The sequence below is a fragment of the Amborella trichopoda genome, chromosome 4 (genome assembly GCF_054954075.1).
Source record: "Amborella trichopoda isolate Santa Cruz 75 chromosome 4, AtrichopodaSantaCruz75HAP2 v2.0, whole genome shotgun sequence".
NCBI lineage: Eukaryota > Viridiplantae > Streptophyta > Magnoliopsida > Amborellales > Amborellaceae > Amborella > Amborella trichopoda.
Window position 1 is genome coordinate 40,730,489 of NC_142339.1, and position 61,810 is coordinate 40,792,298.

General features: G+C 33.8%; 1 protein-coding gene and 1 long non-coding RNA gene across 2 annotated transcripts; both read right to left on the reverse strand.

The window, feature by feature from the left end:
• Nucleotides 1-41,166: 41,166 nt before the first annotated feature.
• LOC148782450 (uncharacterized) lies at nucleotides 41,167-42,150 on the reverse strand. The gene is made up of 3 exons (XR_016054492.1): nucleotides 41,939-42,150; nucleotides 41,759-41,796; nucleotides 41,167-41,500 (listed from the first exon to the last, which is right to left on the reverse strand). It is a non-coding gene; the product is annotated as an uncharacterized LOC148782450 (long non-coding RNA).
• Nucleotides 42,151-42,434: 284 nt separating this feature from the next.
• Nucleotides 42,435-46,490, reverse strand: LOC18425071 (cell division cycle 20.1, cofactor of APC complex). The gene is made up of 6 exons (XM_088865250.1): nucleotides 46,125-46,490; nucleotides 44,305-44,568; nucleotides 43,959-44,228; nucleotides 43,184-43,759; nucleotides 42,849-43,060; nucleotides 42,435-42,703 (listed from the first exon to the last, which is right to left on the reverse strand). Exons 1-5 carry the CDS (start codon nucleotides 46,227-46,229, stop codon nucleotides 42,914-42,916), a joined length of 1,362 nt encoding a protein of 453 aa, XP_088721376.1. The 5' UTR covers nucleotides 46,230-46,490; the 3' UTR covers nucleotides 42,435-42,703; nucleotides 42,849-42,913.
• Between the last annotated feature and the right edge of the window lie 15,320 nt (nucleotides 46,491-61,810).

Here is a 61,810-nt window from a genome sequence, read left to right on the forward strand (position 1 = left end):
GACATAACCTTATTTCTCTGCACACAAAACAACATCATTATGATAGAACAATCTGAATAGAAGTAATCCATAATAGCCTAAGCATTAGAAGTGCAGAAGGTAACGAGGCCTATCTTATAAAGAGTTAATCATCTTACAGAGATTACATTAACTTAGACCTTTGAAGCTGCGACTCAAGTATACTGAAATAAAATAATAACCAGCATCCGATCATACCCTAAAATGACTAAAATAGTAAAGAGCGCATAAATAAGCATGCTAAAAACAAAAGTATGGTGATGATGAAACCTTATTTGTCCGCACACAATAGCAAACTAATCATTCTATGACCTTAAAAGGACTAAAATAGTAAAGAGCGCCTAATACACATAGAAGCATGCCAGAAACTAAAGTATGTCGACGAAACCTTATAAGTATGATGACATCACCTTATTTCTCTGTACACAAAAGAACACCACTATGATACAGCAATCTGAATAGAAGTAATCCATAATAGCCTAAGCATTAGAACTGCATAGGCCAGCAACAATGCAATTAAGTATGGTGAAACTTATTCCTCCGCACACAATAGCAACTTTCAATGAGTGAACGAAGAACAAAGATAACTCTTTAATCGATAACCAGGAAGAATCAGAGAGCAATTTTCAATGCGTGAAAAAAAAGAACACCTCTTTACCAACTTTACAAAACAACATCACCTAGAGGAGAGTCAGAGGGCAGCCCGAGTGCAAGCATTTGGAGCCAACGAAATCCATCAAAACTAGTTAAATTGCAAGCAAACATCAATAAACATACCAGAATAAATGGAGGGAGAAAAATGAAGAATTGATAAACTCAATTAAACCATAAAAGAAGGCCCTAACAGAAGGTAACAAGGCCTATCATATAGAGTTGATCATCTTACAGAGATTACATTAGCTTAGACCTTTGAAGCCGCAACTCAAGTATATTGAAATAAAGTAATAACCATCATCCTATGACCCTAAAATGACTGAAGTATGGTGATGAAATCTTATTCCTCCGCACACAATATAACAAAGTAACTACGATACCAAAAAATAACTAGAGTAGTAAAGAGCAGATAAATGCACATAAGCATGTCAAAAACTAAAGTATGGTGATGAAACCTTCCTCCACACATAACAGCAAACTCTAAAGTTAGGTTACAATGGTTACAATCTTATTGATAACTAAGAAGAAATAGATAGCAATTTTTTATGCTGAAACAAAAAAAACGCTAATAGGAGATAACAATCTGAATAGAAGTAATCCATATTAGCTTAGACTTCAACATTGTATACGCTAAACAACAACAATGCAATTAAGTATGGTAATGAAACCGTATTCCTCCACACAAAATAGCAAACTATAGAAAGTTATGTTGTTTCAGCCTGCTGTTCTCATGCCTAAGCTATTATGAACTACTTTCATTCAGATTGCTTAATCATGTTGGTGTTCTTTTCGTTCAAGCATCGAAAATTGCTCTCTGTTTCTTCTTGGTTATCGATTAGAGATCTATCATTGTAACCATTGTAATTTGACTTTATAGTTTGCAATTGTGCGGAGGAATAAGGTTTCATCACCATACTTAATTGCATCGTTGTTGTTTAGCTTATATAGGTTTATGCCTAAGCTATTGTGGATTACTTCTATTCTATCATGTTGGTTTTCTTTTTGTTCAAGCTTTGAAAGTTGCTCTCTATTTCTTCTTAATTATTGATTAGAGATCTATCATTGTAACCATTGCAAACTGATTTTATAGTTTACTATTATTGTGTGCAGAAGAATAAGGTTTGATCACTATACAATGATAGCTCTCTAATCGATAACTAAGAAGAAACACAACGCAATTTTCGATGCTTAAACAAAAAAAACCTTTTTACCAACTTCACAAAACAACATCACTTAGAAGAGAGCCAGAGGGCAGCCCGAGTGTAATAGCATTTAGAAGTCAACAAAATCGCTCCAAACTAGTGAAACTGCAAGCAATCATCAAGAAACATACCAAAGAATAATATGTGGGAAAAAATAGGAGAATTGATAGACTAAAATTAAATCATAAAAAAAAGCCTAACAGAAGATAACAAGGCCTATTTTACAAAGAGTTGATCATCTTACAGAGATTAAATTAGCGAAGACCTTTGAAGCTGCAACTCAAGTATACTAAAATAAAATAATAACCATCATCCTATGATACCCTAATCGATAACCAAGAAGAATCAGATAGCAATTTTCAATGCGTGAACAAAAAGAACACATCTTTACCAACTTCACAAAACAACATCATCTAGAGGAGAGTTAGAGGGCAGCCCGAGTGCAAGCATTAGGAGTCAACGAAATCTATCAAAACTAGTTAAACTGCATGCAATCATTCAAAAACTTATCAGAACAAATAGAGGGAGAAGACTGAAGAAGTGATAGACTCAACTAAATCATAAAAGAAGGCCCTAACAGATGGTAACAATGCCAATCTTACATAGAGTTGATCATCTTACAGAGATTACATAACTTAGACCTTTGAAGCAGCGACTCAAGTATACTGAAATAAAATAATAACAATCATCCTATGATATCCTAAAATGACTAAAATAGTAATGAGTGCATGTCAAAAACTGAAATATGGTGATGAAACCTTATTCCTCCATATACAATAACAAACTATAAAGTCAGGTTACAATAGTTACAATGATAGTTCTCTAATCGATAACTAAAGAGAAACAAAGAGCAATTTTTGAAGCCGCGACTCAAGTATACTGAAATAAAATCATAGTCTTCATTCTATGATACCTTAAAATGCCTCAAACAGTAAATAGCGTTGAGATACATATAGCAGAATGCCAGAAACTGAAGTATGGTGATGAAACCTTATTTCTCCACACACAATATATGACTAAAATAATCATTCGATGATACACCAAATGACTAAAATAGTAAAGAGCACATAAATGCATATAGAAGCATGTCAGAAACTGAAGTATGGTGATGAAACTTTATTAAGTAAGGTGATGAAACCTTATTCCTCCGCACACAATAGCAAACTATAAAGTCAGGTTACAATGATTATAATGATTGATCTCTGGTCGATAACTAAGAAGAAACATAGAGCAATTTTTTAAGCATCAGCACTATATTGGTCAACAACAACAATGTAAGTATGGTGCTGAAACTTTATTCCTCGGCACACAATAGCAAACTATAAAGTTATGTTGTTTAGCCTATGTCGTTCTGATGTCTAAGCTATTGTGGATTACTTCTATGCCTATGTTTTTCTGCTGTTCAGATTGCTTAATCATGTTGGTGTTCTTTTTTTCAAGCATTGGAAATTGCCCTTTGTTTCTTCTTGATTAACGATTAGAGATCATCACCATAATCATCACTATGTTAGTTTTGATGCCTAAGCTATTGTGAATCACTTCTATTCAAATTGTTGTATCATGTGTTGGTGTTCTTTTATTCAAGCGATGAAAATTGTTCTCTGTTTCTTCGTGATTATCGATGAGAGATCTATCATTGTAACCATTATAACCATTGTAACCTGACTTTATAGTTTGCTATTATTATGTATGGAGGAATAAGGTTTGATCACCATAAATAAGGTTTCATCACTATACTTCAGTTTCTGACATTCTTCTGTTTTTTTACGCGCTCTTTACTATTTTAATCATTTTATGGCAATAGGATGATGACTAAGAAGAAACAGAGAGCATTTTTCGATGCTTGAACAAAAGAACACCACCATGATACAACAATCTGAATAGAAGTAATCCACAATAGCGTAGACATCTGTAAGGTGATGAAACCTTATTCTTCTACACAAAATAGCAAACTACAAAGTAATTGTTATTCTGATGCCTAAGCTATTGTAGATTACTTCTATTCAGATTGCTTATTCATGTTGGTGTTCTTTTGTTCAAGCATCGAAAATTGCTCTTTGTTTCTTCTTGATTATCGATTAGAGATCTATCATTGTAATCTGATTTTATAGTTTGTTATTGTGTATCGTTGTTGTTTAGCATATGTAGTTCTGATGCCTAAGCTATTGTGGATTACTTCTATTCAAATTGTTGTATCAAGTTAGTCTACTTTTTGTTCAACCTTCGAAAATTGCTCTATAGTTCTCTTTAAATATTGATTAGAGATCTATCGTGGTAACCATTGTAAATTGACTTCATAGTTTAACATTATTATGTACGAAGGAATAATGTTTGATCACCATACTTAATTGCATTGTTGTTGTTTAGTCTTTGTAGTTCTGATTCCTAAGCTATTGTGAATTTCTTCCACTCAGATTGTTGTATATTGGTTACAATGATAACTCTTTAATCGATAACCAAGAAAAAACACAGAGCAATTTCGATGCTTGAACACTTCTTAACCAACTTCACAAAACAACATCACCTAGAGGAGAGTCAAAGGGCAGCCCGAGTGCAATAGCATTAGGAGTCAACGAAATCCCTCAAAACTAGTTAAACTGCAAACAATCATCAAGAATAGATGAAGGGAGAAAACAAGATAATTGATAGACTAAATTAAATCATAAAAAAAGGGCCTAACAGAAGGTAACAAGGCCTATCTTACAAAGAGCTGATCATCTTACAAAAATTACATTAGCTTAGACCTTTGAAGTTGTGACTCAAGTATACTACAATAAAATAATAACCATCATCATATGATGAAATCAATCAATAACCAAGAAAAATCAGAGAGCAATTTTCAATGCGTGAACAAAGAGAACCTCTTTACCCCAACTTCAAAAACAACATCACCTAGATGAGAGTCAGAGGGCAGCCCGAGTGCAAGCATTAAAAGTCAACGAAATCCATCAAAACTAATTAAATTGCATGCAATCATCAAGATATATTCTAGAATAAATGGAGGGAGAAAATTAGAGTATTGATAGACTCAATTAAATCATAAAAGAAGGCCCTAACAGAAGGTAACAAGGCCTATCTTACATAGAGTTGATCATCTTACAGATTTGAAGCCGCGACTCAAGTTTATTGAAATAAACTAATCATCGTATGATACCCTAAAATGACTAAAATAGTAAAGAACACATAAATGCACATAGAAAGCATGTCAGAAACTAAATTATGGTGATGAAACCATATTAACTATGGTGATGAAACCTTATTTCTCCGCACACAATATAGCAAACTAATCATGTTGTTCTTACCTCTAATCAGATGGTGTAATCATGTTGGTGTTCTTTTGTTCATGCATTGAAAATTACCCTCCATTTCTTCTTGGTTGTCGATTAGAGATCTATCATTGTAACATTGCAACCCGACTTCATAGTTTTCTATTATTGTGTACGGAGGAATAAGGTTTTATCACCATATCTTATCAATCGTTACAATGACAGCTCTCTAATCGATAACTAAGAAGAAACAGAGAGAAATTTTCAATACTTGAACAAAAAGCACACCTTTTTACCAACTTCACAAAACATCACCTAGAGGATAGTCAGAGGGTAGCCCGAGTGAGCATTAAGAGTCAACGAAATCCTTCAAAAGTAGTTAAATTACAAGCAATCATCAAGAAACCATTCAATAGAATAATTGGAGGGAGAAAACAAGAGAATTGATAGGCTATAAATCATAAAAAAAGGTCCTAACAGAAGGTAACAAGGCCTATCTTTCAAAGAGTTGATCATCTTACAGAGATTACATTAACTTAGAGCTTTGAAATAAAGAGCGCATAAAATACTCAAGTATACTGAAATAAATTAGTAACCATCATCCTATGACACCATACAATGACTAAAATAGTAAAGACCGCAGACATAAAATACACATAGAACCATGCTAGAAACTGAAGTATGGTGATGAAACCTTATTCCTCTGCACACAACAAACTACACATCCTAAGATACCTTAAAATGACTAAAATAGTAAAGAGCACCTAAATACACATAAAAGCATGCCAGAAACTGAAGTATGGTGAAGAAACCTATGTATGATAACGAAACCTTATTCCTCGCACACAATAGTTACATTGACAGTTACAATACTTACATTTTAGTTACATTGACTAAAATAGCAAACTATAAAATCAGGTCACAATAGTTATATTGATAGATCTCTAAAACAGAGAGCAATTTTCGATGCTTGAACAAAAAGAAAACCACTATGATGCAGCAATCAAAACAGAAGTAATCCATAACAACTTAAGTATCAGAACTGCATAAGCCAGCATCAATGTATGGTGATGAAACCTAATTCCTCCATACACAATAGCAACTTTAAATGCATGCTATTTTAGTTACATTGACTAAGATAGCAAACTATAAAGTCAAGTTACAATAGCTACATTGATAAATCTCTAAAACAGAGAGCAATTTTCGATGCTTGAACAAAAGAAAACCACTATGATATAGTGATCAGAATAGAAGTAATCCATAATAGCTTAAGCATCAGAACTGCATAGGCCAGCAACAATGCAATTATGTATGGTGATGAAACCTAATTCCTCCACACACAATAGCAACTTTTAATGCGTGAATCAATGGTTACAATGATAGCTCCCTAATCGATAACCAAGAAGAATCAGAGAGCGATTTTCAATGTGTGAACAAAAAGAACACTCTTTACCAATTTCACAAAACAACATCATCACTTAGAGGAGAGTCAAAAGGGCAAGGCGAGTGTTAGGAGTCAACGAAATCCATCAAACTAGTTAAATTGCATACAATCATCAAGAAACATACCAAAGAATAATTGGAGGGAGAAACAGGAGAATTGATAGATTAAATTCAATCATAAAAAAAGGGCCTAACAGAACGTAACAAGGCCTATCTTACAGAGTTGATAATCTTACAGAGATTACATTAGCTTAGACCTTTGAAGTATGGTCTAAAATGACTAAAATAGTAAAGAGCACATAAATGCACATAGAAGCATGTCAGAAACTAAAGTATGGTGACAAAACCTTATTAAATATGGTGATGAAACCTTATTCCTCCACACACAATAGCAAACTATAAAATCAAGTTACAATGATTATAATGATAGATCTCTAGTCGATAACTAAGAAGAAACAAAGAGCAATTTTTTAAGCATTAGCACTACATAAGTAAACAACAACAATGTAAGTATGGTGCTAAAACCTTATTCTTCCGCACCCAATAGCAAACAATAAAGTCATGTTGTTTAGCCTATGTCGTTCTGATGTCTAAGCTATTGTGGATTACTTTTATGCCCATGTGGTTCTGTTATTCAGATTGCTTAATCATGTTGGTGTTCTGTTTTTCAAGCATTAAAAATTGTCCTCTATTTCTTCTTGCTTAACGATTAGAGATCTATCATTGTAACCATTGCAATCTAACTTTATAGTTTGTTGTTATTTGCGAAGGCATAATCATTTCATCACCATAATCATTGCTATGTTAGTTTTGAAGCCTAAGCTATTGTGGATCACTTGTATTCAAATTGTTGTATCATGTGTTGGTGTTCTTTTATTCCAGCATCGAAAATTGCTCTTTGTTTCTTCTTGATTATCGATTAGAGATCTATCATTATAACCATTGTAACCTGACTTTATAGTTTGCTATTATTATGTGCGGAGGAATAAGGTTTGATCACCATACTTAATTGCATTGTTGTTGTTTAGCCTTTGTAGTTCTGATCCTAAGCTATTTGTGGATTGTATCAATCGTTACAATGATAGCTCTCTAGTCGATAACTAAGAAGAAACATAGAGGAATTTTCAATGCTTGAACAAAAAAACACTTTTTTACCAACTTCACAAACAACATCACCTAGAAGATAGTAAGAGGGCAGCCCGAGTGCAATAGCATTAAGAGTCAACGAAACCATCAAAAGTAGCTAAACAGCAAGCAATCATCAAGAAACATACCAAAGAATAATTGGAGGGAGAAAGCAAGAGAATTGATATACTAAATTAAATCATAGAAAATGGGTGTAACGTAAGGTAACAAGGCCCATCTTACATAGAGTTTATCATCTTACAGAGATTACATTAGCTTAGACCTTTGAAGCTGTGACTGAAGTATACTGAATAGTAAAGAGCGCATAAAATACACATAGAATCATGCTAGAAACTGAAGTATGGTGATGAAACCTTATTCCTCCACACACAATACCTTAAAATGGTTAAAACAGTAAGAAGAAACTAAATACACATAGAAGCATGCCAGAAACTGAAGTATGGTGATGAAACCTTATTAAGTATGGTGACAAGACCTTATTCCTCCGCAAATTATAAAGTCAGGTTACAATAGGATATCTGAAATAGAGAGTAATTTTCGATGCTTGAAAAAAAGAAACCACTATGACATAGCAATCTGAATAGAAGTAATCCATAATAGCTTAAGCATCAGAATTGCTTAGTCCAATAATAATGCCAATAAGTATGGTGATGAAACCTAATTCCTCCGCACACAGCAACTTTCAATGCGTGAACAAATGGTTGCAAATGATAGCTCCCTAATCGATAACCAAGAAGAATCAGAGAGCAATTTTCAATGCGTGAACAAAAAGAACACTCCCTACCAACTCCACAAAATAACATCACCTAGAGGAGAGTAAGAGGGCAGCACGCGTGCAAGCATTAGGAGTCAACAAAATCCATCAAAACTAGTTAGACTGCAAGTAATCATCAAGAAACATAAATCGAGGGAGAAAACTGGAGAATTGATAGACTCAATTAAATCATAAAAGAAGGCCCTAACGGAAGGTAACATGACCTATCTTATATAGAGTTGATAATCTTATAGAGATTACATTAGCATAGACCTTTGAAGTTGCAACTCAAGTATACTGAAATAAAATAATAACCATCATCATCCTATTGCCATAAAATGACTAAAATAGTAAAGAGCACGTAAATAGAAGTAATCCACAATAGTGTACGCCACAGTAAGGTGATGAAACCTTATTCCTATAGCGTAGCAAACTACAAAGTCATGTTAAAGCCTATGTTGTTCTGATGCCTAAGCTATTGTAGATTAGTTCTATTCAGATTGCTTAATCATGTTGGTGTTCTTTTGTTCAAGCATAAACAATTGCTCTCTATTTCTTCTTGATTATCGATTAGAGATTTATCATTGTAACCATTGTAATCTAATTTTATAGTTTGCTATTTGTGTGCGAAAGAATAACGTTTCATCACCATACTTAATTGCATCGTTGTTGTTTAGCCTATGTAGTTCTGATGCCTAAGCTATTGTGGATATACTTCTATTCAAATTGTTGTAACATGTTGGTGTACTTTTTGTTCAAGCTTCAAAAATTGCTCTCTATTTCATCTTGATTATCGATTAGAGAACTGTCATTGTAACCATTGTAAACTGACTTTCTAGTTTGTTATTATTGTGTGCGGAAGAATCAGGTTTGATCACCATACTTAATTGCATTGTTATTGTTTAACCTTTGTAGTTCTGATGCCTAAGCTATTGTGGATTACTTCCACTCTGATTGTTGTACCAATGGTTACAATGATAGCACTCTAATCGATAACAAAGAAGAAACACAGCAATTTTCACAGAGCAATTTTCGATGCTTGAACAAAAGAACACCTCTTTACCAAATTCACAAAACAACATCACCTAGAGGAGAGTCAGAGGGCAGCCCGAGTGCAATAGCATTTAGGAATCAACGAAATCCCTCAAAACTAGTTAAACTGCAAGCAATCATTAATAGACTAAATTAATTCATAAAAAAAAGGCCCAACAGAAGGTAACAAGGCGTATATTACAAATATTTGATCATCTTACTCAAGTATACTAAAATAACATTAATAACCATCATCAAATGATGAAACCAATCGATAACCAAGAAGAATTAGAGAACAAAAAGAACCTCTTTACCCCAACAACACCTAGATGAGAGTCAGAGGGCAGCCCGAGTGCAAGCATTAGGGAGTCAACGAAATCCATCAAAACTAGTTAAACCGTAAGCAATCATCAAGATACATACCAGAATAAATGGAGGGAGAAAACTGGAGTATTGATAGACTCAATTAAATCTTAAAAGAAGGCCCTAACAGAAGGTAACAAGGCTTATCTTACATAAAGTTGATCATCTTACAGATTTGAAGCTATGATATCCTATAATGACTAAAATAGTAAAGAACACATAAATGCACATAGAAAGCATGTCAGAAACTAAAGCATGGTGACGAAACCATATTAACTATGGTGATGTAACCTTATTTTTTCGCACACAATATAGCAAACTAATCATGTTGTTGTTCTTACTTCTAATCAGATTGCTTAATCATGTTGGTGTTCTTTTGTTCATGCATTGAAAATTACCCTCCATTTCTTCTTGGTTATTGATTAGATATCTATCATTGTAACATTGCAACCTGACTTCATAGTTTCATATTATTGTGTGCGGAAGAATAAGGTTTGATCACCATACTTAATTGCATTGTTGTTGTTGTTTAACCTTTGTAGTTCTGATTCCTAAGCTATTGTGAATTACTTCTATTCAGATTGCTATGTCAATCGTTACAATGACAGCTCTCTAATTGATAACTAAGAAAAAACAGACTGGAATTTTCAATGCTTGAACTTTTTACCAAGGGCCCAACAGAAGGTAACAAGGCCTATCTTACAGAGAGTTGATCATCTTACAGAGATTACATTAGCTTAGAGCTTTGAAGTAAAGAGCGCATAAAATACTCATGTATATTTAAATAAATTAATAATCATCATCCTATGATATCATACAATGACTAAAATAGTAAAGAGAGCATACATAAAATACACATAGAAGCATGCTAAAAACTGAAGTATGGTGATGAAACCTTATTCCTCCACACACAACAAACTACATCCTAAGATACCTTAAAATGACTAAAATAGTAAAGAGCACCTAAATACACATAAAAGCATGCTAGAAACTGAAGCATGGTGAAAAAACCTAAGTATGGTGACGAAACCTTATTCCTCCGCACACAATCGTTACAATAGTTACATTGATAGTTACAACACTTACATTTTAGTTACATTGACTAAAATAGCAAACTATAAAATCAGGTTACAATGATTACATTGATAGATCTCTAAAACAGAGATCAATTTTCGATGCTTGAACAAAACCAAAACCACTATGATGCAGTAATCAGAATAGAAGTAACCCATAATAGCTTAAGCATCAGAACTGCATAGGCCAGCAACAATGTATGGTGATGAAACCTAATTCCTCTGCATACAATAACAACTTTAAATGCGTGTTATTTTAGTTACATTGACTAAAATCGCAAACTATAAACTCAGGTTACAATAGTTATATTGATAAATCTCTAAAACAGAGAGCAATTTTCGATGCTTGAACAAAAGAAAACCACTATGATACAACAATCAGAGTAGAAGTAATCCATAATAGCTTAAGCATCAGAATTGCATAGACCAGCAACAATGCAACACACAATAGCAACTTTCAATACTTGAATCAATGGTTATAATGATAGCTCCTTAATCGATAACCACAAAGAATCAGAGAGCAATTTTCAATGTGAGAACAAAAAGAACACTCTTTACCAACTTCACAAAATAACATCACCTAGAGGAGAGTCAAAAGGGCAGGGCGAGTATAGGCGTCAATGAAATCCATCAAAATTAGTTAAACTGCAAGCAATCATCAAGAAACATACCAGAGAATAATTGGAGGGAGAAATCATGAGAATTGATAGACCAAATTAAATCGTAAAAAAGGGCCTAACAGAACGTAACAAGGCCCATCTTATAGAGTTGTTAATCATACAGAGATTACATTAGCTTAGACCTTTGAAGTCGCGACTCAAGTATATTGAAATAAAATAAAAACCATCATCCAATTACCCTGAAATGACTAAAATAATAAAGAGTGCATAATACACATAGAAGAATGCCAGAAACTGAAGTATGATGAAACCTTATTCCTCCACACATAATAAGCAAGCTAATCATCCTATGATACCCTAAAATGTCTAAAATAGTACATAGCACATAAATACACATAGAAACATGCCAGAAACTGAAGTATGGTGATGAAACCTTATTCCTCCACACACAAACTACAAAGTCAGGTCACAATGGTAAGCATCAGCACTGTATAGGCTAAAACAACAACAATGCAATTAAGTATGATGATGAAACCTTATTTCTCCTCACAACAAACTATAAAGTCAGATTACAATGGTTACAATGATAGATCTCTAATCGATAACCAAGAAGAAGCAGAAAACAATTTTTGATGCTCGATCAAAAGAACACCAACATGATTAAGCAATCATAATAGAAGTAATCCACAATAGCTTAGGCATCAAAACTAGTTAAACTGTAAGCAATCATCAAGAAACATACCAGAGAATAATTGGAGGGAGAAAATAGGAGAATTGATAGACCAAATTAAATTATAAAAAAAGGGCCTAACAGAACGTAACAAGGCCTATCTTATAGAGTTGATAATCTTGAAGAGATTACATTAGCTTAGACCATTGAAGTTGTGACTCAAGTATACTGAAATAAAATAAAAACCATCATCAAATTACCCTAAAAACGACTAAAATAGTAAAGAGTGCATAATAAACATAGAAAAATACCAGAAACTGAAGTATGGTGATGAAACCTTATTTCTCTACACACAATAAACTACAAAGTCAGGTTACAATGGAAAGCATCAGCACTGCATAGGCTAAACAATAACAATGCAATTAAGTATGGTGATGAAACATTATTCCTCCCCACAACAAACTATAAAGTCAGATTACAATGGTTATAATGATAGATCTCTAATCGATAATCAGGAAGAAATAGAGAACAATTTTGGATGCTTGAACAAAAGAACACCAACATGATTAATCAATCTGAATAGAAGTACTCCACAATAGCTTAGGCATCAAAACAACATTGGCTAAACAACATATTCAAGTTTCAAAAATTGCTCTCTATTTCATCTTGATTATCGATTAGAGATCTATTATTGTAACCATTGTAAACTGACTTTATAGTTTGCTATTATTGTGTGCGAAGGAATCAGGTTTGATCACCATACTTAATTGCATTGTTATTATTTAGCCTTTGTAGTTTTGATGCCTAAGCTATTGTGGATTACTTCAACTCAGATTGTTATATCAATGGTTACAATGATAGCTTTTTGATCGATAACCAAGAAGAAACACAAAGCAATTTTCTATGCTTGAAAACAAGAACACCTCTTTGCCAATTTCACAAAACAAATCACCTCAGAGGGTAGCCCAGCATTAGGAGTCAACAAAATCCCTCAAAACTAGTTAAACTGGAAGCAATCATCAAGAAACATACCATCGATGTGGATTACCTTGATAAATAACAATAAAGCTCTTTCAGACATTTGTAATTCGTGGTCTAATCAGACAACATGTTGCTTCCAACATAAGAATTGCTAAAAGTCAAATTCGGTAAAAAGAACCTGTTGAATAGAGCACCTACTTTGCACAGATTAGGCATATAGGCGTTCCAACCTATTGGAATAATTGGAGGCAGAAAACAGGAGAATTCTAAATTAAATAATAAAAAAAGGCAAAAAGTTGATCATCTTACAGAGATTACATTAATTAGCTAAGGCCTTTGAAACTGCGACTCAAGTACAGTAAAATAAAATAATAACCATCATCCTATGATAAGAACACCAAGAAGAATCAGAGAGCAATTTTCAATGCGTGAACAAAAAGAACACCTCTTTACCAACTTCACACAACAACATCACCTAGATAAGAGTCAGAGGGTAACCCGGGTGTAAGCATTAGGAGTCAACAAAATTCATCAAAACTAGTTAAACTGCAAGCAATCATCAAAAAACATACCAGAATAAATGGAGGGAGAAAATTGGAGTATTGATAGACTCAATTAAATAATAAAAGAAGGCCTTAACAAAAAGACCATAATCATTGCAATTCAGCCTGTGTAGTTCTGATGCCTAAGCTATTGTGGATCACTTCTATTCAAATTGTTGTATCATGTTGGGTTCTTTTGTTCAAGCTTCGAAAATTGCTTTTTGTTTCTTCTTGATGATTAAAGATCTATCATTGTAACAATTGTAACCTGACTTTATAGTTTGCTATTGTGCGGAGGAATAATGTTTGATCACCATACTTGTTGCATTGTTGTTGTTTACCTTTTGTAGTTTTGATGCCTAAGCGATTATGGATTAATTCCATTCAGATTGTTGTATCAATGGCTACAATGATAGCTCTCTAATCGATAACTAAACAGAGAAGAATTTTCAATGCTTGAACAAACGATCACCTTTTTACCAACTTCACAAAACAACATCACCTAGAGGATAGTCAAAAGGCAGCCTGAGTGCAATAGCACTAAGAGTCAACGAAATCCATCAAAACTAGTTAAACTGCAAGCAATCATCAAGAAACATACCAGAGAATAATCGGAGGGAGAAAACATGATAAATGATAGACTAAATTAAATCGTAAAAAAAAAGCCGAACAGAAGGTAACAAGGCCTATCTTACAATCATCATCCTATGATACCCTACAATGACTAAAATAGTAAACCGTGCATAAAATACACATGAAAGCATGCTAGAAACTGAAGTATGATGATGAAACATTATTCTTCTGCACACAATAAATAGCAAACTACATCCTATGATACCTTAGAATAACAAAAATAGTAAAAAAGTGCCTAAATACACATAGAAACAGGCTAGAAACTGAAGCATGGTGATGAAACCTTATTAAGTATGGTGACAAAACCTTATTCCTCCGCATACAATAGCAAACTATAGAGTCAGGTAACAATAGTTATATTGATAGATCTCTGAAACAGATAGCAAGTTTCGATGATTGAACAAAGGAAAACCACTATGATACAACAATCTGAATAGAAGTCATAATAGCTTAAGCATCTGAACTGCATAGGACAGCAACAATGCAACAAAGAAGAATCAAAGAGTAATTTTTAATGCGTGAAAAAAAAATAATACTCCTTACCGACTTCACAAAGCAACATCACCTAGAGGAGAGTCAAAGGGCAGCCCGAGTGCAAGCATTAGGAGTCAACAAAATCCATAAGTTAAACTGCAAGCAAATCATCAAGAAACATATCAGAACAAATGGAGGGAGAAAACTGGAGAATTTATAGACTCAATTAAATCATAAAAGTAAGCAACAAGGTCTATCTTACATAGAGTTGATATTCCTACAGATATTAGCTTAGACCTGTGAAGCCACGACTCAAGTATACTAAAATAAAATAATAACCATCACATAAAAGAGCGCGTAAATAAACATTAGCTTAGAGCACACATAAAAGAATGCCAGAAACTGAAGTATGGTGATGAAACCTTATTCATCCACAAAAAATAAAGCAAGTTAACCATACTATGATACCCTAAAATGACTAAAATAGTAAAGAGCACATAAATGAACGTAGAAGCATGCCAGAAACTGAAGTATGGTGATAAAACTTTATTAAGTACGGCGATGAAACTTTACTCCTCTGCATACAATAGCAAACTATCAGAACAAATGGAGGGACAAAACTGGAGAATTGATGTCTCAATTAAATCATAAAAGAAGGCTCAAACAGAAGGTCGCAAGCCTTATCTTACATAGAGTTGATAATCCTACAGAGATTACATTAGCTTAGACCTGTGAAGCCACGACCCAAGTATACTGAAATAAAATAATAACCATCATATAAACAAGCACGTAAATACACATTAGCACAAATAAAAGAATGTCAGAAACTGAAGTATGGTGATGAAAAGTATGGTGATGAAACCTTATTCCTCCGCACACAATACAGCAAGCCAGTCATCCTATGATATCATAAAATGACTAAAATAGTAAAGAGCACCTAAATACACATAGAAGGATGCCAAAAACTGAAGTATGTTGATGAAACATTATTAAGTATGGTGATGAAACATTATTAAGTATGGTGATGAAACCTTATTCCTCTGCACACAATAGCAATCTATAAAGTCAGGTTACAATGGTTACAATGATAGCTCCCTAATTGATAACCAAGAAGAAATATAGAGCAATTTTCGATAACAGCAAACTATCAGGTTATAAAGGTTACAATCAAAGATATATATTCAATAACTAAGAAGACAGAGAGCATTTTTTGATGCTTGAACAAAAAGAACACCAAGCACCATGATACAACAATTTGAATAGAAGTAATCCACAATAGCTTAAGCATCAGAACTGCATAGGCTAATACAACAACAATGCAATTAAGTAAGGTGATGAAACCTTATTCCCCTGCGCACAATAACAATCTATATATTCAGGTAACAATGGTTACAATGATAGATCTCTAATTGATAACCAAGAAGAAACATAGAGCAATTTTCGATACCTAAACAAAACAACACCTCTTTATCAACTTCACAAAAAAACATTAGCTTAGACCCGCGAAGTCTCGACCCAAGTATACACATCAAAGAGCGTAAATACACATTAGCTTAGAGCACACATAAAAGAATGCCAGAAATTGAAGTATGGTGATGAAAAGTATGGTGATGAAACCTTATTCCTCCACACACAATATAGCAAGTTAATCAACCTATGATACCCTAAAATGACTAAAATAATAAAGAGCAAATAAATGCACATGAAGCTTGCCAAAAACTGAAATATGCTGTTGAAACCTTATTCCTCTTCATACAATAGCAAACTATCAGGTTCTAATTGTTACAATCATAGATCTCTATTCTATAACTAAGAAGACAGAGAGCATTTTTCGATGCTTGAAAAAAAAAACACAACCACCATGATACAGCAATCTGAAAAGAAGTAATCCACAATAGCTTAAGCATCAGAACTGCATAGACTAATACAACAAGAATGCAATTAATTAAGAAAGGTGATCAAACCTTTCTCCTACGTGCACAATAGCTATCTATAAAGTCAGGTTACATCGGTTACAATGATAGCTCTAATCGATAACCAAGAAGAAACATACAGCAATTTTCAATGCCTAAACAAAAGAACACATCTTTACCAACTTCACAAAACAACATTAGCTTAGACCTGTGAAGTCGCGACTCAAGTATACTGAAATAAAATAATAACTTTCACAGCAAAGAGAGCATAAATACACATAAGCTTAGAGCACACATAAAAGAATGCCAGAAATAGAAGTATGGTGACGAAACATTATTCCTCCGCACACAATATAGCAGGCGAATCATCCTATGATACCCTAAAATGACTATAATAGTAAAGAGTACATAAATGGACACAGAAGCATTCCAGAAAAAGAAGTATGGTGATGAAACCTTATTAAGTATGGTACTGAAACCTTATTCCTCAGCGCACAATAGCAAACTATCAAGTTATAATGGTTACAATCATAGAACTCTTTTCGATAACTAAGAAGCCAGAGAGCATTTTCGATGCTTGAACAAAAAGAACACCAACCACCATTATACACAAGTCTCAATAGAAGTAATCCACAATAGCTTAAGCATCAGAACTGCATAGGCTAATACAACAACAATGGAATTAAGTAAGGTGATGAAACCTTATTCCACCGCGCACAATAGCAATCTATAAAGTAGGGTTACAATGGTTACAATGATATCTCTCTAATCGATAACCAAGAAGAAATATAGAGTAATTTTCGATGCCTAAACAAAAGAACAACGCTTTACCAACTTCACAAAACAACATTAGCTTAGACTTGTGAAGTCACGACTCAAGTATACTGAAATAAAATAATAACCATCACATCAAAGAACGCGTAAATACACATTAACGTAGAGCACACATAAAAAAATGCCAAAAACTGAAGTATGACGATGAAAAGTATGGTGATGAAACCTTATTCCTCCACACACAATATAGGAAGCTAAACATCCTATGATACCCTAAAATGACTAAAATAGTAAACAGCACATAAATGCATATAGAAGCATGCCAAAAACAGAAGTATGGTGATGAAACATTATTAAGCATGGGGATGAAAACTTATTCCTCTGTACACTATCAAGTTATAATGGTTACAATCATATATCTCTATTCGATAACTAAGAAGACAGAGAGCATTTTTCAATGCTTGAACAAAAAGAACACCAACCACCATGATACAACAATCTGAAGAGAAGTAATCCACAATAGCTTAAGCATCAAAACTGCATTGGCTGATACAATAACAATGCAATTAAGTAAGGTGATGAAACCTTATTCCTCCGCGCACAATAGCAATCTATAAAGTCAAGTTATAATGATTAAAATGATAGCTCTCTAATCGATAACCAAGAAACAGAGCAATTTTGATGCCTAAAAAACGAACAGCACTTCACAAAGCAACATTAGCTTAGACCAGTGAAGCCGCGACTCAAGTATACTGAAATAAAATAATAACCATCATATCAAAGAGCACGTAAATACACATTATCTTATAGAGCATACATAAAAGAATGTAAAACACTGACGTGTGGTGATGAAAAGTATGATGATGAAACTTTAGTCCTCCGCACACAATATAGCAAGCTAATCATCCTATGATACACTAAAATGACTAAATTAGTAAAGAGCACATAAATGCACATAGAAGCACGCCAGAAACTGAAGTATGGTGATGAAACCTTATTAAGTATGGTGATGAAAGCTTATTCCTCTGCACACAATAGCAAACTATCAGGTTATAATGGTCACAATCATATATCTCTATTTGATAACTAAGAAGACAGAGAGCATTTTTCGATGCTCGAAAAAAAAGAACACCAACCACCACGATACAACAATCTGAATAGAAGTAATCTACAATAGCTTAAGCATCAGAACTGCATACGCTAATAAAAAAACAATGCAATTAAGTAAGGTGATGAAACCTATTCCTTCGCGCACAATAGCAATCTATAAAGTCAGGTTACAATGGTTACAATGAAAGCTCTCTAATCAATAACCAAGAAGAAACATAGAGTAATTTTCGATGCCTAAACAAAAGAACACCACTTTACCAACTTCACAAAACAACATTAGCTTAGACCTGTGACGCCACGACTCAAGCATACTGAAATAAAATAATAACCATCACTTCAAAGTGCGCGTAAATAAACATTAGCTTAGAGCATGGTGATGAAAAGTATGGGGATGAAACCTTATTCATCCGTACACAATATAGCAAGCTAAACATCCTATGATACCTTCAAATGACTAACATAGTAAAGAGCACATAAATGCACATAAAAGCATGCGAAAAACTAAAGTACGGTGATGAAAACTTATTAAGTATGGTGATGAAACCTTATTCCTCTGCACACAATAGCAAACTATCAGTTTATAATGGTTATAATCATAGATCTCTATTCGATAATTAAGAAGACAGTGAGCATTTTTCGATGCTTGACCAAAAAGAACATCAACCACCATATACAGCAATCTGAATAGCAGTAATCCACAATACTTTAAGCATCAGAACTGCATAGGCAAATACAACAACAATGCAATTAAGTAAGGTGATAAAACATTTTTCCTACGCACACAATAGCAATCTATAAAGTCAGGTTACAATGGTTACAATGATAGCTCTCAAATCGATAACCAAGAAGAAACATAGAGCAAATTTTGATGCCTAAACAGAACAACGCCTCTATACCAACATCAAAAAACAACATTAGCTTAGACCTGTGAAGCCGCGACTCAAGTATACTGAAATAAAATAATAACCATCACCTCAAAGAGCGCGTAAATACACATTAGCTTAGAGTACACATAAAAAAATGCCAGAAACTAAAGTATGGTGATTGAAAGTATGGTGATGAAACTTTATTCCTCCGCACACAATATAGAAAGCTAATAATCCTATGATACCCTAAAATGACTAAAATAGAGCACATAAATATACATAAAAGCATGTCAAAAACTGAAGTATGGTGAAGAAACCTTATTCCTTTGCACACAATAGCAAACTATCAAGTTATAATGGTTACAATTATAGATCTCTATTCGATAACTAAGAAGACAGAGAGTATTTTTCGATGCTTGTACAAAAAAAACACCAACCACCATGATACAACAATCTGAATAGAAGTAATCCACAATTACTTAAGCATCAGAACTGCGTCGGCTAATACAACAACAATGCAATTAAGTAAGATGCTGAAACCTTATTCCTACGCGCACAATAGAAATCTATATAGTTAAGTTACAATGGTTACAATGATAGCTCTCTAATCGATAACAAAAGAGAAACATAGAGCAATTTTTGATGTCTAAACAAAACAACACCTCTTTACCAAGTTTATAAAATAACATTAGCTTAGACCTGTGAAGCCGCGACTCAAGTATACTGAAATAATATAATAACCATCTCATCAAAGAGCACGTAAATTACAAATTAGCTTAAAGCACACATTAAAGAATGCCAGAAACTGAAGTATGGTGATGAAACCTTATTCCTCAGCACACAATATAGCAAGCTAATCATCCGATGATACCCTAAAATGACTAAAATAGTAAAGAGCACATAAATGGACATAGAAGCATTCTAGAAACTGAAGTATGATGATGAAACCTTATTAAGTATGATGATGAAACCTTATTCATCTGCACACAAATAGCAAACTATCAGGTTATAATGGTCACAATCATAGATCTCTATTCGATAACTAAGAAGACAGAGAGCATTTTTCGATGCTTGAACAAAAAGAACACCAACCACCATGATACAACAACCTGAATAGAAGTAATCCAAAATAGCTTAAGCATCAAAACTGCATAGGCTAATATAACAGCAACGCAACTAAGTAAGGTGATGAAACCTTATTCCTCTGCGTACAATAGCAATCTATAAAGTTAGATTACAATGGTTACAATGCTAGCTCTCTAATCGATAACCAAGAAAAAACATAAAGCAATTTTTGATGCCTAAACAAAACAACACCTCTTTACCAACTCCACAAAACAACATTAGCTTAGACTTGTGAAGCCGCGACTCAAGTATATTGAAATAAAATAATAATCATCACATCAAAAAGCACGTAAATACACATTAGCTTAGAGCACACATAAAGGAATGACAGAAACTGAAGTATGGTGATGAAACCTTATTCCTCAGCACACAATATAGCAAGCTAATCATCCGATGATACCCTAAAATGACTAAAATAGTAAAGAGCACATAAATGGACATAGAAGCATTCCAGAAACTGAAGTATGATGATGAAACCTTATTAAGTATGGTGATGAAACCTTATTCCTTTGCACACAAATAGCAAACTATCAGGTTGTAATAGTCACAATCACAGATTTCTATTCGATAACTAAGAAGACAGAGCATTTTTCGATGCTTGAACAAAAAGAACACCAACCATCATGATACAACAATCTGAATAGAAGTAATCCAAAATAGCTTAAGCATCAAAACTGCATAGGCTAATACAACAACAATGCAATTAAGTAAGTTGATGAAACCTTGTTCCTCCGCGTACAATAGCAATCTATAAAGTTAGGGTACAATGGTTACAATGATAGCTCTCTAATCGATAACCAAGAAGAAACATAAAGCAATTTTCGATGTCTAAACAAAAGAATACTTCTTTACCAACTTCACAAAACAACATTAGCTTAGACCTAGGAAGCCGCGACTCAAGTATACTGAAATAAAATAATAACCATCACATCAAAGAGCGCGTAAATACACATTAGCTTAGAGCACACATAAAAGAATGCTAGAAACTGAAGTATGGTGATGAAACCTTATTCCTCCACACACAATATAGCAAGCTAATCATCCTATGATACCCTAAAATGACTAAAATAGTAAATAGCACATAAATGCACATAGAACCATGCCAGAAACTGAAGTATGGTGATGAAACCTTATTAAGTATGGTGATGAAACCCTATTCATGTGCACACAATAGCAAACTATCGGGTTATAATGGTCGCATTCATATATCTCTATTTGATAACTAAGAAGACAGAGAGCATTTTCGATGCTTGAACAACAAGAACACCAACCACCATGATACAGCAATCTGTATAGAAGTAATCCACAATACCTTAAGCATCAGAACTGCATAGGCTAAGACAACAACAATGGAATTAAGTAAGACGATGAAACCTTATTCCTCTGCGCACAATAGCAATCTATAAAGTCATGTTACAATGGTTACAATGTTAGCTCTATAATAATAGATAACCAAGAAAGATAGAGCAATTTTCGATGCCTAAACAAAACAACACCTCTTTACCAACTTCATAAAACAACATTAGCTTAGACGTGAAGCCGTGACTCAAGTATATATGAAATAAAATAATAACCGTCACATCAAAGAGCTCGTAAATACACATTAGCTTGAGTATGGTGATGAAACCTTATTCCTCCACACACAATATAGCAATTCTATGATACCCTAAAATGACTAAAATAGTAAAGAGCACATGCACATAGAAGCATGCCAAAAATTAAAGTATGGTGATGAAACCTTATTCCTCTGAAAACTATCAGGTTATAATGGTTATAATCATAGATCTCTCTTCGATAACAAAGAAGACAGAGAGCATTTTTCGATGCTTAAACAAAAAGAGCACCAACCACCATGATTCAGCAATCTGAATAGAAGTAATCCACAATAGCTTAAGCATCAGAACTTCATAGGCACAACAACAATGCAATTAAGTATGGTGATGAAACCTTATTCCTCTGAGCACAATAGCAATCTATAAAATCAAGTTACAATGGTTAAATAAAACAACACCTCTTTACCAACTTCACAAAACAACATCACCTAGAGTAGAGTCAGAGGGTAACCCGAGTGCAATAGCATTAAGAATCTTCAAAATCCATCAAAACTAGTTAAACTGCAAGCAATTAAGAAACATACAAGAGAATAATTGAAGGGAGAGGAGAAAATCATAATTGATAGGCTCAACAAAATCATAAAAAAAGGCCCTAACAGAAGGTAAACAAGGCCTATCTTATAGAGAGGCCTTTGAGGCTGTGACTCCAGTATACTGAAATAAAATAATAACCATCATCTTATCAAACCTAAAATGACTAGAATAGTAAAGAGCGCATAAATACACATCTAGAAACTGAAGTTTGGTAATGAAACCTTATTCCTCTGCACACGTGCAAACAATCATTCTATGAAACCCTAAAATGACTAAAATAGTAAAGAGTGCATAAGCATCAACACATAGAACACCACCATGATACAGCAATCTGAAGCATCAGCACTGCATAGGCTACAATGCAATTAAGTATTATTAAGTTCCACATAGCAAACTATAAAATCTGGTTACAATGATAGCTCTCTAATCGATAACCAAAAGAAACACTGAGCAATTTTGATGCTTGAACAAAAAAACACATCTTTACCAATTTCACAAAACAACATCACCTAGAGGAGAGTCAAAGGGCTCGCGTGCAATAACATTAGAAATCAACATAATCTATCAAAATTAGTTAAACTACAAGCACATCAAGAAACATACCAGAGAATAAATAAAGGGAGAAAACTAGAGAATTGATAGACTCAACTAAATCATAATAGAAGGCCCCCAACAAAAGTTAAAAAGGCGTATCATACAGAGAATTGATCATATTACAGAAAGATGACATTAGCTTAGTAGACCTTTGAAGCCCGACTTTATAGTTTGCTATCTGAAACCCGACTTTATAGTTTCATCACCATACTTGATTGCATTGTTGCTATTGTGGAATTACTTCTACTTGGATTGTTGTATCATGTTGGTGTTCTTTTATTCAAGCATCGAAAATTACGCTCTGTTTCTTCTTAGTTATCTATTAGTTCACCATACTTATAAGGTTTTATCACCATACTTCAGTTTCAAGCATGTCTATATTGTATTTTTGTGCTCTCTACTATTTTAGTCATTTTTGGGTATGATCAGTTTCAGGCATGCTTCTTGTTTATCGATATAAAGAGCCATCATTGTAACCATTACAACTATTGTATGCGGAGGAATAAAGTTTCATCACCATACTTATTGCATTATTGTTCCTATGCAGTTCCAATGCCTAAGTTATTGTGGATATTATTCAGATTGCATAATCATGTTGGTGTTCAAGCATCAAAAAATGCTCTTTGTTTCTTCTGGGTTATTGATTGTAACCATTGTAATCTTGGTTATCGATTAGAGATCTATCATTAGAGAGCTATCATTGTAAACCATTGTAGCCATTGAAATTTGCTCACTACTGTGTGCGAAGGAATAAGGTTTCATCACCATATGTATAGCCTATGTAGTTCTGATGCCTAAGATATTGTGCATTACTTCTATTCAAATTGTTGTATCATGTTGGTGTTCAAAAATTGTTCGCTATTGTCTGCTTTGAAAATTGGTCTCTGTTTCTTCTTAGTTCTCGTTTGAGATCTATCATTGTAACCGGAATTTATAGTATGCTTTGTGTGGAGGAATAAGGGTTGATCACCATACTTAATTGCATTTTTGTTGTTTAGCCTATGTAGTTCTGATGCCTAAGCTATTGTGGATTACTTCTATTCAGATTATTGTATCGATGGTTACAATGATAGCTCTCTAATCGATAACCAATAAGAAATAGAGAGCAATTTTTGATGCTTGAACAAAAGCATCTTTACCAACATTACAAATCACAGGGCAACTCTAGTTCAACAGCATTACGAGTAAACGAAATCCATTAAAACTAGTTAAACTGCAAGCATTCATCAAGAACATACAAGAGAATAATTGGTGGGAAAAAACTGAAGATTTAAATCATAAAAGAACATAAGGTAAAAATGAAATAAAATAATTACCATCCTATGAAAACCTAAAATGACTAAAATAGTAAAAAGAGCATAAATACACATATGAGCATGCCAAAAACTGAAGTATGTTGATGAAACCTTATTCATCACCATACTTATAAGGTTTTATCACCATACTTCTTTTTCAAGCATGTCTATATTGTATTTTTGAGCCCTCTACTATTTTAGTCATTTTAGGGCATGATCAGTTTCAGGCATGCTTCTTGTTTATCGATATAAAGGGCTATCAATGTAACCATTACAACTATTGCACACGGAGGAATAAAGTTTCATCACCATACTTATTGCATTATTGTTCCTATGCAGTTTCGATGCCTAAGTTATTGTGGATATTATTCAGATTGCTTAATCATGTTGGTGTTCAAGTATCAAAAATTGCTCTTTATTTCCTCTTGGTTATAGATTGTAACCATTGTAATTTTGGTTATCGACTAGAGATCTATCATTAGAGATCTATCATTGTAAACCATTGTAACCATTGAAAATTGCTCACTGTTGTGTGCGAAGGAATAAGGTTTCATCACCATATGTATAGCCTATGTAGTTCTGATGCCTAAGCTATTGTGCATTACTTTTATTCAAATTGTTGTATCATGTTGGTGTTCAAAAATTGCTCGCTACTGTCCGCTTCGAAAATTGGTCTCTGTTTCTTTTTAGTTCTCGTTTCAGATCTATCATTGTAACCTGACTTTATAGTTTGCTTTGTGTGGAGGAATAGGGCTTGATCACCATACTTAATTGCATTGTTGTTGTTTAGCCTATGTAGTTCTGATGCATAAGCTATTGTGGATTACTTTTATTCTGATTATTGTATCGATGGTTACAATGATAGCTCTCTAATAGATAATCAATAAGAAATAGAGAGCAATTTTTTATGCTTGAACAAAAGAATCTTTACCAACTTTACAAATTAGAGGGCAGCTCGAGTTCAATAGCATTACGAGTAAACGAAATCCATCAAAACTAGTTAAACTGCAAGCATTCATGAAGAAACATACAAGAGAATAATTGGAGGGAGAAAACTGAAGATATAAATCATAAAAGAACATAAGGTAAAAATAAAATAAAATAATTACCATCCTATGATAACCTAAAAGGACTAAAATAGTAAAAAGCGCATAAGTACACATATAAGCATGCCAAAAAATGAAGTATGGTGATGAAACCTTATTCATCATTATACTTATAAGGTTTTATCACCATACTTCAGTTTCAAGCATGTCTATATTGTGATTTTGAGCTCTCTCTTATTTTAGTCATTTTAGGGCATGATCAGTTTTATGCATGCTTCTTGTTTATCGATATAAAGGGCTATCATTGTAACCATTACAACTACTGCACATGGAGGAATAAACTTTCATCACCATACTTATTTCATTATTGTTCTTATGCAGTTCTGATGCCTAAGTTAATGTGGATATTTGTCAGATTGCTTAATCGTGTTGGTGTTCAAGCATAAAAAATTGCTCTTTATTTCTTCTTGGTTATAGATTGTAACCATTGTAATCTTGGTTATCGATTAGAGATCTATCATTAGAGATCTATCATTGTAGACCATTGTAACCATTGAAAATTGCTCACTACTGTGTGCGAAGGAATAAGGTTTCACCACCATATGTATAGCCTATGTAGTTCTGATGCCTAAGCTATTGTGCTTTACTTCTATTCAAATTGTTGTATCATGTTGGTGTATAAAAATTGCTCGCTACTGTATGCTTCGAAAATTTGTCTCTGTTTCTTCTTAGTTCTCGTTTGAGATCTATCATTGTAACCTGACTTTGTAGTTTGCTATGTGTGGAGGAATAAGGCTTGATCACCATACTTAATTGCATTGTTGTTGTTTAGCCTTTGTAGTTCTGATGCCTAAGCTATTGTGGATTACTTTTATTCAGATTATTGTATCGATGGTTACAATGATAGTTCTTTAATCGATAACCAATAAGAAATAAAGAGCAACTTTCGATGCTTGAACAAAAGAATCTTTACCAACTTTACAAATCAGAGGGCAGCTCGAGTTCAATAGCATTACGACTCAAAGAAATCCATCAAAACCATCAAGAAACATACAAGAGAATAATTGGAGGGAGAAAACTGAAGATTTCAATCATGAAAGAACATAAGGTAAAAATGAAATAAAATAATTACCATCCTATGATAACCTAGAATGACTAAAATAATAAAAGCGCATAAATACACATATAAGCATGCCAAAAACTGAAGTATGGTGATGAATCCTTATTCATCACCATACTTTTAAGGTTTTATCACCATACTTCAGTTTCAAGCATGTCTATATTGTATTTTTGAGCTCTTTACTATTTTTGTCATTTTAGGGCATGATCAGTTTTAGGCATGCTTCTTGTTTATCGATATAAAGTGCTATCATTGTAACCATTACAACTATTGCATACAGAGAAATAAAGTTTCATCACCATACTTATTGCATTATTGTTGCTATGCAGTTCCGAAGCCTAAGTTATTGTGGAAATTATTCAGATTGCTTAATCATGTTGGTGTTCAAGCATCAAAAATTGCTCTTTATTTCTACTTGGTTATAGATTGTAACCATTGTAATCTTGGTTATCGATTAGAGATCTATCATTAGAGATCTATCATTGTAAACCATTGTAACCCTTGAAAATTGCTCACTATTGTGTGCGAAAGGAATAAGGTTTCATCACCATATGTATAGCCTATGTAGTTCTGATGCCTAAGCTATTGTGCATTACTTCTATTTAAATTGTTGTATCATGTTGGTGTTCAAAAATTGCTTGCTACTGTCAGCTTCGAAAATTGGTCTCTGTTTCTTCTTAGTTATCGTTTGAGATCTATCATTGTAACCTGACTTTATAGTTTGCTTTGTGTGGAGGAATAGGGCTTGATCACCCTACTTAAATGCATTGTTGTTGTTTAGTATATGTAGTTCTGATGCCTAAGCTATTGTGGATTACTTCTATTCAGATTATTGTATCGATGGTTACAATGATAGCTCTCTAATCGATAACCAATAAGAAATAGAGAGCAATTTTCGATGCTTGAACAAAAGAATCTTTACCAACTTTACAAATCAGAGGGCAGCTCGAGTTCAATAGCATTACGACTCAACGAAATCCATCAAAACTAGTTTAACTGGAAGCATTCATCAAGAAACATACAAGAGAATAATTGGAGGGAGAAAACTGAAGACTTAAATCGTAAAAGAACATAAAGTAAAAATGAAATAAAATAATTACCATCCTATGATAACCTAAAATGACTAAAATAGTAAGAAGCGCATAAATACACATATAGGCATGCCAAAAACTGAATATGGTGATGAAACCTTATTCCTCCGCCCACAATAGCAAACTATAAAGTCAGGTTATTATGGCTACAATGATAGGTCTCTCTAATCGAACCAAGAAGAAACAGAGAGCAATTTTCAATGCTTGAACAAAAGAACATCAACATGATCCACAACATCTTAGGCATCAGAACTGCATAGGCTAAACAACAACAATGCATTAAGTATGGTGATGAAACCTTCATCCCTTTCACACAATAGCAAACTATAAAGTCAGGTTACATGTTACCATGATAGCTCTCTAATCGATAACCAAGAAGATTCAAAGAGCATTTTTCGATGCTTGAACAAAAAGAACACTTCTTTACCAATTTCACAAAACAACATCACCTCAGAGGACAGTCTGAGTGCAATAGTATTTAGAAGTCAATGAAATCCATCAAAACTAGTTAAACTACAAGCAATCATCAAGAAACATACCAGAGAATAATTAGAGGGAGAAAACTGGAAAATAGACTTCCAATCATAAAAGAAGGCCCTAACAGAAGGTAACAAGGCCTGTCTTACAAAGAGTTGATCGTCTTACAGAGATTACATTAGCTTAGACCTTTGAAGACGTGACTCAAGTATACTGAAATAAAATAATAACCATCAACCTATGATACCCTAAAACGATTAAATAGCGAATAAATACACATAGAAGCATGTCAGAAACTGAAGCATAAGAAATCTCATAGATTGTATAATAAGACCCAAGAAAATCCCATACTGGTTGTTTCTCTCTCAAGAATGCATCTTTTGGTCATGTTGCCTGAGCCAGGAAATCTCATAGATTGTTTAATAAGATCCATTTCTTGTTGGGGTCCATGCAAGGCAAATCAGATTTTGAGTTGGCATTTGTTTCTCTCTCAAGAATGCATCTTTTGGTCATGTTGCCTGAGCCAGGAAATCTCATAGATTGTTTAATAAGATCCATCTCCTGTTGGGTCCATGCAAGGCAAATCAGATTTTGAGTTAGCATCCACTCCCACTTGGGTCACAGTAGAATAGAGCGAAATACGTTCATTAATGGGAGAAACTGAAGCATGTCAGAAACAGAAGCATAAAAAATGAGCATTACAAATCTGAGTAGGACTAATAAACCTAACCAAATAAGAATACCCAAGAAAATCCCATACTGGTTGTTTCTCTCAGGAATGCATCTTTTGGTCATGTTTGCATGAGCCAAGAAATCTCATAAATTCTATAATAAGACCCAAGAAAATTCCATACTAGTTGTTTCTCTCTCAAGAATGTATCTTTTGGCCATACTACCTGAACCAGGAAATCTCATAGATTGTATAATAAAGATCCATCTCCTGTTGGCATCCACCCCCACTTGGGTCACAGCGGAAGGGAGTGAAATAGGTTCATCAATGGGAGGAAACCTCAATAGAACAAGAAGAGTAATAAGCCAAGCCAAAAAGAAAGACCCCAAAAAATAATGACCCAAGATACACACAGTGATTCAATCTTCTGAGAACAACTTGCTGGAAAACAATTGGGGGCTTCTACATTACACACAAAATCTTCTTATATAGTTTCCCTACTAAAACAACCCTGAAATTAAAATCACAAAACTTTAAAAATAACAATTGGCATTTGGGTCATCTCATATTGTCTGCATTGAAAGCACATAGAAACCTAACTTCACAACAGATTCCTGAATCAATGAGGAGTGAATGGAAAATGTCACCAAATCCCTTCTTTTCCAACTCTGAGCTCTGAGAAACCAATAAATGCATATCTCAGGTGAATTTTCATCCTCATTCCATCTCAAAATCCCATACTAGTGGTTTCTCTCTCAAGAATGCATCTTTTGGTCATGTTGCCTGAGCCAGGAAATCTCATATATTGTATAATGAGATCCATCTCTTGTTGGGTCCATGCGAGGCAAATCAGATTTTGAGTTGGCATCCACCCACTAGGGTCACAGAGGAAGAGAGCGAAATTCATCAATGGGAGAAACCTCAATAGAACAAGAATAGTAATAAGCCAAACCAAAATGAAAGACCCCTAAAAATAATGACTCCAAGATACACACAGTGATTAGATCAACTTGCTGGAAAACAATTGGGGGCTTCTGCCAATCGTTTCACACAAAATCTTCTTATAGTTAGGTTCCCTACCAAAAAACCCTAAAATTAAAATCACTAACCTTAAAAATAACAATTGGCATTTGGGTCAACAAATTCCTGAATGGACGAAAGTAAGAGTGAATGGAAAATGTCACCAAATCCCTTCTCTTCCAACTCTGATCTCTGAAAAACCAATAAAATGCACATCTCAGGTGACTTTTCATCCTCATCCATCTCAAAATCTAAAGAGAGATTGATCAATTACTATAAAAGGTAGTAACTAGAAGAACGTATTAGATCAAATCCCTTCTCTTCCAACTCTGATCTGTGAAAAACCAACTCAGGTGACTTTTCATCCTCATTCCATCTCAAAATCTTGAGAGAGAACAACATTGATCAATTATTAATAAAAGGTAAACTAGAAGAACATACAGATCAAAAAGCACTAACAACTCAAACAAAGTTCTCTTTGCAACCAGTTCTCAGTTAATAACCTTGCACCCCGCCCCACTCCATGTGTGTTGGCAAGTCCACCACTGGAGAGTCACTGTTACAGACCCAAAGATAGAACTGACGAGATACCTCATAGATCAGGAAACAAAGTTCTCTTTGCAACCAGTTCTCAGTTAATAACCCTACGCACGCGCCCCACTTACATGTGTGTTGGCAGGTCCACCACTGGAGAGTCACTGTTACTGACACCAAAGATAGAACTGAGGAGATACCTCATAGATCCGGCAGAACGGCAATATAGGATATATTATTGAAATTGATATTCAAAGATATCAAGGATAACTTATGCCCACTCACCAGAGCTCTATAATGGTGCACAATATTTCTGACATTTGAATGTTATTGGCACTCTCGTGACCTCATACTGTCAATATGTTCCAGTCAAAAAGAATATAGAAATCTAACTTCTCAGTAGATTCTTGATTTGACAATGACGGCAAGATGATAATCTAACTACATAGACAAATCTCAAGGGTTTTGAACCCTAAGTGGGGAAGAGTTTTGAACCCTAAGTGGGGTAATAATCATTTGTGAATCCATGACTTGCACGACCAGCATTTCAACATGTTGAAGACACCAATCACAACTCATATTGTCAATATGTTCAAGTCAAAAAGCATATAAAAATCTAACTTCTCAGCAGATTCTTGATTTGACAATGATGGCAAGATGTAGTAATCTAACTACATAGACAAATCTCAAGGGTTTTGGACCCTAAGTGAGGAAGAGTTTTGAACCCTAAGTGGGGATATAATCGTTTGTGAATCCATGACTTGCGCGACCAGCATTTCAACATGTTGAAGACATCTATGCTTCAGCCTATCTGGTAAAAAAAGCTGCAGACACAGAAGACATATCTATAGATCACAAAAAATGAACAGCAAACTAATGCCCCACTGAAAACAATGCATATTCAATAAAAGAACCACTTTGCAAAGGTCATCAACAAAATGAATTTCAAAGCAAAAACTACAGAAAAACTCTAGATGTAGAGAGAATTGGAGAAGCAATAAAGGATGGCCAACATCCCTAAAATTAAGAGTGTTGTTATGAGAAATGTGCACTTGAATCACTTCAAATTTGATTGTCAATATGTTTCCAGTCAAAAAGCATATAGAAATCTAACTTCTCAGCAGATTCTTGAATTGACAATGATGGCAAGATGATAATCCAAGACTTGCGCGACCAGCATTTCAACATGTCGAAGACACCAATCACAACTAAACATCTGTGGTTCAGCCCATCTGGTAAAGCTGCAAAAGCAGAAGACATTTATAGATCATAAAAAATGAACAACAAACTAATGCCTCACTGAAAACAATGCATATTCAATAAAAGAACCGCTTTGCGCAAAGGTCATCAAAATGAAGTTAAAAAGCAAAACCTACAAAAAAGCTCTGGATGTAGAAAGAATTGGAGAAGCTATCAAGCAAGATGGCCAACATCCCTAAAATTACGAGTGTTGTTACGAGACGTGCACATGAATCACTTCAAATTTGAAAGACTAAAACCCAATAGCAGCACTGCAACCAAAAAAAAAAAAAACCCAGTGAACCAGAGAGGAATGTCATTGAGGAACACAAGGTCAAAACCCTAAGTGAAGAACTATCCAAGTCCACAATTTGTGAGCATAGATAAGTTTATATTGTTGTTCCCTTAAAATCAAGTTGACATATCCATCAACCAATCCCAACTAAGCATCTGTGGTTCAGCCCATCTAGTAAAAAAAAGCTGCAGACGCAGAAGACATCTATAGAGATCATAAAAAATGAACAGCAAACTAATGCCCCACTGAAAACAATGCATATTCAATAAAAGAAACTTTGCAAAGGTCATCAAAATGAAGTTAAAAAGCAAAAACTACAAAAAACTCTAGATGTAGAGAGAATTGCAGAAGCAATCAATCAAGATGGCCAACATCCCTAAAATTAAGAGTGCTGTGACATGTGCTCTTGAATCACTTCAAAGTTTACGGACGGCACTGCAACCAAAAAAAAAAACACAGTGAACCAGAGAGGAATGTCATTGAGGAACACAAGGTCAAAACCCTAAGTGAAGAACTATCCAAGTCCACAATTGGTGAGCATAGATAAGTTTTATATTGTTGTTCCCTAAAATCAAGTTGACATCCATGGTTCAGCCCAATAGCCCCGCTGCAACCAATCACAACTAAACATCTGTGGTTCAGCCCATCTAGTAAAAAAAAGCGGCAGACGTAGAAGACATCCATGGTTCAGCCCAATAGCAGCACTGCAACCAATCCCAACTAAACATTTGTGGTTCAGCCCATCTAGTAAAAAAAAAGCTGCAGACGCAGAAGACATCTATAGATAAAAAAAAACGAACAGCAAACTAATGCCCCACTGAAAACAATACATATTCAATAAAAGAACCACTTTGCAAAGGTCATCAAAACGGAGTTAAAGGCAAAAACTACAAAAAACTCTGGATGTAGAGAGAATAGGAGAAGCAATCAAGCAGATGGCCAACATCCTTAAAATTAAGAGTGCTGTTATGAAACATGTGCACTTCAATCACTTCAAATTTGACAGACCAAAAAAAAAAAAACGCAGTGAACCAGAGACGAATGTCATTGAGGAACACAAGGTCAAAACCCTAAGTGAAGAAACTATCCAAGTCCACAATTGGTGAGCATAGATAAGTTTTATATTGTTGTTCCCTTAAAATCAAATTGACATCCATCAACCAATCACAACTAAACATCTGTGGTTCAGCCCATGTAGTAAAAAAAAGCTGCAGCGCAGGAGACATCTATAGATCATAAAAAAAGAACAGAAAACTAATGCTCCACTGAAAACAATGTATATTCAATAAAAGAACCACTTTGCAAAGGTCATCAAAATGAAGTTAAAAAGCAAAAACTACAAAAAAACTCTGGATGTAGAGAGAATTGGAGAAGCAATCAAGCAGATGGCCAACATCCCTAAAATTAAGAGTGCGGTTATGAGACAGGTGCACTTGAATCACTTCAAGATGACTTTGATGAAATACCAAAAAGAAAAATAAAAAGAAAATTTCATCTCAACAGAAGCTTCATCAGAAATACATTGAAGGTGATCCAACTATTGGATTATTTGGTGAGAGTTCAGGAAAATGGGATTATTATGTGACTTATGGTAGTCAAAAACGTAAAAACACTGTGTCAGAAATTTCAAAAATTATCCCTACAGGACGGGATGATTAGAATGATAAATCTGAAAGAAAAAATCACATTTCAGAATGCTTGGCTTTTGGCCCTCAAAGTTCAAATTATGCTTAAAATTTTCCTCCATTACATGACTACGAAAAAATCCAAGACAATGAAAAACATGTATGGAAGATAAAAAATCCCAGTACAAGAGATGTCACAGGAGCTCAAAAGTCTATCTCTCCTGCTGAAGCAAGCCTAAACTGGCAAGCTGAAAATGCTAAATCACATAATTTAGCATTACTTTGAATTGAAGAACAACATAATATTATGTCTTCACAATTACAGGGATTAACTGGCATAATTGCTCAATTAAAAGAAAAGATTCAATTGTTGCATGAACGGTTGATGCAGATTTTATATACAGTAAAGGATATTCATGAGCAATCCTATTTACCGAATCAGAAAGGAAAGGAAAAAGCATATTTAGAAAAACAATTACAAAGCCTTGAAAAAGATCTTTAGATGAAATCTCAATACCCTCAGCCACAATATCATTCTCAATTTCAACCCTTCCTTGCAAATCCTTATACTCAAAGCTATCCTACTTTAAGAAACCCTGATCCTTTCCCACCTACTAGAACCCTTTACCCACCTACAGGTTTAATTCTTCCAAGAAATTTTGGTTTTCGAGCTTTAAGTTCTTTTGAAGAAGAAAGACGTTTTCTTGAAAAAATGTTCTTTCCCCAATTGCGGAAAAAATCAAATATTTCAGTACCTAGTTCATCACAAACCCCAGTACCTAAACCTTCTGTTACTTCACCACCTTTAACAGTTCATACACATCCTAGTCCTCACACACCTAAAAATGAAACCCAAATGTTTCAGTCTTCTGATACTGAATCTGAAGTTGTAGCCTCTTCAGTCCCAACTCAAGTATTAACCTCCTCTGAGCCCCTGAACCATCTGAGTTCCTTCCTCAAAAACTTGATTAAACAGCCTAAACTAAATCTTCAAACTGAAACACAATCCTCAGAAGCCATGACTGATACCTCAGAAACCTTTGAAGAGAAATCCTCTTCTTCTTCTCTGAATTCAGATTCTTTGTTAATGATGAACCCCCCTGAATTACCTCAAGAACCTGACCCTGTAATGGAAGAAGAATTTAGACCTCCAGACCACCAAGAACCTCAACCTACCCCAACCAATGGAGATCATCTAAAAGATTTACTATTGATGACATTCCACCCTCAAGATGGAATGACAGATCAGAAATGCTTAATCCTGCAAATACCTTAACCAGTACCATTTCGAAAGTTATTGTAAGGCTAAGAGGACGTCTTTTTTATTGGTACATAAGCCTTGGAGAATACCAGCAAACACAGTTAAGAAATAGTCAGTCCATTGTTGAATTCCTTAATTATTTGGTTTCTGAGTTCTTAGCCCAAGAAGAATTTTTTCAGCTTAAATGTTGTTCATTAAAGAGACAAGATCTTGAAAAACATTTTTTAGAGATGAACAAAAGACACCATAAAATAGGAGGGATTGATGATATAAATTTGAAACAATTTTATCTTGAATTCATTCCTCCTACTCTTGGAAAAGAAGTAACAAAAACAATGGAAAACCAAGGACTTACTATTCAAAATACCAGTTTTGGTGAATTATATCAATTTGTTCTCCATGCTCTTGAAAGACTTTATAACCAAGTTGAATTTGTGAAACAAATGAAAAAAAATAAGCATTTACTGGGAAAATCTTGTGATAATCCATATCTCAAGATCAAATGTGATGCAGAAAAACAGTGTTCATGTCCACCAATCCTAAAAAGAAAAAAGAAGTTTGACTAAAAGAGAAAAAAAAAGAGATTCAAAAGATTCAAATATCTCCGACAATCAAGATTTCCAAAACACGAAAGGAGATAGATGCTATGTCTGTGGAAAGAAAGGACATTTTGCAAAAGATTGCCAGAACCAAAAAAAGAAAAAAAAGATAATAAATCTTTTGTCTCAGGTTTTGGAAGAAGAAATTGATGATGATTTAGAATATGTGTTTTCTATTGATGATGAACAGAGCCTAAACACACTGATATCCATTTCTTATTCTGATGATTTTGAACTCAATGAGATAAGCAACACCAGTGTTCCAGAGATATTGTCTCCGCAGGATGAAATTGCAGACATAAACAGTTTACCCTTTCAACCTACCCCAATAGCCCTTGGTCAAATACTCCAAAAACATTATTCCAAGCCTTTGATCATACCTGCCTTATTTGATACAGGAGCATCAGCTAGTATTTTGAAACCTGATTTACTACCAAAACAATTTTGGGAAACGTGCAACCAAACTTGTTGAGCTGCGAATGGAGAGACTTTCCATAATCCAAATTAGCAAACCTATTTTGATTAAACTGTTTCCTAAAGTCGTTATTCAACATAAACTCTTAGGATCCTATTTGCCAAACAAAGACTTTTTACTTGTATTTGATGTTTTACATCAAGTAAAACTTCAATGGACCTTTAAAAGATTACATTATAGGAACCTAACCTTGCCTTGGATAGCCTGTATAGATGCTCCCTACACCTTAAATACAGTCAAACAAAAAATTATATCAGACTGTTGTGCAAACAAAAAATTATATCAGACTGTTGTGGAAACAAATACTTCTGATGAATTTTGGGCATGTATCTTACTTGAAGAAAAAGAAAAAGACAAAATGATCTGCGGCTATAAAAGTAGAAAGTTTAAAGATTCTGAACTTCATTACCATTCAACATTCAAAGAAATCCTTGCAGTTAAAAGAGGAATTGAAAATTTTCAATTTCATCTTATAGGACATACTTTCCTTATTGAAATGGATTTGTCTGCATTTCCAAATATGTTAAAATTCAAGAACAAAATCCTTCCAAACCCTCAACTACTCAGATGGTCAAACTAGTTTTCTCAATGGAATTTTGAGTATAAGCATATTTCTGAAAAAAACAATATTTTGGCTAACATGTTTTCAAGAAGAAAATTTTCTGAAGAACCTCTTCTTCCAATTGTTCCTTTTTTGGGAGCCATTATCAAAATTGATGATGATTCACAAGATGTTTCAGAAGAAAAGAGGAATATGTCATCTATATATATCAGTGCCTGTGTAGAGATTGGTTCAAAAATTGTGGTAAAAACATTTTGAAAATATGTTGGTGCATTTTTTAAACCAAAAGCCATAACCGTCCATTGAAAATGGTAATTTGGTAAACAAAAAGCTGTTTTAGGACGATCTTCTGGGTGAATTCCAATTTGCCAAAATCCTGATTTCAAATCAAATTTGGAAAATATGTGAGCATGAGATATTTGATAAAATAGTGCAATTTGATTGGGCAAAGGGAATTTATCATCTGCAAGGAAGGTATTCAAAGGTTGGTAGTTGATAACTAACCTGAGCTTTCCTCGGATTTGTTCAGCTCTCTTATTTATATAAAAGGCTTCACAAGCCCAAGGAGAACTGATAAGCACAATTAACTGCTCTTTTATCAAATCATGTATCTCTGGCTTAGCTTGTTCTAGCAAATCAGGATTTAAACCTCCGTGAGAAGCTTTTGTGGGATTTATATCTTCCTTTTTCTTAAAAGGCAATTTAATATAAAAATTCTGATTTCTCCATAATGGATTTGTACATTTTTTGATAAACTCAGAATGGGAATTAGCACAACAGTCTGATATAATTTTTTGTTTGACTGTATCTAAGGTGTAGGGAGCATCTATACAGGCTATTCAGGGCAAGGTTAGGTTCCTATAATGTAATCTTTTGGAGGTCCATTGAAGTTTTAGTTGATGTAAAACATCAAATCCAAGTAAAAGGTCTTTGTTTGGCAATTAGTTGATGTTGAATAACGACTTTAGGAAACAGTTTAATCAAAATAGGTTTGCTAATTTGGATTATGGAAAGTCTCTCCATTCGCAGCTCAACAAGTTTGGTTGCACGTTTCCCAAAATTGTTTTGGTAGTAAATCAGGTTTCAAAATACTAGCTGATGCTCCTGTATCAAATAAGGCAGGTATGATCAAAGGCTTGGAATAATGTTTTTGGAGTATTTGACCAAGGGCTATTGGGGTAGGTTGAAAGGGTAAACTGTTTATGTCTGCAATTTCATCCTGCGAAGACAATATCTCTGGAACACTGGTGTTGCTTATCTCATTGAGTTCAAAATCATCAGAATAAGAAATGGATATCAGTGTGTTTGGGCTCTGTTCATCATCAATAGAAAACACATATTCTAAATCATCATCAATTTCTTCTTCCAAAACCTGAGACAAAAGATTTATTATCTTTTTTTTCTTTTTTTGGTTCTGGCAATCTTTTGCAAAATGTCCTTTCTTTCCACCGACATAGCATCTATCTCCTTTCGTGTTTTGGAAATCTTGATTGTCGGAGATATTTGAATCTTTTGAATCTCTTCTTTTTTCTCTTTTAGTCAAACTTCTTTTTTCTTTTTAGGATTGGTGGACATGAACACTGTTTTTCTGCATCACATTTGATCTTGAGATATGGTTTATCACAAAAATTTTCCCGTAAATGCTTATTTTTTTCCATTTGTTTCACAAATTCAACTTGGTTGCAAAGTCTTTCAAGAGCATGGAGAACAAATTGATATCATTCACCAAAACTGGTGTTTTGAATAGTAAGTCATTGGTTTTCCATTGTCTTTGTTACTTCTTTTCCAAGAGTAGGAGGAATGGATTCAAGATAAAATTGTTTCAAATTTATATCATCAATCCCTCTTATTTTATGGTATCTTTTGTTCATCTTTGAAAAATGTTTTTCAAGATCTTGTCTCTTGAATGAACAACATTTAAGCTGTAAAAATTCTTCTCGGGCTGCAATTTGCTCATGTTTAATGGGGCCTGAGAATTCAGAGACCAAATAATTAAGGAATTCAACATTGGACTGACTATTTCTTAACTTTGTTTGCCGGTATTTTCCAAGACTTATGTACCAATCAAACAGGCATCCTCTTAGCCTTACAATAACTTTCGAAATGGTACTGGCTAAGGTATTTGCAGGATTAAGCATTTCTGAATGCACCCATCCTTGAATTTCTCTGAATCTGTCATTCCATCTTGAGGGTGGAATGTCATCAATAGTAAATCCTTTAGATGAATCTCCATAGGTTGGGGTAGGTTGAGGTTCTTGGTGGTTTAGAGGTCTAAATTCTTCTTCCATTACAGGGTCAGGTTCTTGAGGTGGTTCAGGGGGTTCCTCAGTCATGGCTTCTAAGGATTGTGTTTCAGTTTGAAGATTTAGTTCAAGTTGTTTAGTCAAGTTTTTGAGGAAGGAACTCAGATGATTCAAGGGCTCAGAGGAGGTTAATACCTGAGTTGGGACTGAAGAGGCTACAACATCAGATTCAGTATCAGAAGACTGTGAAACATTTGGGTTTCATTTTTAGGTGTGTGACGACTAAGATGAGCATGAACTTTTAAAGGTGGTGAAGTAACAGAAGGTTTAGGTAATGTGGTTTGTGATGAACTAGGTACTGAAATATTTGGTTTTTTCCGCAATTGGGGAAAGAATATTTCTTCAAGAAAACGTCTTTCATCTTCAAACGAACTTAAAGCTCGAAAACCAAAATTTCTTGGAGGAATTAAACCTGTAGGTGGGTAAAGGGCAATAGTAGGTTGGAAAGGATCAGGGTTTCTTAAAAGAATGATAACTTTGAGTATAAGGATTTGCAAGGAAGGGTTGAAATTGAGAATGATATTGTGGCTGACGGTGTTGAGATTTCATCTAAAGATCTTTTGCAAAGCTTTGTAATTGTTTTTCTAAAAATGTTTTTTTCCTTTCTTTTCCTTTCCTTTCCTTTCCTTGCTCATGAATATCCTTTACTGTATATAAAAATCTACATCAACCGTTCATGCAACAATTGAATCTTTTCTTTTAATTGCCAGTTAATCCCTGTAACATTGAAGACATAACATTTTGTTTTTGTTCAATTCGAAGTCATGCTAAATTCTGTGATTTAGCATTTTAAAATTGCCAGTTTAGGGTTGCTTCAGCTGGAGGGATAGATATACTTTTGAGCTCCTGTGACATCTCATGTACTGAGATTTTTTATCTTCCATACATGTTTTTCATTGTCTTAGATTTTTTCATAGTCATGTAATGGAGGAAAATTTGAAGCATAATTTGAACTTTGAGGGTCAAAAGCCAAGCATTCTGGAATGTGATTTTTTCTTTCAGATTTATCATTTTGATCATCCCATCCTGTAGAGATAATTTCTGATCAAAACCCTAACTGAAGAAACTATGCAAGTCCACAATTGGTGAGCATAGATAAGCTTTATATTGTTGTTCCCTTAAAATTAAGTTAACAACCATCAACCAATCACAACAAAGCATCTGTGGTTCAGCCCATCTAGTAAAAAACAGCTGCAGATGCAGAAGACAGATCATAAAAAATGAACAGTAAACTAATGCCCCATTGAAAAAACTACAAAAAAACTCTGGATGTAGAGAGAATTGGAGAAGCAATCAAGCAGATGGCCAACATCCTTAAAATTAAGAGTGTTGTTATGAGACAAGTGCACTTGAATCACTTCAAAATTTGACAGACTTAAAACCTAATAGTGCCATTGCGACCAAAAAAACAAAACACACTGAACCAAAACACAAGATCAAAACCCTAAGTGAAGAACTATCCAAGTCCACAGTTGGGGACCATAGACAAGTTTTATATTGTCGTTCCCTAAAATCAAGTTGACATCCATCAACCAACAAAGATCTTCGAAAAATTAATTCAATGAACCCCAAAAATAGCAAGCAAAGTCGAAATGGAAATACTAAAATAACAAGAAACCTTATTAGAATCAAAATCCTTCAAATCGACATCTTGCAATAGAACTACAAAAACAACCCTATACATTCAAGAGAATTAGAACAGAACAAAAGAAACATTCCTGTGAGAAGGAGAATGGCAAAACTTCTTGAGTATGAATGAAAAAAACATGAAGAAAGGGCTAAGAAATAAAAGAAAAAATACCCAAGGTCCAAATAAAAAAAGAAAAACAAATGAGATGAGCTTGAAGATCAGACCCCCAGGAAACCAAATTAACTCACAATCAGGAAGGTTAGATCCTCCCTAAACAATTAAGAAACCCCACAAACAAAGGGTTGAGAGATCCACCCAAAAAGTAATTAGAAATAAAAAAAACCCCTCATTAGCAACATCTTCAGAAATCCAGAGCAAGGGGCATAAGATAAAAAAAAGAAGAGAAAACCAAGAAAACATTAATACACGAGGACAATAAGAGAAGCTAGGAATGGTCACCAAGGAACATATAAAACCAAAATATAGAAACGAGAAAACCAAGAAACAAAGAACATCACAAACAATGATAGAAACATCGTGTATCTCTTTCATACATTCATACAGACTTGACTAATCGTGGATCCAACCTTCGAAAGACCTCACAACCTCACAGCACAAGTCAAACTCTTGGACTTGACTGATAGAGAACTTCAGAGTGATATTGTATCCCTCTCTTCTTTCATACATTCATACAAGTCAAACTCTTGACTGATCGTGTATCCAAGCTTCGAAAAGACCTCACAAAAGACGGAAAAAACTAGAGAACAAGTTAATAAATGTAACAAAAATCATGCATATCTTCTCCCTGCTGTCTGTTTTTCCATAATCCGTGCCTTAAAAGACCTCAGAATAGGACAACTGCAAAAAAGCAAGTTAATAAAATATAAATAAAAATCAATAATGATAAAAAACTGCAAGAAACACACACTATCTACTAACTGATTTTTATTGATCCAGGAATTCTCGCATGCCTGCTAAGCCATAAAAGAATAATTGAGAAATAAATAAAAGCTATGCCCCCAAACAGTCACAACATTTGGCGTTGAAACCAATAAACATAACTAGACAATTAACAGGGACAAAATTACAAAAAAGAGATGAGTAAAATTTGTATACCTCTTTCTCTCTCAAATCCAGGAATTCTCGCATGCCTGCTGAGCCATAAAAGAATAATTGAGAAATAAATAAAAGCTATGCCCCCAAACAGTCACAACATTTGGCGTTGAAGCCAATAAACATAACAATACAATTAACAGGGACAAAATTACAAAAAAGAGATGAGTAAAATTTGTATACCTCTTTCTCACTCAAATCAGTCTGACATGCATAGAATGGGTAGAGACCTCTCGTTCTGAAATGGATCATCTGATTTGGTTGATATTGTTGATTGGGCCAAATGAGGTCTTAGCTTCAGGCTTGCTGTTGAGGAGTTTAGGAGCTCCAAAAACTTGCTGAAATCTCAATGTCTCATCAGCTCTAGCTGAGGCCACTGTACACCCATCTGGGCTCTGCATAGAACAACAAACTTAACATACAACTTTTCTCAAGGAAAAAGAAAAAGAAAACAGAAACAAATGGAAAGCAACTAATTCTCAAAACCAGAAATTGAAAAGTCACAAGATGAAAAATTATATACCTGGGCCATGAATAGAACTACACCCATCTGAGCTCTGCATAGAAACAACAAACTTAACATACAACTTTTCTCAAGGAAAAAAGAATAGAAACAAATGAAAAGCAACTAATTCTCAAAACCAGAAATTGAAAAGTCACAAGATGAAAAATTATATACCTGGGCCATGAATAGAACTCTAGAAGTATGCCCATTAAGCTCAGCCAACTTCACCATAGATGGATACTTCCACAGTGTCAATTGGTTTAGAGTAAAACCATGAGAGCTCAACAACTCTCTCTCATTCTTACTCCAAAGTAATGAACACACTTGAGACCCCGTATCCACTGAATTTATGCAAGCTCCAGTATGTGTATTCCAAAATTTGATACACCTATCAGCCCCACCTCCACCTGACTGATTTTATTGATTCAGGAATTCTCGCGTGCCTGTTGAGCCATAAAAGAATAATTGAGAAATAAATAAAAGCTATGCCCCAAAACAATCACAACATTTGGCGTTAAAACCAATAAACATAACAATACAATTAACAGGGACAAAATTACAAAAAGTAGATGTGTAAAATTTGTATACCTCTTTCTCTCTCCAATCATTCTGACATGCATAGAATGGGTAGAGACCTCTTGTTCTGAAATGGATCATCTGATTTGGTTGATATTGCTAAATGGGCCAAATGAGGTCTTAGCTTCAGGCTTGCTATTGAGGAGTTCAGGAGCTCCAAAAACTTGCCAAAATCTCAATGTCTCATCAGCTCCAGCTGAGGCCACTGTACACCCATCTGGGCTCTGCATAGAAATAACAAACTTAACATACAACTTTTCTCAAGGAAAAAAAAAACAGATACAAATGAAAAGCAACTAATTCTCAAAACCAGAAATTGAAAAGTCACAAGATGAAAAATTATATACCTGGGCCATGAATAGAACTCTAGAAGTATGCCCATTAAGCTCAGCCAACTTCACCATAGATGGATACTTCCACAGTGTCAATTGGTTTTGAGCAAACCCATGGGAGCTCAACAACTCTCTCTCATTCTTACTCCAAAGCAATGAACACACTTGAGACCCCGTATCCACTGAATTTATGCAAGCTCCAGTATGTGTATTCCAAAATTTGATACACCTATCAGCCCCACCTCCACCTGAAGCCAATAAATTGCTCTGAAATGGGCACCAAGCCAATGCCTTAACTGCCGCCATATGGTCCTCTAATCTATGCAGCGGTGAGTTGCTGGAATTAGATAAGCTTTGATCCCAAATATGGAGGATATTGTCATTTCCACCACTTGCTAGTTGTTTGCCTGAATTAGACCATTTGAGGCCACAAACTTCTTGTTGGTGGCCTCTGTAAGTTTCCACAATGTGTGATCGAACTCTCACATCGTTGTTGATAATGAGGCCATCATGGCCACCAGTTGTGAGAATATGAGAATTCCACGCAAGAGAGGGAATTCGCCCGCGGTGACCACCTCTTAGAGTTCGTAGCTGTAGAAAAACCACATGAGAGGTTTGTTAGTTAACAGTTCAGTTTGATGTTTGAGATGGCTTCTTCACGTAGACCATCCTGTGGGTTGCTCAATAGCTAAAACAATAATGAAAATAGATGCAGAAAACCCAAAAACACACAAACACAGAAAGAACCAATAATGCATGCTTGCACAGATATTTTGGCATAAACGTGAACCTGTGTAGTCGAAGTTACATCCCAGAGATGGACATCAGAATTGTTCAATCCAACAGCTATGTGCTGCCCATCAGGTGCCCAATTGACAGAGGTAACAGGGCCATTGTCATCATCGATGGTTGTCAGCTCAGTAGTAGATCCATTTGAACCATCCCATAGATAAACTGAGTTCCCAAGGGCAATGGCCAACACATTGCCACAACTCCAATCCAACAGATTCAAATAGTAATCATCCAACAACTCTGGGGCATCAAGGGTCCTCTCAGCAGACTGCAAAGCTAACAAGAGATATTTAGAGAGAGAGAGAGAGAGAGAGAGAGAGAGAGAGGGAGGGAGAGAGTCAAACCTGAGGAATATGTCTTCGAGGCTTGGCTGATCGCACATGATGCTTATCTGAGAGAACTTCCTCATAAGCTTTCTCAAGGGTTGGGGGCTTGCTCTTAAAAGCCAGGATTCTCGTTCTATTTTGGAATACAATCTCGGAGAGACGCTTCCTATAAGCCTCTTTTGATGGTGAACCAGAGGTGGTATTCTCTTTCTTTGAATCCATGAGCATATATCGAGCAACATCAAGGTCCATTGCTCTTCTATCTGGGATGAATCTATCACTCTGTTTTATAGAAAATGAAATTAAGTAAGACATGGATCAAAGAACAAGACAATATGGAATTGGCCTTCATTCACAAAATATTACTTAGAAGCGAAAGAAACAATTGGGATTTTCTTAGGCCCAGGTTCAATATTAATGGAAAAGGGGAAACCAAGTTCTAATTCATGAGAACAAAAATTTATGAGAAAACTAACATTATGTGGAAGCGTTCACAAAATATTACTCAGAAACAAGTGGGATTTTCTTAGGCCCAGGTTCAATATTAACGGAAAAGGGGAAACCAAGTTCTAACTCATGAGAACAAAAATTTATGAGAAAACGAACAGTATGTGCATGGTTCAATGAAGAGGAAGATGGAATCGACCATGGAAATGGTCCGAAATGAATACATAGTAAACATAAGACAAGGAATGTGAAGAGAAGGCTGAATTCCATTAAAATCAAATACCCAAATTTATAATTCCTAAAAAATCTCAAATAACTACAGAAATAGAATAAAAAAGTGAAGGAAAGTTAGTTTGTTATTTATCAAAGATCAAAACAAATAGAGTAATCTATCATGGAAAATAGTTTCAATATACAATAAATATTACCCAAGAAATAGTGAAACTTTAACTGACTGAAACCCTAACTTCCTAATTCCTCTAGATCACATATCATTCCATAAATAAAAAATCTACAAAGAGAATCAAAGTCACAAATAAAAAAAGAGGCTTCAAAAGCACATATTTCTTAGGTTTTGCCTTGAAGGAGGGTCACACGTCTCTTCAAGAACAAAAAAACATGGAATTGGACTACAGAAATAGATTGAAATTACAAAATATTATTCAGAAACTTAAGAAGCCACAAACAGAAATAAGAAAAGGTCCATATAACTCAAGGAAGGAACCTATGTCAACAGCAAATAAATCTTGACTCAACAAGAACAATAAAACATGGAATTGGCCTCTGGAAATAGATTGAAATTATAAAATATTACTCAGAAATTGAAGAAAGAAGCCACAAACCGAAGCAAGAAATCTTGACTCAAGGAAGGGACCTATGTCAAGGGAAAATAAATCTTGACTCAACATGAAGTGGCCCTTTACAGCTAATAACCTAATATGGCAAATAAAACAATCAAGTAGCAAAATCTCAAATAGAGGATTAGAGTCTCCATCATCTCATGTGCGTTGCTAAGGGAAGACTCAATTGGATAAAAATAAACAACATGAGATAAGTCTAAGGTACCAAATGTTGTTATCAAAGAAAAAGAAATAAATGAAGAGAAAGCAAGCAATATGGAGAGACCATTAAAATTAGATACCTAAATTTACAATTTCCTCAAGAATTACAAATAACTACATAAATCATAAACAAGTGTCATTTGTGATTTATCAGAGAGCAGAGAAAATGGAGAAATCAATCATGGATAATAGTTAATACTATAAAATATCATCCAAGAAATAATGAAACAGGCGAAAAATCAAGATCAAACCCTTTAACAACTGAAACCCTAACTTCCTAATTCCTGGAGAATTTCATAATAAAGAGGCTACGAAGCACAAATTTCTTACGTATTGTTGCTTTGAAGAAGGTCTTCTTGGAACCATCTGCTCACGAAGAGGGTGAGGCCTCTCTTGCTTAATTGAAGCAGAGGAAGAGAGAGAACCTGCATCCATAACTTAAAGAAAAAATAGAAAATACCTGCAAAACAGAAAAAAGCACAAAAAAATATCTACGCAAAAATAATAGAGAATAGCAACAAATTCACAGAACACTTGAGCACTTGGTGATTGATAGAGAAAGCGAGAGAGATGGAGGCTCCTTTTCACAGAGCGATTGAGAGAGAGAGAGAGAGAGAGCATTTTTGGGTGTTTGGTAAGACGGGTGCCCTTTAATGTGCTTCAGTAGCCAACGGTCGAAATTAGGTTCCTTAACTCAAGGAAACTAGCCGTTTGCTGAAAAGCTAAAAATAGAAAACATCGACTTAACGTTACGTAACGGTTGTTTTCTTAGTGTAATTAACGTGTATATTTCTGCCGTTATTTCAAAAGTACGGTTTCTTTTTTCGTTCTTTTTTCTTTTTTTTTTCTTTTTGAAGTTTCTAATTTGTTCTTCACTTTAGAAAATGATAAAATGGCAATAGTATTTCGACGGTCGTTGTTTAAAAAAGTAACTCATGTGAACTTTCAAAATCCAAAACTAAACACATTTGGAATTAATTTTTTAAAAAGTTTGATATTCAAAATCCAAATATCTGAAATTAGTTTAATTCTTAATTTTAAATTTTTAAGATCCAAAATATTGGGAAAAATATTAAGTTTAGATCTTTGGATTTTGAATATCGATAATTCTAAATAGGGTGCGGTTCGTATAGAGCCGAGGCTCCAAACAATCAAAGTGAAGCGCACCCTCAAATAGTGTTGAGAAATGTGGTTTCAATATTGGAAATTTTTGAGATAGCCTTAAAATATATTGTCATCTTCAATTATAAAATTTAAAGCTTCAAAACTAGTGTAGATCAAACAGATCTATGAACATTTTAAAAACTTGAAAATTGACGGTCCAAAAATGTGTTACAAGATGTAGTATTTCCAAAACGTGAAATCCATTTGTTTCTCATGTCCATACATCTTGATGTCCGATCACTTTAAGAATATTTAGGCATCAAAACAACCTCTTTTAATGAAATTTTTTATGTAGACTCTAATTTGATTTTTTAAAGGCTCTGATCAATATAAACCTTTTCCTTTTAAAAAGAACTGAAGTTGTATTCGCAATTTTGAACATGATTCATTTGTTTGTTGTAGTAAAAAGGATATTAAAAGATTAAATATAAAAGTATATTAAAGTTAGAATTTATGGGACTTACGTGAATTGTTTGATTCAAATTAAGTGGACCTCGGAAAAAACTAGGCGATTTTGTCCAGATAAATTTGATGCTCGATTCTCCAAGGGAATTGACCTGGTTACTACCAATTATTACTCAAATAAGAAATTTCGAAACTAAATGGATAATTTTTAAAACCATGTGTTCATTGTGAAATAAATCTACTTGACACTTTCAAGGGAGAGGGAGGGAGAATGACAGACTCCAATGTTTGTTTCATATTGAGGAAAATGAATGGAGCATTTTGATGTCTATAGGACAATATGTTACCTTTAGGGGGTGTTTGAGAATTCAAATTTTCGGTACCCAAAGTTGAAAATTTCCCACTCACCATAGTTGTTCCTAGTCTGGCAACTGAACATATCAAAGCAAAAAGGAATCTGCATTTATCACAATGATATTGATATTGCTTTAGGTAAACTATAATGTAAAGTTTTTTTTTTTTTTTTTGTACAAATTTGTGTGTGAGAAGCGTAGATGCTCAAAATTTTAGCTCAATCCAATGCATAGAAAAGATAAAATCGGACCACTAAAACAAACATGCTCCCTACCGTCTATGAGTGTAATTGATCATTCAAATTATTATTTCTTTCCAAATTTCAATTGTTATAATTTTTACCGGTGTGTAAGCAAGATTTATAGAACCCCTGAAATTCGAGGTCAAATTAGAGGCATAAACCATTTTTAGGATTTTAAATTGTATAATTAGGGTAAAACTTGATTTCTAGGCTATTGTAAGGGTCTAACAAATCTTGGAGGTGTGTGTTGCATCAATTATTTAAGGTCGATGCCTTGCATAAATGTCCCTTCTTTCTAAAGCCAAATAAAATCTCGTATACATGCCTTTTTTCTGTCTTACCCTTGATCCAAGGGAAATCTTCACATGTGTTACCACTCGCATATAAAGACTGTTACTCCTAAATGTCCGATCTTAATTGAGGATTGAGATAACTTTAGTCATGATACCAGAAGTTTACCTTCTTAAGTATTTGACCTTGATTGGATGGATCGATATATTTTACTTTTAGTTTTTATAGGGGATGTAATAACAATGAATAAAAATATTTTGACAAATAGATTGATAAAAAATGCCCCTACACTAATACAGCTCAACCAATTTATTTCTACTATAAACATATTTTTTCTCTTTTTCTTTTATTTTACAAAGATTAAATAGACCTTTCCTAACTTTTGCTTCTCTCTAACAGCTAGTTTCCTCGACCGCTATATTCCATATTCTTAAAATAAGAAACTCTAATTTCTTTTTCTTTCATTTTACAGGGATTAAATCAACATTTCATAACTTCCACTTTTCTCTAATGGCTAGTTTCCTCAACGGCTATATTCCATGTTCTTAAAATAAGAACCCTAATTTTGACTGAAAACGTGTCAAAGGGAAGGGTCTCATGGAAACGCTCCGATGGAAACTCTCTCTCTCTCTCAATCACCATTCACTCTTTGAAAAGGAGAGCCTCAATCTCTCGCTTTCTTTATCAATCACCAAGAGCTCAATTTTTCCGTGATTTTGTTGCTATTCTCTGCTATATTTGCACAGATACTTGTTTGTGTTCTTATAGTAGAGAGATTACATGGAGGTAAATGTACAGATGGCGGCAACCCACAGACGCTCAGACTACAAAATGTAAGAAGAGTATAAAGAGCCAAAGAGATGGACAAGGAGAGGAAATGGTATAATAATACATAAAAAATCTTACAAGGTGGACCACAAAAATCTTGAAAAGCATCCAGAACAGGGTTTATGAGGAGAGTTAGAGAAAAAAGTGTAAGGAGGGAGTGATGACTAAAGAGATGAAAAGCATTAGTCATCAGTTGCCAGGCTAGGAACTGCCATGGTGAATTGGAAAATTTCAACTTTTGGTACCCAAAATTCGAGTTACCAAACACCCCCTAAAGGTAATGTATTGTACCATAGACAATCATAATTCTCCATGCACTGTCCTCAATATGAAACCAACCTTGGAGTCTGTCATTCTCCCTCCCTCTCCCTTGAAAGCGTCTAGTGGATTCATTTCACAATGAACACATGGTTTTAAAAATTGTCTATTTAGTTTTGAAGTTGCTTATTTGAATCATAATCGGTGGTAGTCAATTCCCTTGCAGAATCAGTCATCAAATTTATCAGAACAAAATCACCTAGTTTTTTAAGTGAACCACAAAATTTGAATCAAACAATTCACGCAAGTCCTTTAAAATTTAATTTTAATGTACTTTTACATTTAATATGTAATATCTTTTTTACTACAACAAAACAATCATATTCAAAATTGCCAATCCAGATTTACTTTTAAAAGGAAAAGGTTTATATGGAGCTGAGGCTCTAAACAATCGAATTAGAGCCCACATAAAAAAATTTCACTAAAAGAGGTTATTTTGATGCCTAAATATTCTCAAATTGATCATCTTGACGTCAAGATGTATGGATATGAGAAAAAATGGATTTCAAGTTTTGGAAATAGTATATCTTGTAATACATTTTTAGATGGTCAATTTTCAAGTTTTTAAAGTTTTCTTGATTTGCTCAATCTACACTATTTTTGAAGCTTTACATTTTATGATTAAATATGACAATATATTTTAAGGTTATCACAAAAAATTCAGTATTGAAACCACATTTCTCGACACTATTTGAGGGTGCGATTTATTTTGATTGTTTAAAGCCTTTTTCAAAATTATAGATCTTCAAAATCCAAAGATCTAAAATTAATGTTTTTCCCAATTTTTTGGATCTTAAAAATCCAAAATTAATAATTAAACTAATTTCATATTTTTGGATTTTGAATATCAAAATTTTTAAAAAATAATAATTCCAAATGTGTTTAATTTTGGATTTTGAAAGTTTACATTTGAGAGACTTTTATAATCTATTTAGTATCATAATTTATGTCATTTTTCATTAAACCCATTACTACTTTTATTTATTGAATTAATAAATTTATTTTTTATATGATTCAAAATGAAGAACTATATTGTTGGGCTTGAATAAATTTATCATATTGGCCTTTTATTTAAAAAAAAAGGCTCACTATATCTTTTTTTTATGACACGAATAATTAGGTAACTGTTGCTAATAATCGACAGATAAGTCAATATTTATTTTTTCATGTGGATTTTTTTAGCAATTTTAGATCCCTATATATTAAAGTAGGTGAATTCAAGGCTTTCCTTTGCATTATTATAGTAAAAAATTGAGGGTTTTGCTTTCATTTATTATTTATTATGATATTTTTATTTGATGTCTCGTTTTTATAAATGCACGTATAAAGTATTTACTGTTTATTTTTTTATTTAATTCCCCCATCAAATTATAAATTCAATAGTGATTTTGGATTTTATTTATTTATTATGAAATTTTTTTAATGTATAACATAATTTTAATTATGTATATCTATACTACGTTGTTAAAAAAGAATTAAGAGGTTAAAATTATGTATATTTATACTACAACAATAATTAAGAGGTGGACTCGTGTGGCAAAAATAAAAAAAGACGCTAATGTTGTAGAGGTTGTAGGGCTATACCTATGTTTAGTGGAAGAGAGAGACTAAAAATTTGTACGGGTAGAGTAGAGATTTTAAGGAAAGAGAGAGAGAAAGTAGAGATTTTAGGAAGAGAGAGATATTGTTTTCTTAACTTATTGAAAAATAAGAGAATTTTATTTATTCAACCCTTTCTTAAAATTTATGTGTGAAAAGCAGATAAAAGAGGATCTCTACCATATCCTAATATTTTATGCGTAAAGTGTATCTACTTTAGGAAGAGGGGCAAGCTTTCTATGTTTCCCTTACATCATACAACTTATATACTTCCCTTTATCCAACCGTCCATTCTGAAGGGAGGGCTAAGATTGCCCCAATCATAATGTCACGTCTCTACACTATTTTATTTTTAAATTTTTTCGATAAACTATTTGACACCAAATTTTGGACATCCAATCCCCTATTAAACTCGCACTAGCGGACTATATATATATATATATATATATATATATATATATATATATATATATATATATATATATATATATTAAATAAAATAAAATGACCAAAATACCCTTGAAAGTTTCAAGGGGTATTTTGGTCATTATATTTTATCGAAAAATTATTTTTAATAATTTTTATAGGCGCGCCCCAATAAGAATATGACACATGCCAAATTTCATATTCATACAATTTGTATAAAAAAAAACTAAAAATAAAATACTTTGAGACGTTGGATCTAAGATCAAATGGTGAGTGGCTCTCTTGATCTAAGATCTATGCTTCCCCTACCATCCAGCCGTCCAATTTTGATCAAGAGAGCCACTCACCATTTGATCTTAGATCCGACGTCTCAAAGTATTTTATTTTTAGTTTTTTTTTATCCAAATTGTATGAATATGAAATTTGGAATGTATCATCCTCTCATTGGGGCACACCTATTAAAATTATTAATAATAACTTTTCGATAAAATATAATGATCAAAATACCCCTTGAAATTTTCAAGGGTATTTTGGTCATTTTATTTTATTGAAAATATTGTTTTTATATTTTTCGCTATTGTGAGTTTAATAGAGGATTGGACATCCAAAATTTGGTGTCAAAATAGCTTATAAAAAAAAAAATAGTGTAGAAACGTGACATTGTGATTGAGGTAATCTTAGCCCTCCATTCATAATGGACGATTGGATAAGGAGAAGTATATTAGTTTTATGCTATAGGGGAAGCATAGAAAGCTTATCCCATCACAGATAATCTCCAAATACAAGATTTTAGAAAATCAATATTTTAATAGGATTTGTTTGAGAGAATGTACACAAGAGAGAGATAAAAGAGATTTTAGGAGAGATTTTGATGAGAAAGAGAGAGTACGTATAAGAGAGAATATGCACAAGAGAGAGTGAGATAATGGAGATTTTGAGGAGAGAGAGAGTACTTGCAAGAGAGAGAATGAGAGATTTTAAGTGAAAATTTAAAAAATCAAGATTTTAATAGGATTTATTTGAGAGAATATGCATAAGAGAGAGATAATAAGAGATTTTGAGGAGAGAGATAATAAGAGATTTTGAAGAGAGAGATACTACATGCAAGAGAGAGAACGAGAGATTTTAGGAGAGATTAGGAGAAAGGGATAGAGAGTACCTACACTAGAGAGGAAGGGGAAGAGGAAGAAAGGGGGATAGAGATAGGTCAATCTATATCTCACCTATATCTTAAAATCTATAGTTACTATTTTCTCACCTAAAATATCTCTCTCATGCTAATAGAGAATTTGCTATTTTTAGGTAAAAAATATTTTTTAAATTTTTTTTAATGTCATAACATTAAAATTTTTGGGAGGTTTTATTTTTGTATTTAATCATATGATATGGAAGCGTTCTCTAATAATTTTTTTATTATGTTTGTTATAATTTTATGATTAATAATTATACATTGAAAACCAAATCTTGTATTTTATTTATTAATTTATTTGTTTTGTAAATTATGTAATGTATTATTGTTTATTATAGTTGTAACTAAGATTTTTTAAATTAGATGATATTATAAGGCATTTTAGATTTGTTCTTATTTATATAGTAAAATAATTACAAAATATAAACTAACAATTTTAATTTCAATATATAATATTATAGTTAGTCAGGTTGTGATAATTTTGGATGAGTAAAGAGAATTAAAAAATGTTTGATACTTTGATATGATACAATTTTCACTTTATATGAGAAAGCATTATTTTTTAATTTTCTAATATGAAAGTGTTTTCTAATATTTTTAAATTATTTTGATACATTATTATAATACTATGTTATAATTAATAATTATGCAGCATCAGACAAGAAAACATCTCAATATTCACCTATTTTTACAAAATAATGAAAGTACATAATGCATCATCATTCCTAATTTCTTCTAAAAACTAAAAAAAAACATTATTTTTAGAGATTTATAGTGATTTTTAAAACAATCTGGGATGAAACTTGCTGATTCGGCCGATTCTCCGATCCAATGCGCCGATCCACTGATCCAATAAGGTTTTTGGGGTGGACAATTCAGGCCGTTAGTCTGTTTTTTAAAACCGTGGTTCTCACTATTGTTATCTCGAAAGAACATAACTAGGTTGCAATTGTTGAAGAATGAGCTTGATTCATTGACACAAGGTTGAATTTCAGTTTCTTCTATATTTTATGAAAGTAAAGAATATGTGCGACAAGACCTCCTAACTTGATAAGAAATCATGGATCAAAGATAATTGTATGCTGAGGTTGGTCATCCTAAACTAAACCCAGAGTTTAATGGGTTTTCGACCATGATTCAAGGATGGCCAACACAACCCATGTTGGTCGAATTAGAAAACCTCTTAGTGACTCAAGAAACTCTAGCATGACATGTGGTTGGGGTTCTCTGTGAAAAAGAGTAATGAAGCACTCACAACAACCCATGGGTAACAGAAGAGAAAAAAAATACTTGCTATTGATGCAGAAAATTGGGCCACTTCATGAAACAATATAACATATGGAGGAAGATAGAGAACATGAAATTGAGACTGATGGATCACAACATGGGTCATGGGTTGATGATAATGATTGGATTGGAAAGTGAGGTTTGCGTAGGTCATGGACACAACCATAATGGGAAAGGGGCTGGGGTTGTAGTGGTAGCACCCCATACTCTAGTTACCACATTGTGGTATCCATTCTCACCACTAACACCTTTAAAAAACCAACTCCTAATCTACTTAAAAAAAAACGAGTAGGGGTCTGTTTTCCCCATTGAATTACCCAAAAAAATGGACACAACCACGATAGAAGTTCACTATGAGCGGGAGATTTTCCTCGCTCTCACTGCTGAAAGAGACAAGTGCTATCAAGCCTTTTGCGAAAGAGGTTTTAAACAAAGGAACGGCTAGTTGATAGACTCAACAATACATGATGGGGACCACAAAAATTTTGTGGTCATGAGAGTTTGAAGGTAGTCGTATATAGTGACAACAGATCACTCGATGCTTTAGGTTGTGAATGTAGGTAATTTATATGTATATGTTACTCGATAGGACAACGGTGGAGATACCATCCTAGAGGGATGAGTACCACAATCCAAGCATGACAAAGAGCTTATTATCAACACCACAAATCACCACTGGGACATTGTAGTCTTTAGACTAGATGATATGAAGGTGTTTGAAAAGGTGAAAGACTGAAGTTGACCTGATCATGCATGGGAAATTAAAGGAGAAAACATCTGATTTGTCTATAAGAATGGAATATGTCGATTAAACTCTGAAGAACAAGATGTTGGATTTGTGGCAATGGCATCTCTCCTTGTTCATGTTGCATTTGCCAAGTTAAAGATAATGTCAACACTACAACTTATAAAAGGAGTTTCATAGTTATAGGATCGACATAAGATAGTGTGTGCAGTCTACCAACATGGAAAAGCATAATAACATCTGTTCACTCTAACAAAGTCTTTCTTGAAGGTTCTATTAGAGGTGGTCCATTATGATGCATGTAGGCTGATGAAGTGCCATTCCACAGGAGGTAAATGTTACTTCATATTCAGGGATGATTAGTCATGATAAATATGGGTGTATCTTTTGAGGGAAAAGTCTTATGTGTTTATGAGGTTCAAAGTGTTTTGTAGATAGGTCAAAGGAGAAGTTATTTGCAAGTTTTAGTGCTTGCAGACTGATAATGGCAAGGAGAAAAAGATCGATGCATACTTGAAGATAAGCTGAATAAAATGATAATTACCATACATACGCGCTCCGCAGCAAAATGTAATTGCAGAACAAAAGAATAGGCATCTCATGTGCCAAAGCCACATCATACCAAGTTGGCAAAGAAGGTCATATGTGCAATATTCATTAGCTATGACAAGCAGAAGAAGGATGGGAATGCATACACCCTTCCACTAGGAGAGTTTGTGTCTCGAGAGACCTTATGTTCGATGAAGCCTATTTGTTCTGATTAGCTAAAAATGTGGCTTTATCGAACTCTCCCTATCTTACTAATAAGTTAAGGCAATGTTAGAGATGGTTGCTCTTCTACAATGCTAAAAATGGCATGGGAGATCATGTCATCGGTAAAGTAACATGTAATAGGCTTACTGATGGTAATGTGGACGATATCAAGGTGCCATAGTTGTTAGCCATGTTGTCAAGTAGTGGAAGTTCCATAACTAGGTCAATTAGTTCATTGAAGATGAGTGAATCACAAGTTCATGATACAACAAGTGAGCCACAAGTTGCTTCTACACTGATGGAGTTACGAAACATCACAACTAGATAATTTGAAAGAAGTTAAGTATAATAGAATGCAGCTGCATAGGTCTATCCAGGTTTGCAAACCAAATATGAAGTATGCAGACACGACATATGCACAGAGGTGTCACTTATGCACTAAAGTGTTTATGATGATTATATGATTGTCAAGTCAGTATAGTTTGAACAGGCAAAATGTAATACTGAGTGGAAAACTACGATGCAAGATGAGATTGCTGATTTTAAGAAGAAAGAGACGAGTGCTAGCTCCGTGACTAGTGAATGTGAAACCCTTTCATGCAAATGGGTGTATCAAAAGGCGGCTAGATAGGATTGTTGATCACTATTAGATGTTATTGGTTGCTAAGGATTTCCTCAATAATAAGGTATGCATTTTGATGAGACTTTTAGCCTGATTGCGAAGATCACAAACATGTGTCTTGATCGTGCATGCAACAAGCAAAGATTGGAAGCTATGGTAGATGGATGTGCAGAGCGCGTTTTTGCTCGGTGAGATTGATCGTGGAATTTACATAGAGCAACCACATGGATTTGAGTATAGTAGAAGGCCACACCTTGTGTAAGCAATAAAACGCTTTGAGATCAAGCACATTCTTGGTAGGGTGAATTCGAACTTATTTATGAAGGAACAAGTATGAAAGCTAGGGCTTATTCTAGCCCATTTAGATGGCTTGATCATCATAGATGATATAGATGAAATAAAGTACATTCATGAGAACTTTTCCTTGAGGTTTGAGATGAAGGAGTAGAGGGAGAATAATCAATTTCCGAGCTTGGAAGTAGACCAGTGCAAAAGGAGTTTATTCTTGTGCTAAAAGAAGTATACATGGACTTGTTGCTTGGGATAGAGAATTGCAAAGCTATCTCAATGCCTTAAAAGTTATTGGAAATTTGGGAAATGATGAGGGGATAAAACTCATGGACGTACGAATGTACCAGCTATATGATCAGCTTAGGGTCAAAAGCAATCTCTTGGTGTAGCAAAAGGCAATCGATAGTGCCCTTGTCTACATTGGAGCTGAGTATTGTGCGGCATCTGTAGATGCTTAGAGCGCATGTGGCTAATGCAGCATATGCATAATTTGAAGCAAGATATAAATTACTTAGTAGGGCTATGTTGTGATAACGATAGCACATAAGTCTTACAGAGAAGAGAAACTGGTGTTCTATGTAAGGATGAAACACAATTAAGTACATAGCCCCTTCATCTGGAAAAAGGTACCGACCGGATACATTGACCTATTATCAGCATATTTGGGGGTATTTTGGTGCAAAATAAAATTATTAACGAGTAGTTGTTGTGACTATGAAGCATAATACTAAACTAAGGTACCGAGGAGGTGAAACCCCATATTTTTTAAATGAAAAGGGCCTTTTGTAGCCCTAAATAAAAGGGATAAATAACTAAGTCAAAACAATGGCCCACTATAGTGCATAGGTGGATCAACAGAATAAATGCCCAACACAATAACTACTAGAATATCGTAGGAATCACCAGAACTAGATGCAATCAATAAAAGCAATATCAAATCAAGTTCAAAATTTACGGATCCCTTTGTAATGATGAGAGGAAGTCCCCAACTAAAAATGAAGGAAATTCGAGCAAGTTGCATGCTCAAACTAGCAACTAGACAGTTAAGAATGGAGCATGGTCAAACTTGTCATACCTACACAAAACGGTAATCCAAGGGTTCTGGAACGTAATTTGAAGTGCCCCCAAGCTACCCTCCAAAAACCAGGCCAACCCAATTTTGGATAACCGAGATATAGGCCCACATAGTTGATGCTACAATGAAGGTGCTCAAGTCAGCCCATGGCTAAATGGTTAGAAATTCCTATGAAAGAAAGGAATTGTGCTACAAGGAAGATCTTTGGTCTCCACCTGGACCCGATGAAAGCATTGGATCACTTCTTATGGATTCTTTGAGAATGATTCTGATCTAGGTCATGGCTTATTAGAAGGTGCTCTGTTGGGATCCTCACGGACAGAAAAAGGTTGCAGTCAGATCCAACATTCGAGATCAATCAGATATCAAATGACTAAGATACGGCCTTTCAGATTTATTTGTCAAAGTGTAGAGCGGGTATCCCCTTTTATCGGCCCCAAATTTACAAAAGAACCACAAGAAACCCATAGCTAAATGGGCTGAAACTTTTATGTGAGAGAGGTACAATGTTTAAAATATTAAGCTTCAAATTTGAGGTCAATTTGATGTCGAGAAGCATCGTTTTTAAAGTTATAATTAGCGGACTTCAAAGGACCGCAAGACTTCTACTGATAAATGTACAATGTGACAATGGTCTAGCAATGAAGAACAATTTTTTTGCAATATTCAAGTTTTCTCCTCTTGCAAATATGGCCATATCTCGCAATTCTCATTGGTAAATAAGCTCAAATTTTGATATATTGTTTTTCTCTTAGCAAGCTTTATATGTCCGAAGGATGATATCGGGGTCAGATCGTATAGATAATTTGCCCAAAATTTGAAGCCTGCTGAAAATGGAAAGAGGCCTATTTTTTTTTGTCATAACCCTATCAGTTCTAAGAGTTTTTTATCTGAATTACTACTCATGTCTTAAAGATGATTTCTCACAAGCTTTCAGTGGTTGATTGTTAAATAACGATCAACAATGGATGAAATTGCAAGAATTTGAAAGGAGCATATATTGTTCTTCAAAAGTTTGATGCCTAACTCATAAATTGATCAAAATCCCCTCAATATCTAGAATTTTTTATCCAAATTTATCATGACCATGGCAATTTTATCTATGGAGTTCGGGAGAAATTTTGAGGAAAAACTGGCAAAAACAAATCAAAGAGATGGGAATTGGATGGTTGCGTGGAAGTGAAACTGTCCAAAGGGGCAAGATATTTTTCTAGGTTTTGTTCAAAATGGTAATTTTTGGCCTAGCCCGAGCCAAATTCTAATAATCCACCTACCTATGAGCCCCACTATTGATTTTCTAGCCATATTTCTTTTAAATTCTATATAAACCGCTTAATCCTCATTCATAAGGGAAAGGTTTCTATGCTTTCCTTACAGCACTGAAATTCTATCTTCCCTCTACCATCCAGCCGTCCAATTTTGATCAAGAGAGCCACTCACCGTTTGATCTTAGATCCGACGTCTCAAAGTATTTTATTTTTAGTTTTTTTTATACAAATTGTATGAATATGAAATTTGGTACGTGTCATCTTCTCATTGGGGCACACCTATAAAAAATATTAAAAATATTTTTTTGATAAAATATAATGACCAAAATACCCCTTGAAGCTTTCAAAGGTATTTTGGTCATTGTTTTTATTGAAAATATTTTTTTAATATTTTTCGCTAGTGCGAGTTTAATAGAGGAATGGACGTTCAAAATTTGGTGTCAAAATAGTCTACAGAAACAAATTAAAAATAAAATAGTATAGAGACGTGACAATGTGATTGGGGCAATCGTAGCCCTCCATTCAAAATGGACGGTTGGATAAACGGGAGGATAAAACTTCTATACTGTAGACTAGTGTTTTAAAAAATGCCGAGCCAAACCGGACTCGCTCGATTCGACTCGGGAATCGGTAGAGTCCATGCCGGTTCTGATATTTTACACGGAATCGTCTGATTCCAGAGAGAACGGGGCGATTCTGTAGAGTGAATCGCGGATTCACTGTACCGAATCGGCAAGTCTCGTGAAGAACAGGGGCTGCATAGTGTTCTTCACGGGTTTCTTCAAATTTTGCCCTTTTTTTTATCATTTTTCTTCTTTTTTTGGCCATGTGATCGAATATTTAGGCTTTAAGCAGCTTTTTTCAGCCTTTTCATGCATTAAATGGTGGAAAAATTTCAACTTTTTGGATCATGAAAGTTGGCGGTTTTAGGGTTTTCGCTTTTCGTTTTGTTTCATGCTAAATAGGGCATAAATCTGTGAAAAGTTTGAGGCATATTGATCGTAAATGTGTTCATTAGAAATTTCTGTTACGAATTTGTGATTATCTTTGAGAAAAATAGATTAATTTGGAGATTGAAGCCACGGGTTCACGAAACCAGGTAGGAACTCTGCGTTTTTTTTTTTTTTTTTCTGCCATTTGATCAATTTCAGTCCATATTTTGAAAATAATCAGTTAAATTTGTAGGGTTTTAAATCTTTATCGTGTCTTTTATCATTTACCATATTCAATTTTATTTAATTTACTCAATTATAGCCTGAGTTTTTAGAAGAACACAGTGATGTCTGTAAAAAAAAAAATTATGTTTTTTTTTCGCCTTTCGATCTATTGTTCACGATATATTACAAATAATGTGTTAGATTTCTTGGGTTTTGAATCGTTATAGTCTAGCTTATAATCAGATGTATTCAATTTGATATGATTTATTCAATTTGAGCTTCATTTTTTAGATTCAATGACTGTTGCTTGTGAAGAACTGCTTTTTTTTTTTTTTTCTCAATTTAATCGATTTGATTTGATTATTGATGATAATGTGTTCATAATTAGGGTTTTGATTCCTTATAGTGTTGTTTATCAAAACATGTGCTCAATTGGAGGTAATTTATTTGTTTGAAGGTGGATTTTTTAGTTGAAATGGCTGATGTAAGGTGACTCTGTGAAGAACAGATTTTTTTTTTTTTTTGGTAATCCATGATCGATTTTTTTGAAAATTTGTGATTTTTCGAAAAGATGTGAAAAGCGTGACAAGGTTTTGATTATCATGAGGTATTAAACCATATATTTAATTTTTATTGCTTGAGTTTGTTCTACTTTTTTTTTTTTTTTTTATCCATGATCGAAATTTTTGAAAAAAGATGATTTTTGTAAAAGATGTGAAAATCGTGAGTAGGTTTTGATTATCATGAGGTATTAAACCATATTTTTAATTTTTATTGTTAAAGTTTTTGTTGAAAAAATTGTATGTTGATAGATTATTTATGCAAAAAAATGCATGTTATTATATTTTTAATGTAAAACTATATTTTTTTAATTTGTTGTTAATGCATTTTTGAGTTGGAATAACTGATGTTAGGTGGCTCTGTGAAGAATTGTTCTTATTTTCTTTTTGTTTTTAATACATGATCGATTTTTTTTGAAAAATCGTGATTTTTCGAAAAGATGTGAAAATATACCAAGTTTTGATTATCATAAAGTATTAAACCATATTTTTAATTTTTATTGTTAAAGTTTTTGTTGAAACAATTGTATGTTGATAGATTATTTATGCAAAAAAATACATGTTATTATGTTTTTAATGTAAAACTGTATTTTTTAAATTTGTTTTTAATGCATTTTTGAATTGGAATGACTGATGTTAGGTAGCTCTGTGAAGAATTGTTTTTATTTGTTTTTTTTTTTTAGTACATGATCGATTTTTTTAAAAATCGTGATTTTATGAAAAGATGTGAAAATAGTGACCAAGTTTTGATTTCAATTTTTAAAATTTTGAAAGCAAAAAATACATGTTGTTAAATTGTATTATAGTGAGGAATTAAAGTGAATATCATTGTAAAAAAATCGTGGCATATGACAATTATATTATCTTGCATTTTTTCAATTTTATTATTAAATTTTTAATGCAAAAAATGTATGTTCTTGATAATTGAATTGTAGCCATGTGTGGAGCTTGCATTTTATATTATATTATCCTGTATATTTGTAATTGATATGTACGAAAATATTATTGTCAATAGAAGTATTTTTGCAATAACAAATAATAACAAATACCCAGCGTGATCAAGAAAAAGAACGATGTCATCTGTTATTTTATTTTTAGATCGTATGTTACTAATTGTATGCTTTATTGTAGTCCATGTATGTTGATATACTTATTCCATGATAATTTTATGTTTATCCTTTTGTGTGATGTAAATGAAATGGTAAATAGTAGTTCATGCAGGGAAAGAACATATCAATATACGCATATTCATGCAAAGAAATGAAAATTCTTAATGGAGTACCTTCATTTTTTATTGAATTCCTAAAAAATAATATTTATAATGAATTTTAATAATTTTTTCGGAATTTTTTGAAGCTTTAATCTAATCGATTCAGTCGATTCTCGATCCGAATCGCCGATTCGCTGATTCAAAACGGTTTTTGAGGTGGCCGATCTAAGTCA

Bases quoted from the DNA above. Each gene is read 5' to 3' on its own strand.
- LOC18425071 (XM_088865250.1), bottom strand. From the start codon at position 46,229: ATGGATGCAGGTTCTCTCTCTTCCTCTGCTTCAATTAAGCAAGAGAGG. The intron at 44,569-46,124 runs GTAAGAAATTTG...TCTATAAAACAG, and splicing joins CTTCTTCAAAGCAACAATAC to AGTGATAGATTCATCCCAGA. The intron at 43,061-43,183 runs GTATATAATTTT...ATTTCTATGCAG, and splicing joins GAGTTCTATTCATGGCCCAG to AGCCCAGATGGGTGTACAGT.